This window comes from Gorilla gorilla, chromosome 5, assembly GCF_029281585.2.
Source record: "Gorilla gorilla gorilla isolate KB3781 chromosome 5, NHGRI_mGorGor1-v2.1_pri, whole genome shotgun sequence".
Lineage (NCBI taxonomy): Eukaryota > Metazoa > Chordata > Mammalia > Primates > Hominidae > Gorilla > Gorilla gorilla.
In genome coordinates, this window is record NC_073229.2 from 109,595,361 (window position 1) to 109,656,308 (window position 60,948).

The following is a 60,948-nucleotide window of genomic DNA, read 5'->3' on the forward strand; positions in this document are numbered from 1 at the left end:
GCTTCTTTCATTAGTAATATGCATTTAAGTTTCTTCCATGTCTTTTCATTTCTTGATAGCTCATTTCTTTTTAGCACTAAATAATATTTCAATATACCATTGTCTGGAAGGACCACAGTTTATTCATTTACCTAATAAAGGACATCTAGTTTGCTTCCAAGTTTTGGCAATTATGAATAAAACTGCTCTAAACAGTTCATCCACAGGTTTTTGTGTGGACATAGGTTTTTAACATATTTGGGTAAACACCAAGGTGAGCAGTTGCTGGATTGTATGGTAAGAATATGTTTATTTTTGTAGGAAATGCCAAACTGTCTTCCAGAATGGCTATATCATTTTTTATTCCCACCAGTAATGAATGAGAGTACCTGTTGCTCTACACCCTCACCAGCACTTGGTGTTGTCAGTGTTCTGGATTTTGACCATTCTAAAAGGTGTGTAGTGGTATTGTCAGAGGCGTTTGAACCAGAGCAACTCCATCGTGAATAGGGGCTGTGTAAAATAAGGGTAAGATCCGCTGGGCTGCATTCCCAGACAGTTAGGCATTCAAAGTCACAGTCTGAGATAGGAGGTTGGCATGAAATACAGGTCATAAGAACCTTTCTGATAAAACAGGTGCAGTAAAGAAGCCGGCAAATCCCACCAAAACTAAGATGGCAATGAGAGTGACTTCTGATCATCCTCACTACTACACTCCCACCAGCACCATGACAGTTTACAAATGCCATGGCAATGTCAGAAGTTACCCTATACAGTCTAAAAAGGAGAGGCATGAATAATCCACCCCTTGTTTAGCATATAATCAAGAAATACCCATAAAAATGGGCAACCAGCAGCCCTCCTGGCTGCCCTGCCTATGAAGTAGCCATTCTTTCTTCTTTTACTTTCTTAATAAACTTGCTTTCACTTTACTCTGTGGACTCGCCCTGAATTCTTTCTTGTGCGAGATCCAAGAACTCTCTCTTGGGGTCTGGATTGGGACCCCTTTCCATTAACAGTATCTCATTGCTTTAATTTCCATTTCCTTGATGACATGTGATGTGGAGTGTCTTTTCATATGCTTATTTGCAATGTGGACGTCTTCTTTAGTAAGGTATCTGTTAGATATTTTGCCCATTTTTTGTTTGTTTTTATTATTATTATACTTTAAGTTTTAGGGTACATGTGCACATTGTGCAGGTTGGTTACATATGTATACATGTGCCATGTTGGTGTGCTGCACCCATTAACTAGTCATTTAGCATTAGGTATATCTCCTAATGCTATCCCTCCCCCCTGCCCCCACCCCAAAACAGGTCCCGGTGTGTGATGTTCCCTTTCCTGTGTCCATGTGTTCTCATTGTTCAATTCCCATCTATGAGTGAGAACATGCAGTGTTTGGTTTTTTGTCCTTGCGATAGTTTGCTGAGAATGATGGTTTCCAGTTTCATCCTTGTCCCAACAAAGGACATGAGCTCATCATTTTTTATGGCTGCATAGTATTCCATCGTGTATATGTGCCACATTTTCTTAATCCAGTCTACCATTGTTGGACATTTGGGTTGGTTCCAAGTCTTTGCTATTGTGAATAGTGCCGCAATAAACATACGTGTGCATGTGTCTTTACAGCAGCATGATTTATAATCCTTTGGGTATATACCCAGTAAAGGGATGGTTGGGTCAAACGGTAGTTCTAGTTCTAGATCCCTGAGGAATCGCGACACTGACTTCCACAAGGGTTGAACTAGTTTACAGTCCCACCAACAGTGTAAAAGTATTTCTGTTTCTCCACATCCTCTCCAGCACCTGTTGTTTCCTGACTTTTTAATGATTGCCATTCTAACTGGTGTGAGATGGTATCTCATTGTGGTTTTGATTTGCATTTCTCTGATGGCCAGTGATGATGAGCATTTTTTCATGTGTTTTTTGGCTGCCTAAATGTCTTCTTTTGAGAAGTGTCTGTTCATATCCTTTGCCCACATTTTGATGGAGTTGTTTGTTTTTTCCTTGTAAATTTGTTTGAGTTCATTGTAGATTCTGGATATTAGCCCTTTGTCAGATGAGTAGGTTGCAAAAATTTTCTCCCATTCTGTAGATTGCCTGTTCACTGTGATGGTAGTTTCTTTTGCTCTGCAGAAGCTCTTTAGTTTAATTAGATCCCATTTGTCAGTTCTGGCTTTTGTTGCCATTGCTTTTGGTATTTTAGACATGAAGTCCTTGCCCATGCCTTTGCCCTGAATGGTATTGCCTAGGTTTTCTTCTAGGGTTTTTATGGTTTTAGGTCTAACATGTAAGCCTTTAATCCATCTTGAATTAATTTTTGTATAAGATGTAAGGAAGGGATCCAGTTTCAGCTTTCTACATATGGCTAGCCAGTTTTCCCAGCATCATTTATTAAATAGGGAATCCTTTCCCCATTGCTTGTTTTTGTCAGGTTTGTCAAAGATCAGATAGTTGTAGATATGCGGCATTATTTCTGAGGGCTCTGTTCTGTTGCATTGGTCTATATCTCTGTTTTGGTACCAGTACCATGCTGTTTTGGTTACTGTAGCCTTGTAGTATAGTTTAAAGTCAGGTAGCGTGATTCCTCCAGCTTTGTTCTTTTGGCTTAGGATTGACTTGGCAATGCAGGCTCTTTTTTGGTTCCATATGAACTTTAAAGTAGTTTTTTCCAATTCTGTGAAGAAAGTCATTGGTAGTTTGATGGGGATGGCATTGAATCTATAAATTACCTTGGATCTTTTGCCCATTTTTTAATCAGGTTGTTTTCTTTCTGTTGAGTTTCAAGAGCTCTTTGTATATTTGGGGTAATAGTCCTTTATCAGATATGTCATTCAGAAATATTTTCTCCCAGTCTGTTTCTTGTCTACTCACTGTCTTGACAATGTACTTGGAAGAGCAGTAGTTTTAACTTTAATGAAGCCCAGTTTTCCAATCCTTTATTTAATGCTTCATGCCTTTGGCATTGTATCTAAAATGTTATCGTTATACTCAAGATCGTATTCTCCTATATTAATTTCTAGGAGCTGTATAGTGTTATTTTTATAGTTAGGTCAACGATCAATTTTGAGTTAATTGTTGGGAAAGGTATAAAATCTGTAAGATCTGTGTCTAGATTGTTTTTATTTTTTTATTTTTTATTTTGCATGTGGATGTTCTAGCACCATTTGCTGAAAAGACGACCTTTTCTCCATTGTACTGCCTTTGCTCATTTGTCAAGAATCAGTTGACTATATATTTATGTTGGTTTATTTCTGGACTCCCTGTTTAATTGCGTTGATCTATTTGTCTTTTCTCCTTTGAGTACCACATTGTCTTGACTACTGCAGTTTATAGTAACTGTTGAAGTCAAGTAGTATCAGTTCTCTAACTTTGTTCTCATTCAATATTGCATTGGCTATTCTGGATCTTTTTGCCCCTCCATATAACCTTTAGAATCAGTTTGTCAACCTCCACAAAATAACTTGCTGAGAATTTGGGGGGATTGTGTTGAATTTTGGGAAGAGTGGAGAAGAACTGACATCCGGAAAATACTGTCTTCATATCCACGAATATGACATATCTATTTACTTAGTTCTTCTTTGATTTTTTTATCAGGGTTTTCTAGCTTTCTCATATAGATCTGGTATACATTTTTTTAGATTTATACCTAAGTATTTTATTTTTAGGGCGGGCCAATGTAAATGGCACTGCTTTTCATTTCAAATTCCACTTGTTCATTGCTGGTATATAAAAAAGTGATTGATATTTTGTGTGTTAGTTTTATATCCCATCCTACAACCCTGCTATAATTGCTTGCTAATACTAGGAGTGTTTGTGTCAATTCTTTTGGATGTTATACATAGACAATCACTCCATCTGTGAATAAAGACAGTTTTATTTCTCCCTTCACAATCATTATACATTTTATTTCCTGTTCTTGTCTTACTGCATGAGCTAGGACTTCCAGTGCCTACATTCTTGTTTGTGACAATGTTGAAAAGCAATGGTGAAAGGAAATATCTTTGCCTTCTTTCTGATCTTAGTGGGAAAGCTTCAAGTTTCTCACAAGCAAGTATGATGTTAGCTGTAGGTTATTTTATAGATTTTTTTTTTTTCTGGAGATGGAGTTTCGCTGTTGTTGCCTAGGCTGGAGTGCAATTGCATGATCTCAACTCACTGCAACCTCCGCCTCCCAGGTTCAAGCAGTTCTCCTGCCTCAGCCTCCTGAGTATCTGGGATTATAGGTATGCGCCACCATGCCCAGCTAATTTTTGTATTTTTTCGTAGAGATGGGGTTTCACCACGTTGGTCAAGCTGGTCTCGAAATCTTGACCTCAAGAGATCACCCCGCCTCTGCCTCCCAAAGTGCTGGGATTACATATAGATGGTTTTAACAAGTTGAGGAAGTTCTCTATTCCTCGTTGGCTGAGATTATTTATTATGAGTGGGTTTTGGGTTTTGGCAAATACTTTTTCTGTATCTACTGTTATGATCATAGAATTTTTATTCTTTGTGTACACAGTCTCTGAAAATAAGGATAAAGCAAAAATTAATATAAACAAAATTAAAATTTGTATTCTTTAGCTTGTTGATATGATGGACTACATTAATTGATTTTTGAATAAATGTTGAACCAGCCTTGAATACCTATGCTAAATCTCATTTAGTCATAGAGTATGATTCTTTTTATACATTTATTTAATTTTCTAATATTTTATTGATCCTTTTATCTAATCGATGCCAGAGGATACAGTTTATATCAGAAAGGAAATGATTATAAATCCATAGTTCAATTTTAATGTCATCTAGACAGATAGAACTTTTGATAGACTTCTGAAGTTTTCTGGGTATTTTACAGATTTCTCTTTTCTAGGAAATAAACATTATCAAAACCTCTCAGCAAGCTGGAAATAGAAGAGAACTTCCTTAATTTGGCAAAGGTGTTATAGGACCACTGCATTCGACTGCTTATTGCACAGTGACAGACTAATATACCAAAACAGCAGGAGTTGCAGCAAAGAGTTTAATTATCATAAAACAGCTAAATAAGGAGACAGGAGGAAACATCAAATCCACATCTCCAGAAGATAGGGAGATGGGACTTTTAAGGGACCTGGACAGGTGACAGGCTAAAATGTACTGATTGCTAATTGGCCAAGAAGTGAGAGGTGAAGTCATAGGGCAGGTAGATTAAGAGACTACATTCCTGTCCTGAGTCAGTTACACTCTGGGTCTTCAGACCAGCTGGCATCAGCCGTTCTGCTGGAATTCAGGATATCAAAAAACACCTTAAGCAATTATTGGGTTAAAATGTCCAGTATTGGCCAGGCGCGGTGGCTCAGGCCTGTAATCCCAAAGCCAAGGCAGGCAGATCACCTGAGGTCAGGAGTTCGAGACCAGCCTGGCTGACATGGTGAAACTCTGTCTCTACTAAAAATACAAAAAGTAGCCGGGCGTGGTGGCGGGTGCCTGTAATCCCAGCTACTTGGGAGGCTGAGGCAGGAGAATCACTTGAACTAGGGAGGCAGAGATTGCAGTGAGTGGAGATTACGCCACTGCACTCCAGCCTGGGTGACAGAGTGAGATTCCATCTCAAAAAAAAAAAAAAAAAAAAAAATCCAGTTCCAGAGATTTCTGTCTATAGGAATAATGTGGGAGCAGGTGGTCAGTTTGCTACATGACTCTCAAGTTAGTTAGCAGCTACAGGGAAGTGGATCAAGTTGCACCAGTGCACCATGGTCAATACCTAACTATAATTCTGCCTAAAGCCTGGCTTCACTGGCTCACAGTCCTGCAGGCTATACAGGAAGCATGACATCAGCATCTGCTTAGCTTTTGGTGAGGCCTCAAGGAGTTTTTACTCAAGGCAGAAGGCAAAGTGGGAACTAACGCATCACATGGTGAGAGCAGCAGCAGGTTAGGATTCCATACACTTTTAAACAACCAAATCCATGTGAACTCATAGAGTGAAAATCCACTCATTATTGCAAGGACAGCACCAAGCCATTTATGAGGGATCTGCCCCCATGAGCCAATCACCTCCCACCAGGCCTCACCTCCAACAACACTGGGGATTACGTTTCAACATGAGATTTGTAGGGAACACATACCCAAACCATATTAATGTGAAAATAGTGAATGGTTTTCACCTAAGTCTGAGAATAACATAAATATATCTACTATTCTAATTTCTTTTTTATCTTTTTTTTGAGACAGAGTCTTGCTCTGTCACCCAGGCTGGAGTGCAATGGCGCAATCTTAGCTCACTGCAACCTCCACCTCCCAGGTCCAAGTGATTATCCTGCCTCAGCTCCTGAGTAGCTGGGAATACGGGGGCATGCCACCACTCCTGACCTTGTGATCCGTCTGCCTCGGCCTCCCAAAGTGCTGGAATTACAGGCGTGAACCACTGCACCCAGCCCTATCTTTTTTTTTTTTTTTCAAGATGGAGTTTCGTTTTTGTTGCCCAGGCTGGAGTGCAATGGTGCAGTCTCAGCTCACTGCAACCTCTGCCTCCCCAGTTCAAGCGATTCTTCTGCTTCAGTCTCCCAAGTAGCTGGGATTACAGGTGCCCGCCACCACATCCAGCTAATTTTTTTGTATTTTTAGTAGAGACGGGGTTTCACCATGTTGGCCAGGCTGATCTAGAACTCCTGACCTCAGATGATCTGCCTACTTCAGCCTCCCAAAGTGCTGGGATTACAGGCGTGAGCCACTGTACCCAGCCCTATTATAATTTCTAGCCAACAGTATATTGGAGATCTTCTGTTGATGAGATATTTGCATATCCCAGGTCACCAAGACACTAAACTAAAAAGCACTAAACATTGAAAGAAAATATTGGTTAACTATGTTGAAAATACTGACCTAGCCAAAGATGAAGTCATTGATATTTGGATAAAAATTTGACTACAACTGAAATTTAACTAAAAAATTGTGATATTCTTTGAAAGAAATCTGCCTGTCTTGGCCTTGTAAAGTGAGCTGTCGAAACTTTAATTCCAGTCACAACAATATAGTTTGTGACTTGGGATTGTCAGCATTTGTGGCCATCCAAAAAAAAAAAGATCAAAATTCATCAGATAGCCAACATGACACATACTGCTTTGTCAAAGACCACCTCATAGTTTAATTCTCTTATTCAAGCTAAGCAACTACTGCTTTCATAATAATGTCTTTCAAAAATAAAATTTTGCTTACTTAGGCAAAATTTTAAATGTTTTTGTTTTTTAATTTACTAATAAAGAATGTATATATTACTATATCAGACATTTTAAAAATATTTTGATAACTTTATTTCACTATACCTAGCTTTCCTTGTAATTCAACTTATTTCATTTTATGCATTTGAGAATACTATTCTAAAAAGGGCCCATAGGCTTCACTGGATTGTAAAAAGAGCCATTGCACAGAAAACCTAAGTACCTCTGAGCTCAAAAGGATGTGCTATGGTAGAAAACAGTATGGCCTGGCCACTCACAGTTTTTCTGAAAAGGAAGTTGGAATAGCAGTGAATCTTTGAAAGTGACAGCAATGTGCCCTTCAAGTGTTGGAATTATCATGGGCAATCTCATGAGATTGCTTACAATCTGAGTTTCTCATCATAGCAACTGGAAAATCACTTGCTGCTTGTTTTATAACAGATGACTTCATCATCTTATTAGCAGTGATTTAGGTTGGGAAGCTGCCTACATTCTTGTTTGTGACCCTGATGGGAGGTAACCTCAAATATCAAATTAGTCATTTCTCTAAGGATCCTGGTTCCCGTTAGTGGAAAATAATATTACTATAGTAGTGAGCATTAAGGTGTGTCATGGGGTCACATTGCTCTTGAGCTTTTTCTTTCTTTTTTTTTTTTCTTTTTGAGATGGAGTCTCACTCTGTTGCCCAGGCTGGAGTGCAGTGGCACGATCTCAGCTCACTGCAACCTCTGCCTCCGGGGTTTAACCAATACCCTTACCTCAGCCTCCCAAATAGCTGGGATTACAGGCACCCACCACCATGCCCAGCTAGTTTTTGTATTTTTACTAGAGATGGGATTTCACCATATTGGTCAGGCTGGTCTCAAACTCCTGACCTCAGGTGATCCACCCGCCTCAGCCTCTCAAAGTGCTGGGATTACAGGCGTAAGCCACCGTGCCCAGCCACTCTTGGGCTACTTCAATGGAAGAGCTAAACCGTTTTTCTTATAAAGGAAATAGTTTATATTGATATTTACAATCTAGTTGGAGCAGGTCCATGCTCCTACTAAAATTCTTAACTTCCTTTGAACTGAGTATCTTTTACTAATCCTCTTCCTGAAGAAAGTAATATAGTTGTTTATGCTTTTCCCATAATTTAAGTTAAAAAAATACAATATCCATGGAAATATCAATTCTTAATATAGTTGAAAATTTTTCCTTTAATTCTTCTTGGTTTTAGAAGGTAGCTAATTTGGTGGGATCTAACAGAGTGATGTAATTTAATCCTTTGGACTCAGGATCCAGCAATATGGAACTACACAACAGAGTAGCAGAAGGGGATTGGAAAGCAATAATGATATTTTAAAAGTCATCTACCCAGGGAGGATCTGCCCCAGGAAACTCCCAGGTCCTGCTGCCTATGGGAAAGAAGCATCCCACATGGAGGAGAGAGACTCAGACTCCATGTTGCTTCTGGGAATCTGGTGGGAGGGAGGAAGTCCACTGCGTGAAGGGACCAAGGTCTAATGGGGAAGGGGAGAAAGATTCTGCTTGTACTTCTGCTGTGAGCAGCTGAGTAGTAGATTGTGACACAGAAGCTGCACATTGAACCTCTGTCGTCCCAGAGTGCTAGAGAAAGAGGCATGTCTGAGCTTAGATGTCAGAGTCAGTGACTGTGCAAGAGGCCAGTTTCCTCATCCCCTGTGCATTCTATGTGCAGCCTCTGAAAACATACATTCTGTGTCCTGGATTGACTCGAATCTAAACCACTCTATTATTTGTGGCATATTAAAGAGGCCAATATACACTGATGGTCCTCCTATGGCCACAAAGAGATCACGGCAAAGTTGCAAGAAAGGATTCTGAGCTTTTGTAGCCTTCTCAGAAGTCCCCAGACCAAGAACTACTCCTTGGGCATAACAGGTGGTAGACAGCAAGAGGTAAACCTTTTGAGTGGACAGAGAGCCTTTATGTGAAATAGAGTTACAAATATAAAAAGACAAAAAAAAATCCTGCCCACTTGTGGAACTTTGAGCAATTAATTTAACATGTTGAAGCTCCATTTTATTACCCATAAAAGGAGAATGATATTGCAGCATTATCACAATAGTCAAGCTTTGGAATCCACCTAACTGTCCATCAATGGATGAATGGATAAAGAAAAAATGTGGAGAGTAGAATGGTGGTTACCAGGGGCTGCCTGAAGGGTTACTGGAGAGGCTGATCAAAGAATATAAAATTTCAGCTAGATAGGAAGAATAGATTCAAGAGATCTACTGTATAATTTGGTGACTATAGTTAATAACAATGTATTGCATACTTGAAAATCACTATGTGAGTAGATTTTAAGCGTTCTCACCACAGAAAAAGTGGGGGTGGGGAGCAGATAATAATATTTACCCTTCATGCTTTTGTGAAGACTTAACAATGTAACCTGAGTATTGGAATTCAATTGTGCTCAAAACCTGACTGCCACTTACTTGGACATGAATGATCTTAAGCAAATTATTCAGCCAGGTTAAATATCACATTAAGTTTTCTTACCAATAAGATGAAATATTAATAGTCATTTAACAGCATAATCCAAATGTGCCAGGATGCCTATGACAAGGTCCCTCTGTTTTCTTTCTTTTTTTCTTTTTTGAGACGGAGTTTTGCTGTTGTTGCCCAGGCTGGAGTGCAATGGCGTGATCTCAGCTCACTGCAACCTCTGCCTCCAAGGGTTCAAGAGATTCTCCTGCCTCACCCTCCCAAGTAGCTAGGACTCCAGGCGCCCGCCACCACACCCAGCTAATTTTGTGTATTTTTAGTAGACATGGGGTTTCACCATATTGGCCAGGCTGGTTTCAAACTCCTGACTTCAGGTCATCCACCCGCCTCGGCCTCCCAAAGTGCTGGGATTACAGGTGTGAGCCACCGCGCCTGGCCGCTCCCTGTTTTCACTCCGCATTCACCTAAAAGCAGGTCTCAGATTTTTAATTCAGCCCACCTAAATAAATCTATCTCAGCAAATTTAAAGAAAAATTGATATTTTATTAAAGACTTTGTGATAAGATATAAAATAGGTTCTCATCACAAAAGAAACTTAAGCATATATTATCCATTAGATAGCTCCAGCAGTGTGCTGGTAAATGTTCAACAACTGACTCTTAAAGAAAAACGCATGCATTTATATACACACATATTTATTATAAATTTTTCTGATATAAAAGATTGTTACACACAATTTACTATTTGTAAATTTTACTATTGGTTCCTACAGACTGCTTTCATTGATTTTTGCAGAACTTTTGCAATCCATAGCCAACCTATGGTTCCAACTGAACTGTGATTTGACAAATGGAGTTATATACCCATTTATTTTCCAATAAATCAATAATGTATTGTTATTGGATGTAATATGTAATCTATTATTAAAGTATTTGTCACCCTATTATATAATGAGTGTAGTACAGGCTATAGTCATTAAATTAAAACCTAGTTTTAGCACTAGATATGTTGTTCACCAATGATGTGAGTGAGATTTTTCCTGAGTCAGAAAATAGTTTTCTAATATGTACTGAAATAATATTTTCTCAATTTGAGGGGCTATTCCCAATGTAATGGATATTAGCACCACACACTTTTAAGTTTATTCTGCATTATTTTGACATTTTCTTCATTACTTTCTTAAGTCTAATCAACTGATGAAACAATAAATAAAGCCCTGATTTGTATGTAAATTTTTGCCTGTATATTTTTCTTTCCTCATGGACTTGGGAAATTTTCTATGATCCTCATGGTTTTGCAGCTACTTACTGTATGCACCCTCACCTTGTTTGCAGCATTATCAGCTCCAGGACAGCCGAAATCCTTCTTGGTTCTTTCATACTATCGCCCACTGTGTCTAAAGTAGATTTTACGTTAGTGTTACTTGAATTGCAAGTGCTACTACCACTGAAGCAGCAACTCTGTTTCCATCGCTTGGAGAGAAGACCAAAAACACACATTAAACACCTGGAGAAAAAAAGTAAAACCACATTAAAGTGAGATTGTAGGAACTGACCAGAAATTTAGAAAAGAGAAAAACTCACTGCTGTGTGAAGAAGTCAAAGGAACTTCATGTTGACTTGAACAAGAAATTAAAGGAACCCTGGGCCTTGGCCTGAGGACAGACTGGAAATGGTGGTTTGGAGAGAAGAAATGAGGACAAAGGGAATGTGTGAGGAACAGTGGAAGGTAAAGTTGGCTGGATAAAATGAGACTTCAAAATGCCAGTTTGCGAAGCTTGAACTTGGCGCAATAAACAGTCAAAGGCCATTTTAGATGTATATGAAAACAAATGGCACGGAAATGATATTGAAGCAGAAATCCGGTAGCATCCCCAGAACAGGAATTTCAGAAACTATTGCAGTGGCTTAGGTTTAAAAGACAAGAAACAACAAATGATCAGTTCCCCAGTGATCAGTGATAGGTCATGTTGATACCGTGTACCCACAGATACCAGGCAATGAGAAAGGCGCATAATCTCTGTAGCATTCTTCCTAAACATCCACAGCTTCAGTCCAATCATGAGAAAACATCAGACAAACCCAAACTGAGGGATAGTATACAGAAACCAGTACTGTTCAAAAGCGTCAAGGTTTTTGAAGACAACTGACTGAGAAACTGTCACAGATTAGAGGAGGCTAAGAACACAGGAAAACTAACTGCAATATGGTATCCTGAATTGGATCCTGGAATAGAAAACGGACATTAGTGGAACAGTTGGTGAAATTAAAATAAAATCAGTAACACAGTTAATAGTTTTGTATCACTGTTAAGTTTTTAGTTTCATTGGTTATATAAGCTGTTAACATAAGGCAATATGGGTGATGGGTATGTGGGAACTCCCTTTATTACCTTTGCAATTTTCTGCAAGTCTAAAATCATTCTTTTTTAAGTTAAAACAGTAAAACTGCCAGTTCTTTTACCTGCTAGCAGGTGCTCAAAGAGGGACAGAGCAAAACCTTACAAAGCATGACATTAGAGGGTGTCCCAGAAGCAAGGGTCTTCTGTAGCCCCAGGCACTGCTGCTCCCAAACTGCATGGCCTTTCTTGGCAAATGATTTACAATCTCCGAACCTCAGGTCAATGTCTTAAAAACGGGCACAGAATGTCTTTTCAACAAATGGTACTAAGAAAACTGGATATCCACATGAAAAAGAATAAATTTGGACTCATACCGTATATGAAAATTAACTCAAAATGGATTAAAGGTCTAAGAGTTTAAATTATAAAACTCTTAGGAGAAAACATAGAGGAAAATCTTCCTAACATTGTATTTGGCTATGACTTCACTGCGACACCGAAAGCACACGCGACAAAATAAAAATAAAATAAAATAAAATAAGACCAGAAAAGCAACGAAGGGCAGCATCCTTTCCCGTCCTGATAGCTGCCGGATTTTACCCCAATCGTGTTTCTGCTTCCAGGAGCGGTCCACGCGTCGCCTCTGTTTTATCACTAAGGTTTTAATTGTGAATAAACGAGGAACTGGATTCGAATGATTTCTTAGTTTCTGAGATTTTTTTGTCTAAGCATCGTAGACTTCGTGCGTTCTCAACCCAATAGGAAGCGTCACATCTCAGTGAGCTTCGGCTCTCACAGCCCGAAACTGCAAGGAGCTCCTCTGCCCAGCCTCTCTTTACTCCTCCTCTCTGCCCCTCAGCTCGCTCATCTTTCTTCCCGCCCCCTCTCTTTTCCTTCTTTGGTTCTTTGAAGTGATGAGCTAGCGCAACCACAAACCATACATTCCTCTTGTAGAAAAACCCGTGCCTCGAATGAGGCGAGACTCAGAGAGGACCCACGCGCGGGGCGGACCCCTCCAATTCCTTCCTCGCGCCCCCGAAAGAGCAGCGCACCAGCAGCCGAACTGCCGGCGCCCAGGCTCCCTGGTCCGGCCGGGATGCGGCCGGTACCCGCTCCCCGCCGGGAACAACCTCTCCACTCTTCCTGCAGGGAGCTGGTGCCAGCCGACAGCCGCGCCAGGGCCGCTCCGGGTACCAGGGTCGGATCGGGTGACGTCGCGAACTTGCGCCTGGCCGCCAAGCCGGCCTCCAGGCTGAAGAAGGACCCGCCCCGGCCTTGACCCGGGCCCCGCCCCTCCAGCCAGGGCACCGAGCCCCGGCCCTAGCTGCTCGCCCCTACACGCCGGCACTCGCCCGGCTCGCCCGCTTTCGCACCCAGTTCACGCGCCACAGCTATGTGTCTCCGAGCCGCGCGGGCGCCCGCGACGCTACTCCTCGCCCTGGGCGCGGTGCTGTGGCCTGCGGCTGGCGCCTGGGAGCTTACGATTTTGCACACCAACGACGTGCACAGCCGGCTGGAGCAGACCAGCGAGGACTCCAGCAAGTGCGTCAACGCCAGCAGCTGCATGGGTGGCGTGGCTCGGCTCTTCACCAAGGTGCAGCAGATCCGCCGGGCCGAACCCAACGTGCTGCTGCTGGACGCCGGCGACCAGTACCAGGGCACTATCTGGTTCACCGTGTACAAGGGCGCCGAGGTGGCGCACTTCATGAACGCCCTGCGCTACGATGCCATGGTAAGACCCGAGCCCGCGCCCGGGATAGTAGTCCCGGACTGAGAGAGGAGCCGGGCTGGAAAAGCAGCGGATGGCAGAGTGTGGTAAGCCTAGGTCCAGGGCGCGGAGAGATGTGGGGATAAAGTGAGACTCCGGCCAGTGTGCCAGCTGGATGCATAGAAGTCCCTTGGACGATTCGTCTTAAACGGACGTTATTGCGCCCCCACTATGAGATGGGAGTATTTAGAGGAGCAGGACCCAGTCCTGCCTGCGAGGGGCTTCAGGTGGGGTGCGTAGAAGCACTGACAGTTATCCAGAGCTAGGGACTGAATCGGATCCCTCACGCAGCTCTCATTTACTGCTAGATCTTTCAAAGAATGCTTTATCTCAATCTAGATCTTTCGAAAAATGCTTTATCTCAATCTTATTGAAAGGGAAACAGCGTCAAAGAAGCTGAATAAATTAACAGGCACCATCCCCGCAAAAAGGGAGACGTGATAAGAATGGACACCAGATCTCTTTGACCCCGGAGCTTGAGAGTAATTAAGCTCACAGCTTTGGGGTAGATTCTCTGTTCAATTACCTTCTATGTGACCTTGAGCAAGTTATTTACTCTTTCTTGCCTCAGTTCTATCCTCTATAAAAATAAGGATCATAATTGTACATAGTGCACATAGTGTGGTCTCTATATTATTACCAGACACATAGTGTGGTGTCTATAAATGTTGTTATTACCAGACACTATAATATAGGGTTAAGAAAAGGAAAGAAAGAAAGAAAGAAAAAGAAAGAGAAAGAAAGAAACTTCAGAGAGAGCCAAAATGTGGAAACACTTGGGTTTCAAAGGATTTCAATAAAGTAGGTTTGGCAGCAGAGATTTAGGAAGAGTCCAGCTTAAGAGATAATGGGCTCTTAAAACATGTGGAAAAGTTTAGTTCAAAGTCCCAAATGTTCTGTTAAAGGTAACGCCTTTTCTATTGCACTAAATTCTAGAAAGGGAGCAGAGGTGGTTGCACAGTAATAAATAAGTACAACCAAGATGTATATATGGTGGTTAAAAAATAAAATAAAACCTCCACCCAAATTTAACCCTGTGTAAAAGCCTTGAGTAAAGGGATTCAGCAAGACTGTGGAGAAACTTGGGAGAAGAAAACTTAAGAGCTTTGGAAGAGGAAGAACAGAGAAATCTCCAGAGAAAGGTCCAGAGAAATCTGTGAAGTCCACAAGTGTGGAAGGGAAAGGGAAGTGTGATCAGGCTGGGATACAGAAGGCTAACAGTACACTTTATATGAGAAGACCTTAGAGGTCAGGAGAGCACAATGCTGAGGGGTTTGTTTGGTTTTATTTTCCCCTCTGGAAACTTGGAGAAAGGAGGACAGGAAAAGATGATAAGAGGGCACCATTGTTTGGTTTTAAAGGTCCCTCCCCAACCCCCCACAACAAGAAAGCTCATTTTAATGAGATGAGAGAAGGGGAGAAAGCTCCCTCCGTTCTGATGCTTTTGAGCTTATCAGGGACACTCTGCAGCAGAAATTCCAGCTGATACGTCAGCCTTCAGAGTTCATGAGGTGGGGCTCACACACATCTGGATTTGAAGAAGAATCGTGGGTTTCAAGAACTCTGTGGTCTCTTAAGCATTGGTATTCCACAGCTGCACTTCCCTGATACTTTGCACTCAGTAATGACAAAATAAATATTTGTAGAATTGAGTTGTTGCTACCCTGTGTCTCCACTTCCTCCCAGAAGGGTAGAATAAACTTACATGTGTTTGTTTTATTTTGCATATAAACCACGACTTTGTAAACTTTACTTTTTGTGACACTCTTTTCTCCACAATTGTGTGAACCCTTTTTAGTGGGAAAATAAGAATGAAGAATTCCTAGTTTTCCCTAATAATATTCCCCTCTTGTAAGTCTAGTTGAGCTCCTGGTGTTAATCATGGTATCAAATGTTTATGATAGGACATCTAGGTGAGGCCTGAGTAAACTGCTGTAAGTTACAGCGTATCCCTTCTATGTTTGTTCAGAATCCTTTTTGTTGGATGAAATTACTTTCTTTCAAATTTTGCTCAAGAAAATTGAATTGGGTTCTGAGGAAAAATAAATGTTGGCAGGGGGTAAAGATTGGGAGAGGATCATATGGCAAGGTTAGATGGCTGTGTCCTTAGGACTTACTCTGTGCAGTTTGGGGGTGTGTCAAGCATGATTTGACCTGCATAAAATCCCAGTTCTGTAGTGCTAAAGCATGTGCCAAAGCTCTGCTGTACTCCAGTATTGCACAGATGTTTCACTGTCAATTGTTTATATTATACTAACCCTCAGAGAATTTATTGCTGTTGTGGTATAAACATTCCTCCGCCGTAACCACTCACCGCATATTGATTCCTAGGACACTGGGGATTCAAATCAGGGTGGAAAACAGTTGTGGAGGGGTATCTCCAGTTTCCTGGAGACTGGACCTAGTTCAAAGGAGCCACATAAAAGGACTGAAGCATATGGAGGACAAAGAGGAATTTCCTAGAATCCAGCTAAAACACAGGAGTCCCCTCGAGCAGGAACTTCCAAGGAGGTGTACACTTTCTAGACCTACTGGAGTAATCCTGATTGCTGCAGAGGACCCAGGGCAATCCTGGAGACCCCCTGGAACCACTACTAGGCAGAAAACTGGGAAGAGGATGGCAAAACTCTCCAGTTAGTGTAGCTGTCTCAGTGGAAGGACTGTTGTCCCCTGAGGCACGAGGAAGACAGCATGGAAGCACTGACAGTATGCGCTTGGCCTGGTTACTTTCTCTGAGCTTCATGTTCCTTAGCTGTAAAACAGGAGTGATAACCCCCATCTTGCAGAGGTTTTGTGAGGAATACATGAGATAATCCCTGCTGGTGCTCACTGAAAGTTAGTTTCATGTGCCCTGGGTGGGGAGGAGGGGAATTGTGAGGAAGGGAAGGTTTGGGTTGTGCATCAGATTATCTGATTCTCACAGCCTGGCACAGTCTACCACCTGCCTGCCCTCTACCATCTTACCTAAGTACCATTGCCTAAACTATTTTTGTTATAGTTACTCATTGAGCAGACTTATGAAATCTCCCCACAGCACAAAACTGAAGGTATCCACCTCCAGAGGTGAGATTCTCACCAAGACAGGCTGTGGGGAAGGTAGCTTTGAGCAGGTCTCTAGGGTCCCCTAGAAAGGTGCCTTTTCTCTGCTTGGCTGCTTCTTCTGAGGCCCTGGCTGCTGAGCCCACTTCCTGCCCATAAGGCTGCAGCCTTAGCCCTAGCCAATTGCTCCTAAATGGGGGAAGCAGCAGCCAGGGTGGGAACCGTGGCCCCCGCCTTTAACTCACCCAGGGGACAGGTTAGTCAGATAGATGGTCCTTTGTTCGCCACCCTCCATCTCCCACATAGACAACATTCTAATGTGTTTGATGGACTTCATATAGTTTTGTTTCTACATGCACTTTCAAAACCTTTGTGTGCTTATATTTTATAATGGCATACCTAGTCCTGTTATTTAGCCCTTTCTGTTTCTTACTTTTGTCCTGAACTTATTGTTTTTATGATTTGTCCATGTTGCCCTAGATGGACTTATACCTATACATCACTGTGAATTGTGCTCTGTGTATTTTACCCATCTCCACGTATTTTACCCATCTGCTCCCTGGCTGATGGGTTTGGAGATGGCGTCTAACACCCTGCCTCCACAAATAATGCTGCTCCAGATATCTTCCTGGATGGTCTCACCAGAGGATTTCTACCCAGGAGCAGAATTGCTGGCCACAGGGCATACTTTGAGTACTACAAGATTGGTTTCCTCAATGACTGACACCCTCCATTCTCTTCCACCTACTCCCATCCCCAAACAGGACATGTAAATTTCTATATTTTACCTATATATCATGGCAGTATCCAGCTTTATTGTAGGTGTAAAATACACATTGCTGCTTTATCATGTACTTTTCTAATAACTAGTGAGTTTGGACATTTTTTGATATGTTTGTTAACTTTTTAAGCTTCCTCTTCTCTAATTGCTTATTCATATTCTTTGGTATTTTTAAAATTGGGTTAGCTTTATATTTTTTGACTTTCAGGAGTTATAGGTTTTGATCTGTGATCAATTTTAGACATTGCAAATATATTATGATGATATTAGGTCTATTAATTTTGTCCATGGTATCTTTCATTGAACAGAAATTCTTCATTTCTTGTAATTGAATTAATCTTTTTTTCCTTGTGGCTTGTGCTTTTGAAAGTTTGCCTAATAGTTTGCTAATTTAAAGCTTATCACCTTTAACACTCCTCACTGGAAATTCAGAGATCACCATGGTTCTCTCTGCCTTTTAAGAGATAAATCTACAATCTGTGGCTATGCAATTCACTTCTCAGCATTACCAGTTCCTCATCTATAAAATAGAAGTTTGAACCAGCTTACCTCTGAGGTCCCATACATATTTGAACAACTGGAGCCCTACAGTGAAATGTTTTGATTCAGTGAAGGGACAGGAGGATGGGGCAAAGGTGTAGAGGCAGGAATCTACACAATGGACCAGGTTGGACCAGAGTGAGGTAGCAGGAATCATGGCAGAAGAGGTTGTGTAAACTCTAAAGGCCACCTGAGAAGTTTGAGCTATGTTGCCATGGGCAGCCATGTGGTTTCTGTGTAGAAGACCACTGTGGTATAATAAAAAATAAATATTTGGTCCTTGTCCCCAGTACCTGTCACAGAGTTCCTAAAACCCTAGAAATTTCCTAAGTAATAGAAATGTCCTTTGTGATTCATAATAAACCCCATGATAATACCTGGGTTTATGCTCCTGCAGACTTAGGGTGAGGTCCCTAGATAGCTTCAAGATGGAACCAGTCACCAGCAAGTCCAAGAGATTAGGGGATCAAAGAGTTGGAACTTTCGGTACCACCCACCAAAGTCCAGGAAAGGAGGGTGGGACTGGAGATTCAGCTCTACAAAAACTCTTGAACAAGATGTGAGGAGCTTTTTAGTTGCTGAGCATTTGGAGATTCCTGGAGGGTGCACACCCAGGTAGGGCATGAAAGCTCCGCATTGCCCCCATATCTTGGCCTATCCATTCTTCACTTCGCTGTTCATCTATATCCTTTGTAATAGCCTTTATAATAAACCAGTGAGTGAGTTCTGTAAGCTGTCCTAGCAAGTTAATTGAAGCCAAGGAGGAAGTAATGGAAACCCCTGATTTATAGCCATTCAGCCAGAAGCACAACCTCAGGCTTGTGATCAGCCTGAAGTCAGGGCAGTCTTGTAGGATTGAGCCCTTAACCTATGGGATCTGACAGTGTCTTGAGATAGTATCAGAATTGAATTCAATTATAGGACACTCAGTTTGTGTTTTCTGGAGAATTGTTTGGTGTCTGGGGGAAATCCCACACACATCTGGTCACAGAAGTGTTCTGTGTTCAGTGTGACAGTAGAGAGAAAAAGCAGTTTGTGTGTGTGTGTGTGTGTGTGTGCTTTTGTATGCTAATGAGATGATCTATGGCTGGGGGCCCTTAGATAGCTTCGGGAAGGGGGCTGGTCACCAGAAAGACTAATTTATGACTAGAGGGTTAGAACTTTCAGCCCTACCTCTCCCACTTCTAGAGGGGAGATGGGCTACAGATTGAGTTCAGTCTCCAACAGCCAATGAATTAATCATGCCTTCACGATAAACCTTCATGAAGACCCCTAAACAATCAGATTCAGAGAGCTTCCAAGTTGGTGAACATATTGAGGTGCTGGGAAGGTGGTGCACATAGAGTGGGCATGGAAGCTTTGCCCATCCACTCCCATGCCTTGCCCTGTGCATCTCTTCACTTGCTTGTTCCCTAGTCGTATGCTTTATAATAAGCCAGTAAAGTGCTTTCCAAGTTCTGTGACTCGTTCTAGCCAATTATCAATCCTAAGGATAGGGTCATGGGAACCTCCAATTTATAACTAGTTGGTTGGGAATACAGGTGGCCCAGGACTCTCGACTGGTGTCTGAAGTGGGGGCAGTCTTGTGCATTTGAGCCTTCTCACTTGTGGGATCTGATGCTAAGTCCAGGTAGAGAATGTCAGAATTCATCTGAATTGTTGGACAAAAGTTGGTGTCCACACAGAATTGGGGAATTGGTTGATGTGAGGAAAAACCCTCCCAGCTACATAGGGAAATCACGGTTTTGGAAGATGAGCAGAAAAGGGTGAGAGGGAGAAGACAAGAGAGAAGAGGGTGAGGAAAGAGGCCAGGCAGCAGTCCAAGTGTGAGATGATAACACCTGAACTCTGGTAATTGAGGAGACCAAATCCACGGGAACCAGCTGCAAAAGGCATTCTGTCTGGTAGGTATAGGGCTAAGGGAGTAAACGTGGGGGTGAGACTGGGATCAAGTCCCCTTCCTACCACTTAGAATCTATGGACTGGGAGCAGGTTATTTAATCTCATGAAACCTCCATTTCCACATGTGTGAGGTATGTGATTGTTGTCTCCACCCCTAGGGTGCTGTGGGGTTTACAAGAGATAGTAGTGCACATAATGTGCTTAGCACAGGGCCAGCCCCCAGTAAGTGCCGGCTGTACTCGCCTTCTCTTTGCAGGGGTGGCTCAGGAGAGGGTGTAATCAAAAGATGATTATGAGGGTTCAAGCACCAGGCAATGGGAGAGTCAGCAGGTTTTAATGCTTCCACACAGGGGCTGGATTCTTCTACTTCCGCTTACCGCTGACAGCTGAGGCCTGCTACCTCAAGCCCTGAAATGCAGTCTGAAGACTTTTCCTGGACTTACTGGGCACCATTGGACTGTACAGGGCTGTGGCAGACAGGAGCAGTGGAAAGAGATTTGGATGGGACGTCAGAACACCCAGATTTTACTTCTTGGCTCTTCCACTTATTAGCTGTGTGAATTTGGCAGTCATTTCCTTATCTATAAAATGGGGGAATTGGAGAGGGTGGTCTATTGCATGTTACTTCTCAGCACCTCAGCTCCTCCCCACCCCTCTCTCTTGCATCTAATCTGCCTACATCACTTGGTTTGTCTCTGGACAAGTCTAAGTTTGCATGACAACTCTCTAATTTCTCCTTCACAGTTATTTATTTATTTTTTGGCAGCTATTTCCTTGTGGAGAGATAGCGTAGGTCTTTCAGGTGCTTCCATTTGGCCACTGTTTGCAGGTGAAGAGGTTTCCAGGATGCTCGCGGGATGTTACTCTGGTAGTAACAGAAATGATGGCCTGGGGAATGGGAAGAGTATGAGCCCAGTTTTGAGCCTGAGTCTTTGGGGCTCATTTATTCATTCAATCTGCAAATCTTCATTCAGCATTACTACATGCCAGGCTCTCTGCTAAGTGCTGAGGATAGCGATCAGGACCTGCTAGGGTGAAAATTACTCTTCAGAAGATAGCAGAGTGGATAATGGCCATTCGAGTTCCTCTTAACTACACAGAGGGGCTGGGTAAGATCTATAAAGGAGAGAGGTTAAACAGCAAAGCAAAAGTGACTGAAACTCTAACACCCATGCATGGGGATTCTTGAGCTAAAGATCTGGTCTGTAGAAGAAGACACATCAGACCCTCATATTTAGCATCTATGCCCAAATCAGCAGTAAGCATGTTTCTTCTCCCATAAAAACTTGTCCCTAAGAAGAGAGACAAGTGCTTACAAGGACTCTTATGTTAAAGGAAACTGTCACAATTACTTTATCTTCAATCATGAAGCCTTTCTTGGGGAAAGAAAAATTAGCAATACTAGTTTGGGAAGCTTGAAAGAGAGATTCTGTTTGCAATGACACTTTTAAAAAGGCAACAACAACCAAAAAATAATTATTCCTAAAGCTCAGGTGTCAGAAGTTGTGAATGTCTAGGGCGTTGTGGATCCCCAACCTCAGAGACAGGAACAGCACCACTCCCATCCTGGGGCTGTGGCCTCAGGCCTCTGCTTCCTCTTTTTCAGTCTAAATTCCAGAGCAGAGAGGTGCTGGATGACCAGCTTCAGGCAGGGGAGGGAGGAAGTAAAGGTAGTTTCTCAGCTCATCTTGTCCTCATACTATTAATAGCATCTGTTGTTTTCTTAACTGAAAATTGGAGAGAACCAAACAAATCAACATCATATTGGCAGCTTTCTGCACATCACTCACAAATACATCTGAATGCTCTGTACTCTCCAGTGTTTATTTTCCTCAGCCACATAATCGGAATTTGAACATTCTTTTGACACTTCTTTTCCCTCACTTGAATAATTAGTTCTATATATAATCCAAATATTAGCTGGAGCCCTCTAGCCCCTCAGAGATATAGTTGAACCTTCCTGGACCTCAATTAGTTGGGCAGTTAATTCTGAATGTTGATGTGCCTATTTTGCATGTATGGAGAGTTTGTACGTCCCCCCTCCCCATACAAGTAGAATGCTGTCTATTTGGTACTTGCTCATTCATACATTCTTTCAACAACCAAACCCAGGTGCAGCTGGGTTGAACCCCAGGATGTTTCCTGCCATTCAGTGTGATGCCACATTCACCTGCTGTGGCCAACATTCCCTGGCCCAGGACTGCAGGGATGGAAGCCAACCCAACATCAGAAGTGGGCAACAATGCCAGAAACCTGTCAACCAAAACAAATGTAATTTGTAATCCTCCCTGGATGATGTTGAGTGATTGGCAACTGAGCCCCGTCGTATAGTAAATCAGGCTGTCTCTCTTTAAAAAAGAGAGACAGACAGAGAGAGAGAGTCTCCCAATGTTGCCTAGGCTGGTCTCAAATTCCTGGGCTCAAGCAATCATCCCTTCTTGCCTCCCAAAATGCTGGGATTACAGGCATGAGCCACCATGCCCAGCCTAGGCTGTCTCTTTAGCTCTTCAATTATAGGGCTTCCTGCAACCTCAGCCCTTAACGAATGAGCTAGTGTGTAAGCGACTAGCTAAATAAATGTGCTGCAAACCTCTGACAAATGGCTTTTTGACATTATTAAACTTTATTTATGTGGAATAAAAAAATTCTTTTCTTCTGCATCGTGCATCCTACACTGCTTTTAAAGAAACTCTGCTTTCCTTTGTTTTGCCGTCTAACATTTCTTTGTTTCCCTTCTGACATGTTTCAGCCTCTTGTCATCACTTGGAACATTTTTACTGCCTCATCCCTCTAGTTTCCATTCCCTAGCCTAGCCCAGCCCAGTATTTTTGACACCCAAATACCTGGAATTTTGCCTGATGTTTAAAGCCGAAGCCAAATGAAAATGTGAAGAACCAAAGGAGATTTTATTCTTCTGTGACTCAAAATCCTGTTGTTATTGTTAAATGAACCCTGTGGGATACAGTCTGGTATTTTTAACACCTTCTGGGGGTATTTGTCAATATTTACATTTGATGTGGATAGCTTATAAAAGTCCAGTGGCTTTGGGTAAACCCTGTTCACTAAGAATAAGACCCAGAAGGTCATATGAATCAACGATCAAAGAATGAAGATATTCTGAATCCAAGTTTCTTGTTTTGATTATTAAAAATACCTTGCAATTAGTTAGGCATGAGAGAAAGCTTGTGTATAAAGTTTGGCTTGTAATTCACATGAATTCTCTATACAGGCCAAAAACTACCTTCCCTTTGGGAATATACAATGACCTTATTTGGAAATTACTTCAGGTAATTATGAAGTAATAATATCTCTATTCATATGCTAAAAAGAATTCAAAATAACATTCAATTATCATCTCTTAGAAACTAAATTAAACGGGTACTCACCCAAGTTGAAATGCAAACAAATGCATGATATCATTATGTGACCCTCCCCTAGCCCTTACCCTGTCCATGGCAGATGCTAAGAAAAACTTGTCCCTAAGAAGAGAGAAGTCAATTGATTTAGTCAGCCTTTCCCACTGTGTTTGGACTGAGCCTCAGAACCCTCCTTATCCCCATACTGCAAGGAGTTACTGTCAATCAACTAGAGATGGCGCTCAAGATAAAATTATTTTCCATCCTGTACTAATATAATAATAAGCATGGAATCTATTTATTGGTTTTTTCACAACAGTAAAATATATCTTTAGCAAGTAACAAATGGTAGAGGTAATACTTTTAGATAAAGAGGGAAGAATCCTTCTGACTTTTCTCTGTATCACATTTTACCCACACACAATGTGGATGGAATCTGCAACTGAATTTAGCAGTCACACTGAAACTCTGCTGCGTGACCACACTGTCCTGAGGCCATGTGCCAACTTCTATGTTTTTTTTCCCAAAGCTCTTCCAAGGAAGAGCTGCCACTTCTCCATTTACTCTTTTCACCTGTAAATGAATGCTGCCGTTGGTATTGAGAAAATGGGTGAATGAAAGAAATCATGAGAACACTCCTGGGGTGAGAGCAAGAGGAATGAAAACACGTGGTGTGAGAGCAGGTCAGAGATGGTGGCTAACACAGGAACCAGGATGGAGGCCTCAGACTTGACCCTGGCCTGCAGGACGTTGGTCTGCATTGTCTGCAGGAGGAAACACAGAGGTCAGTGGATATCCTGTGGTCTTCCATTAAGGCCTCTTACTATTCTGGAACATTTTATTTTTATAGAGAAATCTCCCACTTCCTGATCTCCCCAGTTAGAATTGATTGATCAAAGCAGTCCCTCTCCCTGTTATTAAATAATTAAATAATATGCATTAATTGATCCCTATAACCACTTAAAATGTATCTAACACAGGAGAAATCTTTGGTAAATATTTACTGAATGAATGAACAAATAAATAATTGGAGGGAGGGAGAAAGAGACAGAGTTAAATCCTGAGGCTGGAGTTTTTGGTCCTTCAGCCCCTTATCCAGTTGCCCCTGGCAGCCCCATCCATGTGACCTTGAATTCTGTCCAAGTCTCATCACTTTCTATGTGTGTTGTAATGGAAAAAAGGTTACAAAACACAGTCTTTCTGGCCTGGGGTACCAAAATAGTAAAGACTTCTGTTTTGAAAGCCTCTGACAAATGAACACAACAGCCACAGTGATAACTTTAGTAGGAAATTGAACCACAAAGAGCAAGCAAGCCACAAAGCCCTGAAGGCTAAAAAAGCCTCACAGGCCAAGAGGCAGTTAGGTTGTACCTGAGACAGAGGCTGCTTTCTTAACTGGGAAATGGGTGTCTCCAGATATATAAAGCTGTGAGATCACCATGGCCCAGCTCTGACGAGCCGCTGGTACAGCATTGTTGGTTAGTTTGCCTCAACCTGCAGCAGAATTTTTATTCCAAGAGTTAACAGTTAGTTAGGCTTTTTCCAAAGGTTGAGATGACACCCCAACTCCCACACCCATTTCCGTCCTGCCCAGCTTGAAACCAGGCAAAGTGAGTTAAGACATTGGGAGATGGGAGGGGACAGGAGGGGTAGAGGCCTGGCACCCCTCTCTCTTCTGTTTCAAGAGACACTTTGTGGAGTTGTCTAGAGAGATTGGGGGTAACTGCTCCTTCTGCCCCCAATCTCCCCTTAGCTCCCCACTCCTCCCTATCCTGCCAGGCCAACCACCAGCAGAGAAGGGCGCTTAGCTCCAGTGACGCTGTGAGTGAGGTACTTTTGAGGATGCATATGGTTCCTGTTGGAAATGCACGGAGGAGCAGTGAAACACCAGAAGCCCCATCCTCTCTTCCTGCCCGTGCCCTCATGCCCAGCCAGCTGAATATTCCTGTGGCTTCCACTCCTGCACTGTCCCCTCAGTGTCACCTCCCCACCACATTCCTACGGCCCCACTTGCTGTGTCACCTCTCCCCTGAGGGAGAGGTGTCTTCCTGCCAGTCTCTTCACCACCAGGCTCACACAACTCCCGTCCATTCACTGCAGGCTGCCAGACTGAGCTTTCCAAGCACCCCCGGACTGCCTCCAGCCCTACTTTCTCTTCAAGGCTTCCCACTTCCCTCAAAATGAAAGCCCTGACTCCTTGGACACCATACAGACCCTCCCTGATCTCCCAGCGATGCTCTTAGCAGCATCATTTTTTTTTCTGCCAGATTTTCAGGTGCCCTCAGTTCCAGGAGCACCAAATCACCTGGATGCCATGAGCTGCTTATGACACAGTTCAAGGTGTGACATCTTTGAGGTCTCTCCATAACACCTCTACTGCAGACGTCTGTCTCTGGTGTGTCGGCTGTACCTTGCACACACGTCTCTAACCATCTGTCCACTGTGTCTGTCTGTTCACACATCAGATTGACCCTATGTTCTCTGTGACACCAGGTGAGCTCTGGCACCAGTGCCCAGCAGATGATTACTGAATGATTAATAAAACTACTCACTCCACCTGCTGCTTTTAAATGGGCTCCATTTTGGTATGATTTGGTGTGTGAACCATTAAAACTTTTCAGAAGTCAGGATTTGAAACAAACTTGGTAAAAAGTAGTTAAGCAATGTCTTCGTTGTAAAGTGAGAAACCAAGTTGCTTGGAAACAGGTGAAAAGCTTAGCCAACAGCTTCACAATTCACAGCCTGGTACTCCAGTAGCCCTCTCTGGACAATTGCCCAGGTTTTCTTGTTTTCATTTCTGTGTTTTAATTTACAAGTTACCTTTATATTTCTACTAATACCTTACTGGCACTTGTTTGTGAATGAAACAATTTTTTTGAGAGTTTATTAATTGTTCTGTGTGAGTGTGGAAAGTTTCTTTCATATAAGATCATCAATTCTTTTTTTAAAAATAGTGTTTTAGGTTTTCTCCTACATAAAGAAAGTGGTGGGGGCGAGGAGCTGGGGGTGGGCCAGATGCTCACATTGTATTTCTATGATTTTGCTGTTGGAGATACTGAAGATCATTTTGCTGGGCTTTGCTCTCTTAAATTACAGAAAAGTGCATTTGGTGAAGTTTAGTGTTTTTAGTAAACATATACAAGATGTCATAGGGCTAGAATTAGTGAAGGAATAGGGTTCGTGAATGAATGAGCTCAATCTTAGTAATGAAATGTTTGGAAAGCAACAGAACAAGAGAGAAAAAGCATCAGAACATGATTTAGGTACCCCATACATTTATACAAATAAAAAAAAGATCTGATTTAGGGTCATGGAAATCACATACTTAAACTGATGGTTAAACAATAAGTGGCAAGTAACAGTTTAGCTACAAAAAATGTACAGGAACACATAAGGAAAGTTACATGGGAACTTTCAGAGAGGACCAAAAAAGGTGGAATAAGATTATCTGCTCTGTTATGATCCCCTGTATTTCTCTGCTCTATGTTCTTCTCTTGGGCAGTCTTTTCCTGAGATGTTTTCATGTTATTAATCAAAAATAATAGAAATGAATAAACTAGATCAATGCATTTACAAGACTTTTTGAGTGCCTGCAGTATGCCTCGGTGTGGTGGGAACTTGGTGTACTGAAGTGAGTAGCATGATCCTGAAGAGCTTAGGAATCACTGAGTTCTCGTAAGTGCAATAGAAGAAAAACTGGTAGAAGGAAGTCAAATGAAAATACAAGTTTCTAAAGAAAATAAGTATTTACAAAGGAATTTGTCTGCATTAATTTCTGTGGAAAAGTTAGCTATGTATAGAAGAAAGAAACTTGTTAGTAATTCTTTCATTCATTCATTTATTCATTCAACAGTGAATCCCTGCCGTGGTAGTACTAACTACTTGCACTGTGGTAGTGCAAGGGATACATTTGCTGTGCAAGTAGTTAGGAATTTTTTTTTTTTTTTTTTTTTTAGTGCTTTGTGTATGCTAGGCTTCATGCAAATGTACAGCCAAGCACAGAGGTTAAGAACTTTGGAATCAAACCAAAGTGGTTCTAGTCCCAGCTCCCCCTTACAAATTGTGTGATCTTCAACAGTTCATTTAACTTCTCTAGATCTCAGATTTTCTCATCAGTAAAATGAGCACAGTAAGAGTACCACCCTCACAGCATGAAATCAGATTTTCTGTACTCTTTACTAACTCACTTTCCATGACGCTGGCATGTGGCAAGTGCTGACTCAATGCTGGCTCACTTCCTTAACTGCTTTTATTTTATTCATTCACTGCCCTTCCAGAGGAAACCGCGGTTCTGAGATGTGCCCTGGGTCACTGCTGAGGAGCGGACGGGGCCTGGGAGGGAGCTACCCCTGCCTTGTTTCCTCACACTTTACGGGGTGGGTGTCAGGAATGAGGCTGGAGGGGAAGGCAAAACCAGATCCCTAAGAGCCCCCTGGACCCTGCTTAGGGTGTTTACTTCTATCATAAAGGCTGTGCTTCTGTAGAGACCTAAGGCAGAGAGTGCCAAGGTCAGGTTTGCATTTGAGAAAAATTTTTCTGGCAGCAATATAAAGAATAGTTTAGCAAAAGAAATGAAAATAGCTGGAAACCCAGTTAGCAGGCTGTGGTAGTCCAGGAGCACACTAAGGCAGCAACAATAGGTGGATGGAAACTGGAGCATTTAGGTAAGGGAGAGGGATGCCAGAGGACATGATGGTGAGGGAGAGGGGAGAGGGTGGGACTCCACCGCACCAGGGCTTCTGGCTTTATTGACTGGGTATATGGTGGCATCTTGGGCCAAGACAGTGAGTCACAGGTAAGGGGCTTTGAGCCTGGTAAGCTTGGGACACTTTTGAGACATTGGGAGGAAATGACACATGGCAGTTGACATACAGATCTAGACGTCAGGAGAAAAGTCAGGGCTGGAGATTTTCGGTTTACAGTTGAAGGTATGAGTAGGAATGAGATCATTTACTCAGTCCATCCCACCACATTGAGCACCATGAATCAGGGGCTCCTCTCCCCATGGGGCAAGAGAGCTGAAAAGACAGTCAAAGTCACTACTTTCAGGAGGATTAGGCTCAAGTTAGGATGGGGAGGTGGAGAAGGCATCAAACAAATAAATGAAAACTATAACTTCAGTTATTGCCAAGTGCTAGGAATATAATGTTGCTGTTAAACTGCAAGGTGGCTAACAAGTTGGATAGTCTTTCTTGAAGAACTGTAGAAACATTCATTAAAAACAAAATAATTTTATAGTTAAGCAAGAAAGTGATTGTACTATAAAAAGGGAGACTTATTTCACCATAGGAAAAAAATCATAACATTCTAAGAATAGAAGGAAAAAATAACAATTACCCAAGCCTGCAACAACCTGTAAGACCAGATCAGCTTTTAAGAGGAAAGTTAATTAGATAACAGGAAGAGGTAAAAATGAGATCAGAGATGGGGGAAAAGGCAAATTTAGAAATTCTGAATTTAACAGGGGAGACAAGTATGTAGGAATGTAAACACATTGTGCTTTCTCTGCACAAACACATTCACATGAGGATGTATACACAACCCTTGCAGGCACAGGTACTCAGTGAATGCCTGCGTGCCAAGGAGGGGGACAGCACTGAGCAGGAGAGGTGGCAGGGCCTGGTGGCCCAGGAGCACTCATATAGTCAGGAGACTGATATAAAAGAAAGATCCTGCTAACATGCCATTACAGAGTATGGAATGAGCAAGGAAGGAAGAGGGTGAGGCTGTAAGAGAGTGCACAGGCCCTCATTTAAATGGACGGGTCACCAGCCAGCACTTCATGCCTGTTCCTAGATGACCCACAAAGTGAAACGAAACTGGATGTGGTATTTAGCAAGTCTGAGATTTGCTGGTTTGAGTACTAAGTTAGCAAACCAGCCTTGGCAGCCAGAGCAGGTAGGGTAGGGGGCCAGAGGAGATGGGTGTATCCAGGAGGCCAATGGAGGAAGGAGAGGAAGGTTTTCTGGGAAGCCAGCTGACATGTCATGCTTTGTCAGTGGGGCCTCTGCATGGATTCCCTCCACTCCCCCCCAGCCCCCAACTCACTAGGGGGAGCTGCAAAATGACAGACAATGGGTGGTTTTGTACCCAGAAGCCACTCCTCAACCAGTGAGGAATGGGAGAGAGATAAGAAGGTGGGAAACAAGGATTGCTTGTTACCATCCCTGATCTCCTGAAGCCCTGCGCTGGGAGCAGGTACAGAACCCGCTGAAGGTCACCTAATCATTTCACCATGGAGTTCTTCCCCAGATGTGAAACTGCTGGGACTGCAGCAAAGGGTGCCCAGAGCTGACTGGAGGAGGAAGCCAGAGCCACACTGGAACATATGGAGACGCTAGCTCCTGCCTGCTATTGAGGATCTTCATTTTCCCAGAAGAATTAGAGGACCACAGGAGTGCTTGGGAAGAAGCAATTGTGGGAACCTAGGTGCATGATGACCGAGGAGGTGAAATGAGGAAGGAGGCCTTCGGTCTCTGCCAACTATACATTTCAGGTTGCCTTTTGCTAAAGTCCTGCTGATGTTAATCATTCTCTCCAGCAGATCGCGGCTTGAATCATGGGGTCTGAAATGTGGGTTTATGAGAGAAAAACAACATGGAAAAATTGGGCAGAGGCTGGTAAATGTGAACATTCGAACCTGCCCCTGATCTGAGATGGTGGGACAGGGGACCCCTGGCCAGCTCTCCAGGTGTTGCGTATGCACATTGGCAAACCACCTTTATTAGGTGGTGTGACACCTGGGTAGCAATTCTCAACCAATATGACGATCTGAATGTCCCTGGGCCTGACCCAGGGGAGGAGGACACAAAATCATGCAATATGTCTCATAGAGCTTAGTCAGTTTTGGGAAATACTGGACTAATGTTATGTTTTTAAAGCACCTAATTCTTTTTCTCTTTTCTGTTTTATCTAGGCACTGGGAAATCATGAATTTGATAATGGTGTAGAAGGACTGATCGAGCCATTCCTCAAAGAGGCCAAATTTCCAATTCTGAGTGCAAACATTAAAGCAAAGGGGCCACTAGCATCTCAAATATCAGGACTTTATTTGCCATATAAAGTTCTTCCTGTTGGTGATGAAGTTGTGGGAATCGTTGGATACACTTCCAAAGAAACCCCTTTTCTCTCAAATCCAGGTATTTTCTACTTTTATAGCACTCAATGCTTGAAAATAGATGCCCTAAATCACAGCTTGGCATTATATTTATGGACTGTAGATAAAAGTAGGAACAAATGGGTAAATAGTGCACTAGAATAACACTGATAAAAGCAATCTGGTAAATTCTATGCTGTTGTTCCAAGGTACTTCTTAAAGAGATGTCCTCTTCTGCTCAGTGAATTTCTTTGCTGACAAAAACAGTATCTTTGTCTAATTCAGTGCTTTCAAAATGGGAAGAGGAGACAATTTATAGCCAGTGCTAAACAGTACAGATTCATTTACTAGAGAATGAGAGCCTCAAAACTCACTGCCCTTCTCCTGTGGAGCCATGAGCACAGAGCCAGGGTTTTACCTCAATTTACCTTATCGCTCCTTTTCTAGGATGATTATTACATGTCCAGCTAACTCACCTTTCTCGCTTTTCATTATTCATCTCGTTTTAATGACATTCTTGTATCTGACTTTCTGGGAAATATATATAGTGGTCTTATGATATATATGGACATATATAAGTGTACGTATATACATTTATAGACATATATACACATATGTATATATAATATATATAATCTTAAGACACATACACATACATATATGACACATACACATACATACATGTAAGACACACCCACATATATAATCTTAAGACCCTTCAAGAAACTATTTTGGGGCACTTTTATAAGAACACTTTTTGAAATACTTTGGCAATGAGAACAAAAATGACATTTTCTTTAAATTATCCAAATTAAATGTGTTTCCATATTTGAAGAAAAAAGGGAAAATAGGAGCTAGGGTTATCTAGAAACATGAGTTTTCATTAAGAACTAACTGATAAAGGACATATAATTGACAATTCAAAAATATATATTTACTGTTGTTGTTATTACAAAATAAATAAGTCCAGGCCATTGGAAACAACAGAAAAGTCAGCTGTGTTTGCTGAGAGCAGCAAGCAGTTCCTGCAGCTGGCATAGAGGCAGAGCTGGAGGCAGGGTGGAGCGGCTGGGGCTGGAGTGGTCAGTGAGAAGAGTGAGAGAACTTGCTAAAGAACCCCCCAACCCCACCCTGGGGTCAGGTTTACTTGCTGAAGAACCTCCTTGGTCCCCTTGAGAGCTGTGTAAAACATCCCTGGGGCACAGGACATTCCAGAAGTGAGGTCAGAGTCACATGCTAGGATGCAGGCTCCATGGGGGCAGAAACCTCTGCTGTCTCACTATTGCCCAATAGACTGTGCACAGTGCCTGGCATATGATAAGTCCTCAGGAAGCATTGCTGGGATGAATACATGAGAGCAGGAAGGTATAGGGGCCACAGTCACAGAACAGCAGATAGTTCCATTTCCTGGAGCATGGGTTCTGACTAGGAAAAGCTAGAAAGTTGGATCAGGGCTAGATTGTAGGGCTGAGAAGTTCAGGTGTGATTTGGAGGAAAGCATTGTCTCTTCTTTAAAAGGCACCCATAAGGAGGTAGGAGGTGCAGGTCTTGGTGGAAAGGCACAGCAGCTCCAGAAATCAAACTGCCACAGCTGGGACTCTGACCAGCCCTTTACCAGGCTGTAAGAGAGAGGGGATCCAAAGTGACACTGCTGTTTCCAGCAGCTGCTGGAAGAGAGGGCTGCATTTTGCAGGGCCCAGTGTGGGGGGAAAGGGATGGGGTGGAATAGAATGTTTCCAGGAGCACTGCTTCTTCCAAGACTACAGGCCCAGCAGCCTGGTGTGGGTTCTTCCTACAGTTCTTTGACCCTAATCAAGCCCAGTTCTCCCAGTCCTAGTGGCCTGGGCACCCACAGGGGTATAACTTGTATTTCTAGCACATTTAATCTAATTTATTTTAGCTAGATCATGAAATACCTGCAATACAACTCTCCTCATGACATCTTGAAATATAAGCCATGCTTTGTATATATGGGATGCCTGGTCCTGTGAGGTTTCTGATATAATAGAGGAATGCATTGCTTTGTCCTCAGAGGCATTTCTCTGATTTTTTTTTCCTTCTTGGCACCATACCTTAAGCAAAAGATGGCAGTGTACTCTCGACATTTAGTCATTCCCCTGGGTACCTGTCTGTGTGCCAGGCACTGTTTTAGGCACCAGGGATACTGACCAAAAAAAAAAAAAGTTGCCCACTGGAGCTTACATGTTCAGTGGGGGAATCAGTAAATGAGTAAATGGTTTGGTATGTCAGAAGGTGCTAAGGCTGTGGAGAAGAATTAAGCAGGAGGGGAATGGCAAGTGCAGCAGGGGGGAAGGTATACCTTGTTGTTTCAAAGAGATGCTCAAGGAAAGGCTCACATAGAAGGCAACACAGCACTGAGGGTCAACGGGGAGCCCTGGGCTTCTTGGGTCAACCAACAGGAAGCAGATTGTCCTTGATGTTCTCATGATAGACAACGGTGGCAAAACTACAACTCTTGATTTTTCAACATTGCCTATGAGTTACAGACAGCCTTGCCTGTCCAACACATCTGTGAGCTGCTAATTATTAGGTTGTCATTCTGGGGCCTCCCTGGCTGTGATGTCAGCCATGAATTATCTTCAATGATAATTTGCACTTGTGGAGTTGGCTAATGTTAAGGATTCAGGAGTTCCCCTGTTGAAGCACACAGACATTCCTAAACCTCACAGTGGAACAAGGGATGCATTTCTAATAATCTTGTTACTCTTTGGATTAGTACTTTTCAAACTGGAGTTTGCAGATCCTGCATTTTGAAAGCTTTTAATGAAATGTCATTCTCCCACCCTCCTTCCCTTGTTTAGTGTTAGTTCTTAGAAATCAGTGTAAGAAAGTCTGGATCTACTGGAGGACTCCCTAGTCACAGAGTACCAGACATGACTTCAGGGCAGCATGTCTGTATTTGCAGTCATCTTCATGCCAGTGATAGCCATAAAACCTCAAAGCTTCCTCAAATGTGGCTAACAGAGCCAGCTGGAGGAACCAGTTGCCTTGCTGCACACAGAGAACCTGGGTTGCACAATGAGAGCCATGCTTGACTACTGATAACAAAAGGCTATCGTTTGTTACCACTATGTGCAGTAATAAGCACCCAGGGAAGAATGTACACAATCCCAGTGCCAGCAACATTTAGATGAGGCCCCCATGATTAACACAGAGCTCAATAATGCTCTAATGCTGGCATTATTTATATTTTTTGAGGCAGAGTCTCGCTCTTGTTGCCCAGGCTGGAGTGCAGTGGTATGGTCTCGGCTCATTGCAGCCTCCACCTGGCAGGTTCAAGACATTCTCCTGCCTCAGCCTCCCAAGTACCTGTCATGTGCCTCCACGCCTGAATAATTTTTGTATTTTTAGTAGAGACAGGGTTTTGCCATTTTGCCTGGGCTGGTCTCAAACTCCTGGCATCAAGTGATCTGCCTACTGCAGCCTCCCAAAGTACTGAGATTACAAGCGTGAGCCACTGTGCCTGGCCTGCTGGCATTAAAGAGAACATGACAAAGTTATCAACTGCCATATTAAAATAGGCATTCAAGGACTACTTGCTGACAGTTTTAAGTTTGAACACTGATTATCCCAAGTTTCCAACGAACGTCTTGGAGTTGCTAATACTCTTTTGTGTATCATGCTTACATGCTCAGGCATTTTCTGCATTGGTATTGTGGAAGTTGAGATGTACAAATATATAAAACAATACCTGAAGCCTCCTCACAGTTTGCAACCAAGTTCAAGCAAAACAATATCCACAACCTTAAACTAATACAACATAAAGTGAATGTAATAAGGATATTGATTTGAATTTTTATTTACTTCTTAGGGGTTTTGTATTTAATGAATAAATATGTTTTGGTTTTACTGACTCTTGAGCTTTAGTAAATTAAGGTGTTTAACCTTTGCATGTTAATATGTATAATAAGTAATATAATAAAAATTGTTAATAAATATCCATTTTATTTATTTTGTTCCTTAGGGACAAATTTAGTGTTTGAAGATGAAATCACTGCATTACAACCTGAAGTAGATAAGTTAAAAACTCTAAATGTGAACAAAATTATTGCACTGGGACATTCGGGTTTTGAAATGGATAAACTCATCGCTCAGAAAGTGAGGGGTGTGGACGTCGTGGTGGGAGGACACTCCAACACATTTCTTTACACAGGTAATTGTTTCAAAAGGATTGCACGAGCCACGATGTCCAGATAAGTACTGTGTCCCTTTTGCCTTTGTAACTGTTATTACTCTTTTTACTGCTATTTAATATGTAATGTATATTATATGATCTATAATATATATGTAATATACATTAAATGGGAACATGTGTAAATCTTACAAACATTACTAAGAATTTATTGATTTCATGATTACAAGTCAATTCCATATATTTATGTATGTAATAAATATATAAGACATAAAATATGTATAAAACATATATATACCATACATATGTAAAACAAAAAGACTATTGAGCCCCAACTAAGTCATTTATGATAGATTCTTATCAAAAAGCAACATGTCATATAGAAACTTTAAGCATAAACAAAATAATGTAAATAAGGGCCTTTATAACTCAAGGTGGATTTGATTTGTAGGTTGCACAGGTAGCAGAAGCTGGACTTTTGAGTGTGAGTCCTAACTCTGCTGCAGACTAGGAATATAAGTATCCTGGAAGCCACATGACCCTGGGTCCTCAGGAGAGCATGCACTCTTCCTACCCACTACCTGACTACCCCCACCACTCTCTTTTTTTCTCTCTCAAATTGGTGTTAAGTAGTTTTCATCAGAATAACTCTTTTACGATTTTTCCACTTTAAACCTATAATGTCACAAAACTTTTGAATCTGGTTCCACCTTTCCCACTTCCCCCACCTTGCACTGCATAGATCTTTGAAGTATTCCCAAGGAAAGGAAGAAGAGGCTGGTAAACAGTTCTTCTATCAGCATTCGCAAGGAAGGCTTTGGCGTGGGAACAGCCCTCCCCTTGAAGAGGGTCCTGCTTCTACCATCCTTATGTGGGCTGTCAAAGATCATGCTATTTTGATAAAAGCAAAACTCAAAATACCCCAAACAATAAGTAGGAAATACCCAAAAACATTAAAAGGGATTATCACTAAGAAAGTAATTTTTATTTTCTTTCTAGTACTTTGGAGTATTTTCAAATAATGAATGCATGTCACTTTTGCAATCGGAAAGCAAAATATAAATTATAAAAAGGAAAGAAACACAATATTGGGTCAAAAGTCCCCATTCCTAATTCACTTGAATGACTTTGAGCAGGTCACTTAGCACCTCTGAATCTGCTAGCTTAGCTTCAAAATAGGGGATGATCATGCTCAAAGTTCCACGTTACTGTGAAAATTATATGAGATGTAAAAATATGTGAGAGCAGTTTATAAACTATAAATAGCTATATTCTGGTATGCAGCGTCATGGAGGTTGCCTGCTTATAAAAATATGTCAGTCAAAATCATAGCTCACAAACTAAAGTTGGCCTTCACTTAAGAAAATACCAGTATGAATGTGTGCTAATTAAATTCCTTCACAGATATTTTACTTCTTGGTAAACACAGGCTAAGGAATAATTTCAAACTGAGTTAAACTGAGAGGTTGTGAAATCAATTTATAGCTTATGACCAGTAGTAGGGCTTTTTTTTTTTTTTGACAGATAAGACTAAAATAGATTAGGCACTTACATTACTCATAAGAATGATAAATATTGTTCCATGGGAAAAGATGTATACAAGATGTCAAGAACAGCCCCAGGCACATAGCAGACAATCCATAAATGTGATGAGGATGACGACTAGCACTGGACATTGTTAGCATGGATAACATTGCAATCAAACAGCTTCAACAACTCCATGAGGGTTAAATGAACTAAGAGAGCCAAGACGAGGAAAGAATTGGAGCAGGTCATTGGGAAGCACTGGGTAGGGGTGAAGACTCAACAAAGTCCTTCTGACTCTACCACTAATGGTGGGGTCCTTTCAATGCCTGATTACCCTCATCTGTGGAATGAAGGTGATAACAACAGTACCTATTATAAGGGGTCACTGTGATTTAATATGTGTAATGAATGTATAGGTAAATGGCCTTAGCACAGGGCCTAGTATGTTAGCTGTTCTTATTTTAGTTATGTGCTGGCTCACTGGATAAGACCTGTGAAAACCCAAACCTTAGCTTTTCACTGAGGCAGTGTCAGCACCCTTGGACACACAGTGGGAGCTAGATATGTCTCCTCCCCCTTCTTCCTTTAGAATAATGGTTTCAAAAAGTGTAAACTATGACCCGTAGTAAGAAGAACATTTTAGACAGGGAGCCAAAACACACAAACATATATGTGTGTGTGCATTCACATACGAACATGCAAAAGCACTTGTATGTGCAAACACATACAAGTGAAAGAAAACTTTCACAAAGCACATGGAAAGCACCCCAACTTTTCTGTTTTACTGTTTTATTCACTTAATGCCAGTTACCACTCATTAAATTGATTTTCTTGTACTGTAGCTAATCCGTGTTTCTAAAAACTCAGCTTTAAATGGGACGTGACCAAAATAATGCATGAACACTCAAAGGAGTTTCATCCCTTCATTCAGATGTGAACATTCCTGTGTTCCCCTTGACTTGTTTTTACACCATCTTAATCAATGCTGTCTTACGGCAACAATTAGTCATTCATAGCCTGTGGTTTGTGTCCATCAGTGAGTGTGCCCTGATAGACCTGAAAAGATTGGGAGACCATGCCCAGCTTCCCATTATTTCTGTAGCCTGTCCTTTGTTCCCATAACAGTACAGTCATGCCTTAGTATCTGTGGGGGACTGGTTCTAGAACTCCCTGTGGATACCAAAATCCATGGATGCTCAAGTCCCTTATATAAATGGTGTAGCATTTGCATATGACCTGTGCACATCCTCGCATATATTTTAAGTCATCTCTAGATTACTTATAATACTTGATACAATGTAAATGATATGTAAATAGTTGTTATACTGTATTGTTTAGGGAGCAAAGACAAGAAAAAATATATGTTCAGTACAGATAAAACCATCCTTTTTTAGAAAATACTTTTTGTTCATGGTTGGCTGAATCCAACAATGCAAAACCCACAGTTAGAGACAGCCAACTGTATGTGCCTTTGCTAAGTAGATAAATTTAGTTAATGATGAATGACTGGATGAAAGAAAGATCTGAGGATAAAAATTAGAGTTTGCTTATCTGTAAATCCTGAAGTGAATAATTACAGTCTCTGAGAAAACTGAGATAACTAAGACTTAGTCATTTACTTCACATTTCATGATTGCTTACCAAGATTAAACTTGTTCTGATGAAAATCTTCACTTTTCATACTCATCGTTTTGATGAGTGAACTTAACAATTAAAGGTGGCTGGGCACAGCAGCTCATGCCTATAATCCCAGAATTTTGGGAGGCTGAGGCAGAAGAATTGCTTGAGCCCAGGAGTTCGAGACCAGCCTGGGCAAGATAGGGAGACCCCATATCTACAAAAAAATTTTTAAAAATTAGCCAAGTGTAGGGGCATATGCCTGTAGTCCCACCTACTCAGGAGGCCGAGGTGGAGAATTGCTTGAATCGGGGAGGTTGAGGATGCAATGAGCTATGATCGCTCCACTGAACTCCAGTCTGAGTGACAGAGTGAAAACCCTGTCTCAACAACAGCAACAACAGCAAAAACATTAAAGGTAATTCCGGGACACAATAGGGATGAGGCATATTGCCTGTTTAAATAAACTTTCCTGGCCTTAAGAAAACAACTCTGCTGAATAATTTTATGGAATTAGAATGACATTAAAATAATGAATCTGATAAATATGATTAGTTAATAAAAATACAGTTAAAATAATACATCCCTTGGAATTTTAAATCTTACTGAGAACCATTTCTGCACACACAGTATCCAATATACAAACAAACATGGAAGAAAACCTTTCCAAAGCTCATGGATTGCACCCTCATATTTTCTGTTCTGTTATTTGAGTTTTTAAATGCTGGTTACCACCCATTATATTAATTTTATTGTATTGTAGGTTGCTCATATTTTTTTAAAACTCAGCTTCAAATAAGGCATGACTAAAACAGTGCATGAATGGATCCCTTCCAAATGTTGAAAGTTATTCCAGTTTCTTTCCTTTCCAAGTACCATGCATATGCAGCTAACCCTAGCATTGGCTGACCAGTCTAACATCAGAGTGAAGAGAAGGGAACTTCCCTCTACGAGGCTTACAAAATGATAAAGTTACAAAGATAAGAGCTAAAATGCAAACGCTTTCTCTAAAGAAGTTAAATCCTAGAGTCACGAACTGGTCCATGTTGCTTCCTTTAGAGAAAAAAGTAGTAAAATGAGCGCAGGTTGAAACCTGCAGCAGGTACAACAGGGGACTCTATTCTCTGTGCTGTCCTTGAAGGGACTCCAAAGATGCTGTTTCTCTGTTTGCCTCCCAATATTTTAAGTGAGTTTTGGATTCTGCAAATCAATCTGGCTAGCTGTGGCCTTGGGTGAATATAAGCACCAGTTTCTATAGCCACAAGTTAAAGGGATTTGAATTGTTAATTCTGTCATCCCTCCCATGCTAACATCCTGTTACCTAGAAAATCATCCATATATAGAGCCTGAAAGCTTACTTTTCAGGATTTGGGGAAATAAAAAAAATTTGGTAGAATACCTCATACTTTCATTAGGCTACTGATATGAACTTAATTATTCCTCTAACTCCTTTGAGGCTCAGACCATCTGTCCCCCGTCTTATCACTCTCATCTAATCACCTCCAAGCAATGTCCCACGTCACTGAGAATTTAATACCCAATTTCCTGTCTTCTTCTCCACTCCAGCTCCTGCCTTCACCTGGCAGAGTTTCCATGTGGGTAGTTGATCCAATACCCAAAGTTCAGAGTCCCTTGATCTCCTCAATCCAGTGACTGGCACCTCCACTCCATTTCAGCAATTTCACTTCTGGGGCCACAGGCTGAGACTTGATTATCTCCAGAATTTCTCCATGTCCAAAACTGAAATGGGATAGTTCCCTTGACCCCTTCGTGAGACTCATGAAGGGGTTGTCTTGTTTACTCATCCTGCAGCTCTCAGCTCCTCATGGGAGGGAGAGCACATAGGTGAGTGGGTGCAGAGGGTGGGACAAGTGCTTCTGGGTGTTGGCAGGAGTAGAACTCTGTGCGGCCCCGCAGCAGCATCTAGGTGAGTATCTGTGACCCCTGGAGCCCCAGAGGGCATGTGTTACAGTGTGCTCTTTTAGCTTTGCTGTCCATGGACAGCTTAAGTGTTTAACAGCTCAGTGTGACAGCCCTCTGTATCCTGAACTCTTGTTCAGCATCCAGGAAGAATCAGCTTGCACGAACAAATTGAAGATGGGGAATGTGGAGAACTTTATTGCTGATGAAAATGGCTCTCAGTGGGATGGGGAGCTGGAAAGGGGATGGAGTGGGAAGGTGTCTCCCCCTGGAGTTAGGCCATCCCTGGCTGAACTCTTCTCCGAGGTCCTACCATCAAGCCATCCCTCTGAAGTCAAGTTGCTTTTCACCAGTGTCAAGCTTCTTCTCTTCTCTCCTTCTCTGCCATTCCACTGCCAGTGGATCCTGGGGTTTTTATGGGGACAGGATGGGGGGCAGGGCGGGCCAGGGTGATTTTGGAAAAGGCAACATTCAGGCAGCAAAACGGGGATATAAAGTTCTCACTTTGGGCCACGGGCCCAGGCTTGAGGGTGGAGCCATTGCCAGGGACCCCACCCTTTTCTACCTAGTATTTCCCTGCCTCCACTCTCCAACTCTCTTATCACAGGCCTCCTATCCATAAATCTTTCTCACTCCCTTATTTTTTTTAGAGCTCACCTTCAGACTTATGAAACCTCAAGTCTTTTGAATTCCTCTTTCCCTCCCAGTCCAGCAGGCTTCACTTCTCTCCTTGCTAGCCTGGAAGTGTCCATTACACCCTTGACTGTGTCACGGCTGACACATGGAAGGCAGGTGTCTGGTATTGTTAAATGAACATTAACAAGTGCAACTTCTTTAAAAAGTAAGATTTCTTTATTTGATTGATCAGTTTTTTTTAATTATCTAATTTCCATTGCTTCTGGATTTAGGCACACATATTGAATATAAAATTCAAAACTTTTCATGTATCTAAAGAAATAATTTTAATAACCACAGAATTTTGCTCTTAAAACAAATGGAGCTTGCAATATAATTATAACTAAGACAGACTACAAGCACCTGCTGTGTTTTCTTCATGCTGCCATCAGGCTAGTGCATAGTCTGATGGGATGGATGCATCCCTGCTGTAATAGGAATAAGTAAAGAGGGTGGGAGACTGTTGTTGGTGTTTACAATCATTATTCATCTCTCCATTAATTTTCATCCTTGCAGTTGAGATAATCTTGCCTTTTAGAACAAGAAAACAGTCTTATTACTTACAACATTCACAAGACAGGGAAACACTCCTCAACAAAGAACCATTTCCTTTGGGCATTTGATAAGAACTGCTGACATCTGTGTTTATTAAGTGATGTGGGAGAATCAGCCAAGGGGCAGAGGTGTGGGTGGTAGCTTCAAAGATAATTTCCTGACTGAGTGTGGTTGGGCATGTTGGCAATCCCAGTGTTTGCAATTCCAGTGCTTTGGGAGGCTGAGGCAGGAGCATCACTTGAGCCCAGGAGTTTGAGGCTGCAGTGAGCTATGATTACGCCACTGCACTCCAGCCAGTGTGACAGAGAGAGACCTTGTCTCAAAAAAAAAAAAAAAAGGACTTTGCTTTCCTGGTCTGTTTGAATGTGGTAAGCACAAGGACTTATTTGGACTGGTGGTCACCCACTTGGGTCCTTTCAGTAAACTTCCGGCCATGGCCCAGCCTGAGCACCTGCTTCCTTTACAGAGCAAAGCCAGAGCCTTCTGGTTTGTAATTTTTGCAGCCACATAACACTGATCCATTTTAGCTGTCTCATGAAACTGCTTTCCAAGATGAAGTGAGACTATCCAAAACCAAAATCTAAAAAGAATGACTACAGAACAAATGGCAGTCCAGGGTCATTTGGCAGTGTTGAATTATAAGGAAAGGTGATGGCCAGCTACTGTGAAGTCTTAAGCCCACTCATAGGTATGAATCTCTTACCAGGACTGAAGTTTGTGTTTCCGTAACTTTGCTGCTTGATGGTCTTCTGCAAAGGATCTCATTTCTCCAGCTTTCACTGGGAAGTGGCAGGGGGTTTTCAAAAGTGCTTTGAACTCTAAGAACTGGTTTTCTCTCAGGCTTAGCCACCACTAGCTGTCTGACTTCGGAAAAGTTACTCAACCACTCTGAGCATCAGCTTTCTTCTTTTAAAATGGTGACAGTGATATGGCTACCTTAGAGAGTTGTGGAGATTAAGTGAGATAATATATGAACAGAATATATAAATATGTCTATATTAGATGTATATGATCTGTTAAATATATTTATATATATATATATATATATAGAAAGAGAGAATATTAGAGAACTGACATATTTATCTTAGACCTACTATGTTCTAGGGCCCAGTTCTGCTCATGTATTATCTCTCTATATATATAGTATTGAGAGAGAGACAGAGAGAGAGAGCTAGAGAAATAGAAACCAGTAGGATATATCCCATCTGAAGAACTCTAATACAGGTATTTCACTGAACAAAATGGCTTCTCCTTAAAATGTATTCCAACACCAATTTCCCCTCCTTGCTTCTCATACATATTAATTCACAGAAATTATATTGGTCATAAGGCGGTAGGACTATGAATAATTTTTTTCTTCTGCATTTGCCAAATATTCTGTAATGCTAGTTTTATTTTTATAACAAATTTTTAAAGTCCCTGTAAACCCTATAAAATTAACTACTAATCCTAAACTTGAACTGTAATACATATTTTTGTTAAATAAAAAAAAAGATATCCTAAATTTGAGAATCTAAGCTAAATTCACAAAATGACTAAATGTATCTTCTTACTTTTAAACGATAAGAAACCAGGAATGCAGTGGTTTAACCCAAACAGCGTAGGTATTCTTCACTCATTTCTCTTGTCCTCAGTATATGTTTCCCCCAGGCCAAGAAACATTTATGGCTAGGAATTCATGACTGCTCATCTGTAAGACACTCTCCAAGTACTCTGTCATGATTTGGAACCAGAGCTTTGGCCTTCCATTCCAGATGACCTCCAGGTTCTAAGCTTTATCTGAAGTACTCCACACTGCATTGCACACCAGCATGATGGGAAGGAATGACTCAAGGGAACTGGGCATTCAGACCACTCGCCAACTACACACAGCCTTTCACACAGCAGTAGACGACCATTGTAGGAAGACCTCTGGCCAAATGCTTATATATCAGGAGTATATCAATGTATGGTCACAGTTACCTCCTTTTTAATCTCAAGAAATAAAGTCGTTACTTCTGAAAAGAACACCAGTAATGGAACTACACGGGCATGCCAAGATGAAAATTAGTCTCTCTCTCTCTCCACCCCATTCTTTTGGCCACTGCATTTTAAACAGGCCATAGTGATAGAACCAGAAGGTAGCTGTGTTTCGATTATTTTTGTTTTCTTATCTTTAAACATTGCTTTATAGAAGCCTGTTCTATAATGTAAGAAGTGAATAGGAATCCTAGTATCTGGAATGATGCTGAGCCATGGAGATGGCCAGATTCCATGTGAAGAGAAGAGGCTGGCAGAAAGCTAAGTATTTGCTCGCTTTCCCTACCCTGTATTCGTGGAGCAGCCATTCCAAAAGATGACGCACCAGACCATGGGCTTCGTCTTGCTAGGCGGTAGAGATCCAAAATGCTGGGCACTCACTGGAGCTCTGTGAAGATCTGTTGAATGAGTGACTAAATGTGTGGTGAACTGTCCCTACCTACAGGGTTCCCTGCTTTGCCCAGCCTATCAGGCTTGGGTACAAGCAGATAGCCTGGATTGGATTTCATGAGGGCTTTGTGCCTACTCTGTATACTACCGGAAGATGCATAATCTCTTTAGACTTCCTGGGTCATCACTGAAAGGCCAGAGGCAAGAATTTGAGCAGTAAATTGAAGCATGTGCAGAGTGACATAGTCTGGGCATAGATAACAGTACCTGACCCCTCAAATTCCCTAAAGTTGACATGACAGCTTGTGCATCATGGTCTGGTACAGAGATGACTGAAGAGACAGTGGTTGCTCCTCTGGTTGCTGGACACCTTTTGAATGGGCTGTGATGACTGGAGAGCGTGCTCTGTCCTGGTCACCTGAAGGTGCTCCTAGACTAGCAGAAGCAGAGACAGCAGCCAGGCCTGACTGGAGAGCTGGAGGGACTGGGTGCAGGGGACTTCTAGGCCAGCAGTTTCTGTGCTGTGCTCGGAGGGGCTCTGGTGGCAGGAACCTAGTCCTGGGTTCCAGCTCTACCAGGGTGCAGCCTGAGGAACTCAGCTTTCCTGCTTTATTGGCTTGCCTTGCCACAAAGGATTTCTTGTGTGTTAAAGATACTAATAGCTTAAAAAAAAAAAAAACTATTGATTTAAACCACTAATCAAATCTTTGGTTTTACAAATTTAGAAAATAAAATTAGGCCCCAGGGACTAAATGTCTCTCCCATAGTCCAGAAACCAGACTGAAACTGACCTAGTAGCAAAACCCATTCTCCTGTATCCCAACTCCCAGTTCAGGTTCCTCTTCGTTAGCTCCCACCCAGCTGCATAGTTGAGGACATTGAATTGAGGGGACCTGGGGTAGAGGGCTGGCACTCAGGCATCGCTGGCTTCTACATGATTCCACCACATGGAAAGCATCATAATCATGTATGATCCATAGAAAAGTGTTTGCTAAACTCCTTAAGTTGTCATTCAACAAACATTTATCTAGCACCTACCACATGCTAGGCAAATCCTAGAGACACAGCTGCCCCTGCCCTCATGGAACTAAATGTCTTGAAAGAGATACTGGCCCTGATCAGATTTTTTAAAAATACATAATTATGCAAATAAATCATATTATATATAATTACAAAGCATGGTATGAAAGGAAAAGTACAAGATGCTGTGAGAGCATATAAAAGGAGGACTTGGCCAAGTCTAGAGGATCATCAGTGAGTGTTCCCTGATGGACTAACATTAGGGCCAAGATCAGAAAGATGTCCAGGAGTTAACATGGTCAATAATCACTGTTAATCTTTTTTAAGCATTTCCCTTGAGTCGAGTCAGGCTTCACTTGCTGCATTAACTTCTTTAATCTCCACAATAACTCTGTAAGGTGGGTGCTTTTACTTTTTTTCCACTTTACAGATGAATAAACAAGAAGTAAAAAGATGTAACTAATTCACATGTAGCCCTCTGGCTTCAGAAGCTCTTTACTCCGTAAGGTTCCTGGGCACATGGGTGTGGTCTAGGAATGGGAAGAGGCTAAGAATGCTGAAGGGCAGACTGAATGTTCTAGATGAAGCTGGCATGACAAGAAAGGGCCATATCATGTGGGTCTTATAGGTTATGATATTCATGTTAAAACTGTTAATGTTTTTGAAATATCTAAAACCAGGAAGTGCATGATCGTATTTATGTTTTAGAAAGATCACTCAGGCTGCTGTGTGGAGACTGGAGTAGAAAGAAGCATAGAAGAGATCTACAGAGACTAGGAAGCTGTCACAGTAACCTAAGCACAAGATAGTAGTGGTCAAGACTAGCTTGCTTGAGGAAGTGTAGAGAAGTAGACAGATAAAAGGAGCATCCAAGGAGAGTACACTTCTAAGTAATTTAAAAGAAAGAGTCGAGTCCCTTAGAAGCAATCATTTGAAATAACCTAATTACCAATCCTTTTAATCCAGTCCTCTTATGTTGTCCCAATTCAGGAATTCTTAAACCAGTTCTTGTGTTAAAATCATAGCATGGACTGCCTTACAACATTCTATACTTCAGTCCATTGAAAACCACATCAGGCCAGGTGTGTGGCTCATGCCTATAAACCCAGCACTTTTGGAGGCCAAGGCGAGAGGACTGCTTGAGCCCAGGAATTGGAGACCACTGAACTCTAGCCTGGGCAACAGAATGAGACCCTGTTGAAAGAAAGAAAAGGAAGAAAGAAAGAAAAAAGAGGAAGGAAGGAGGGAAAAAAAGAAAAAAGGGAGGGAGGGAAGGTGGAAGAAAGAAAAAAAAAAAAGAAAGAGAAAGAAAAGGCTGCTCCCTGGCACTTCTATTACCATGTGACACGAGAAGGGCAATTGTCCAGACCCACACTTAGGTTCACCACATTCCTTGGTTCCCAGGACAGAGTCCTTTGAGGTTCCTTCAAGTACCCACACCATGCTGGAAAATGCAGGCTTTATAAACTCCAGATGTCAGTCCACAACTCCACAGCCCCATTGGGTTTGGTTCCTGGATGAATTCTCGGCTAGATGACTGGAACAGAGTTCTGGTGAACATCTTCCTTCCTGCCAAGATGACAAGTCAGGTTTCTAAAAACAGTTGTGTAGCTCTTTGTGGAAAAAATATTCTGGGCACGAACATCTTCGGCTGAACAGCATGGAATGGTGTGGAAAATGTGAAGCCCTGGACTGGTTTCTGTGTCAGTGGTTTCCTGGGACTGCCGAGTTGAAGGGGAGCAGAAAGGGCTCAGCTGTGGAGGAGGCAGAGATTAGCCAAACTAGACCAGCTATCGCCCCAGCTGCATGGTTAGCATCTTCCTTCTTGTTCCTGATTAAGCTCATTTAATATGCCAATGACAAAAGGATCATGAAGGTCTTTCCAAATGAATGAATGTTTTCTGGAGCTGAGATTGCTGGTTCCTATTTGCATAGTAGTGCATACTGAGGCATCTGACCGGATTACTGGATTCCTAACTTTTACATTCTTTTTAAGCTCAGATATTTCTACGGAAGGCAGAAAGATAAAGGCCAAAAAAAAGATCAGGCTTGCCTAGCTCTTGGGTTTCCAGGAAACTGACAGACTCCTGATATCTGCAACTAGTGCTTTCTCTCCCTGGGCGGGGCGTTCTCCGCCACCTTGTGGACATTTGGGGAACTGCACCGCCCCAGCATCTATGATCAGAGGAACTGACAGAGGCTGCCATAACCACCTGGTCCCCTGAAATAAAAACCAGGCACCAGGTTTGCCCAAAGGAGGACCAGCACATAGCAGAATGAGGCTGAGTAGGATGTTAACCTTCCATGCTGGTCTTCCATTATCACGTTATCTGCCACTGTCACAGACAACATCTGCATCCGCTACAGATGGAGATGGAACAAAGGCTTTCACTGGATCTCAAGTTGGGTGCTTCTGTAAAAGTAAAGTTCCAAGACCCTTTTCTTTTTTTTCCCCAGTGAGAGCAAGAAAATTGGATGTTAATATTGGCAACAACTATTTCCTGCTTGTGAAGCGTTGGTATTTGCAGTGCTTCTGCCCTGTGGTTATTGAGCTGAAAGGGGGGCTGCTCTTGACATAGAAGCATGGCAGGATTGGGTTCTTCATAACGTTACCCAGCTTGTCTTATGTGAAAAGAGAAGCCCAGAAAGAGCTTGGGACACAAAGATGCAAATCCTGGGTTTGCATTTGATTTGTTAAGTGGCCTTTCACAACCAGCTTGCAGACTTTAGGAAAAAAAAAAATACATGATAGGCTTGTGGGTAGTGGAGAAAACATAAGCTCCAGTACCTCACAGCCTGGGTTTTCAGTCTGCCTCCTCCCAACCCTCATCACATACCAGCTGTGTGACCGTGGGTACTCTGTCTATGACAATCAATTTTCTTGTCTGCAGAGTACAGATAATAGAGGACCTGCCCCATGGGAAGCTTGGAGGACTAAATGAGATTAAGCCCAGGGCCTGGCTCATGGCTGATTCTCATAACACGTCCATGTGTGTAATCAACATGTGCTGAAGTTCTCTGGACCCTCTGTAAATATCTAATAGGAACAACTAGCCATGGGTATGATGAGGGAGATGATAGAAACAGTAATGGGGTCAAATGAATCTGTCCCATAGTCTCTAATTTGAAACAGCTGAACTGTGCCATTGTCTCCTTGGAGGTAAGATATAAGCCACAGAGTGCCTGAAGCAGGTCTACAGTTAAGGAACTTAAATGTGCTAAGTGATTAAAGGCTGGGCTGCCTACTCCCTGTATGGCGACACTCTCCACCCTCCTGCATACTCTCCACTACTCCAGGCAGTGGTGGGCCTCCTAGCCTCTGGGTGATGAGCAGCTCCCACATCTCCCCTTTGAGACAGAGGCCTGCAGAACCTGACCAGTGTGAGGGCTGGCTGGGGTCAGGAGTGTGCATGCTGGTTGGCCCTCAAGGTGAATGTGGCTCTTCTAAAAGACACCTGAAGGGATGCAGAATTTAGCAGCAAACCCCAAGAATAGCTCTTTGTCATCTCTGCATCTTCTACTAAAGATTTTAAGCTCCGAAGTGTATGTCTGGGGTTTCTAGAGATTGCTTATCCCTTATAAGGGAAAAAATACACTCTTATTGTATATTTATTGAGCACCTACAATGTGCCAGGCACCCCAGCTAGGGAGTTTAGATATTTAATCCTCTCAGCTGCCCTGTAAAATAGGGATTGTTTAAAATGGATTTCATTTAAAATGGATTTCGCCCACCTTATAGGCAAGGAAACTGAACTACAGTATGGTAAAGTGGCTTGGCTAATCCACCTGGCTAGTGAGAATGGAGCCACAGTGAGCCTGGAGGATACTCTGCAGCATTCCATCTTTGTGTGCCCCACAGCACAAGCACAATGCCCGGGTCTTAGGAAGAGCTTCGTAAATGACTGCTGAGTTGAGAATGGTAGGATTCATGTACTAAAAGGGCATCCGGAAATGGGCAAATGCCCAGACAGCACTCTGAAAGACTAGCTATGTAGAGCAACAGATGGCAAATCATCAATTTAAAACTCTGTCATCCAGCCAGTGGCCTGCTGGCCTACAGCCAGCCATGTATGTACAAGGGCTGACTTGATCAGCTGTGGCTCTTTTATTTCAGGCAATCCACCTTCCAAAGAGGTGCCTGCTGGGAAGTACCCATTCATAGTCACTTCTGATGATGGGCGGAAGGTTCCTGTAGTCCAGGCCTATGCTTTTGGCAAATACCTAGGCTATCTGAAGATCGAGTTTGATGAAAGAGGAAACGTCATCTCTTCCCATGGAAATCCCATTCTTCTAAACAGCAGCATTCCTGAAGGTAAGTGAAGTTCAGGGGAATGTTCCACCAATCTAAAATTTAGATGGCTGGATATTTTCCTCCTTCCCATTTTTTTCCTTTAATGTTTCAGGAAAAGACTATAATACTGTTGAAGAATTTAGTTTCTTCCTTGAGTTTGCCCTCTTCATGGATAGATTTAAAACACACCCAAATGCCAAAAGCCCCACTTGCTTCTTCAAGTCTTTTCAGCATCAGATTCCATACATCACTGCTTCCTCTGCCTTTTAAAATCTTGATCCTGACATGCAAAAGCCACTCTCAGCTTGTGTTTACAGGAGAGATAACTGAACTAAAGGGGTTCTAATTGGGTAGAGCGGGGCTCAAGTCCTGGCCCCCCAACTAGAGGCAGTGTGCCTTGGGCAAGTTGCCCAATCTCATGGGCCTCAGTTTCTTTATCAAATGAGGGAGTACCTTATTTTTATGTCTGAGTCTATTGCGGGATCTGGCCAGCAGCCCGCAATGCAATGGGGCTCTCTCTTTGTTCCTAGGCAGATCGGCAGGTTGAGAAATAATAGACACACACAAGATAGTGAAAGCTGGGTCCAGGGGGGTCACTGCCTTCTGGTCCTGCGGTGCCAACAATGCACTGGATATACCAGCATTTATTATTAAGTTTAGTGAGGGCGGGGGTACGTTAGTGAGGGATTTAGGGTCATTTGATTATGAGGTGAGATGGTCACATGGGGATGAAGTAATTCTTTAACATAACATTTGTATGTAGAAGTAGAGTACATTTGTATGTAGAAGTACAGTATGAGATAAGAATTTACAATATAGTGTGTGCGTCAGTAATTTCTAACAGAGCCTTAGAACAGAAACACAGTCTTTCCATAACCTATGATTAGCAAGATATTAATCAGCAGTAACAATTGCAACAAAAACTGGTTACAAATAATCCATGGAAACAGGACATGAAGCTAGATAACCAGTTAGACCAGAAATTCTCAGAGGGGAGTATGCCTTAACCCTAAAGAGGCCTAGAAGAGCGGCGGCAAGATGAGCGTGTTTATAGCCCTATCTTATCCATATGGACAGGCGCCCCCCATGCGTCTGTTTATAGGCTCCCCACAAGGGTCACATTCCATTCCCAGAGCTATGAACATCTGCTTTTCTGGGATAGGAATCTTGGTGATGTGAAACCTCCCTGATGCACGTCCATTTGTAGGCTCTCTGCCGGGGGAAGCACATCACGTGCTGTTGGCTCGTTCTGGCAGTCCAACCTGGCATTGTCTTTACACAATCCTGCATGCAATTTTGTATTTACAATAATCAGGAGCATTTCATCTTTTATTCCGTAGCAATAGTTTCAGGGCGTCTCCCTACATGAGTCTCAGATTAAAAATACATTTTTATATCATTGATTTTCATATGTATACAGAACACACTCCTGTGCTTGTCTCTCACATTCCCTTTTCTGTTGACTATGATCACGTCAGGAAGATGAGGTGCACAGCACCCAGGAGAGCCTGTAGTCACAACACAGGCCTCTCAGTAGCCAGATGGGAAAGGGGCCCAGGACCACACTGCCAGCGATAGCCCAGCTGTACCTCAGCAGGCCTTTTATAACTGCCCCTGGGCTTTTCAGAGCTCCTACCACCACCACTAATGCTGTCCCAGGTGGGCCAATGGGTAGCTCATACAGATGTGATGAGCTGATAGATGTTCAGAGTATTCTTAAATTAAGATGCATTCCAGGTCTTATTACCAGGAAACAAAATAGAAGTTCCTAAGGAAATTTCATGGTCAAAACCAAAATGCACACAAATATGGTAAAGAAATATGTTCTCACAGCAAGTAAGATAGATGATGTTTCATTCCTTTTCCAGAATTTAGCCCAGTGTGAGATTTAATTGTAGGCTACCTTCTTTTCTTTCTTCTAGATCCAAGCATAAAAGCAGACATTAACAAATGGAGGATAAAATTGGATAATTATTCTACCCAGGAATTAGGGAAAACAATTGTCTATCTGGATGGCTCCTCTCAATCGTGCCGCTTTAGAGAATGCAACATGGGCAACCTGATTTGTGATGCAATGGTAAGTCATCAGCAGGAGTGGACATATGCTAGGGAGGAAGGAAGGGTGCGAGAAGGGATAGACCGATAGCTACAGAATGAGGGATTTCAAAACATTTTTAGCCAGGGTGGTGGCATGTGCCTATAGTCCCAGCTACTCGGGAGGCTTAGGTGGGAGGATGGCTTGAGCCCAGGAGGCTGCAGTGAGCTATAATTGCACCACTGCACTCCAGCCTGGACAACAGAGCGAGACTCTGTCTCTAAAATTAAATAAACATGAAAAATAAATAAAACATTAGTGCCTAAACAAAAGCCTGATGTAGCTTCATACTCAGTACCTTCTTAAGGTGCTGGAAGGAGATCAGGTAACCACCAACATATTGCTTTACAAGAACTAAAACCTTTATTTTAAGGTGTTCTTAGATGTCTGAATTTTGGATGTTGCTTTCCTTTTGTAAGATGATGCAAATGCACAAACTCTGCTACCCTGGAGATATCAACATAATAGATAAAAGCATATCTGTTTGGCCAGACTGTTTTTCCCTCATCTGTTCACTTGACTCCAGAGAACCCTGGCCTTGTGTGACAGGAACCTCTTTCACAGGCACAGAAAGACAACACACAGTTTTAATGGTAATAACAAGTCCTATGGCTGAGCAAGACCAGCTATGAAGAACAAGCCCGTCTACTTGTCACCAGGCGGAATGGCCATGGTAGCTCTCTGGGGGCCTTACTGAGCCAAGGTCTCCTATGTCGGACTACCACTTCCATGGGCTCACAGCCTGCACCCAGGGAAGTCATTTCTGTCAGTGCTTGGCATGCATTGCCCAGTGCCCAGGATACAACTGCACTCAATAAATGTTTGCCATGTAAATGACAACAATCATGCTCATGCCAAGACCAGACTCATGATGTCTCCTCAGCATCATGCAGTCAATGCCAGAGAAGTAGTTAAGGAGAAGCTGGTATATAAATGTTAAGAGAAGTCTGGAGGGAAACAACCCAGGCTGTTGGCAGTGCTTATCCACTCTGTTAAAGAGGCTAGGACAAAGGAGAGCTTTTGCTTTTTTTTAATTTATTTATTTATTTATTTATTTATTTATTGAGACTGAGTCTTGCTCTGTCACCCAGGCTGGAGTGCAGTGGCATGATCTCAGCTCACTGCAACCTCCGTCCCTTGGGTTCAAGCGATTCTCCTGCTTCAGCCTCCCAAGTAGCTGGGATTAGAGGTGTCCACTACCACACCCAGCTAATTTTTGTATTTTTAGTAGAGACGGGGTTTCACCATGTTGGCTAGGCTGGTCTCAAACTCCTGACCTTAGGTGATCCACCTGCCACAGCCTCCCAAAGTGCTGGGATTTACAGGTGTGAGCCACTATGCCTGGCCTTTTTTTTTTTTTTTTTTTGGCTTTTTGTCTCCTAAATGAGAATATATTCATTTTATTTCTTATAACTAAACATATATTTTGTAAAATAAAAGAAAGAATGGATGTGATTCTCCCCAGTTTCAAAAGGCTGTCTCTGTCTTTCCAAAATTGCCAACTTGGGAATCAGCTGCAGACATAGACGTGGAGGCCAGGTTCTCTTTGGCACGAGGTCTGGTGTTGAGCAGGCTCTAGGGCCAAGCCCTCAGAATCAGGCAGAGGGCATGGCCTGCCCTGGAGAAGCCTGTGCAGGAGTGACTCTGCAGGCCACCTTGCATGGGAGGCCCAGTCCTGACACTAGGGCTACAACCAAGAGACCATTTTGCTAAGGCCACTTGGCCTGACAGTATGGGAGTTTTAGGAGGGGGAAATAAGAGTTTGACATGGACTGGTAACAGTATATTTTTACTTCTGGGAGCATAAAATTAGTTCTAATTATAGTTGAGAGATCCCTGGGAACCCAGCAGCAGGTGAAAAGCAGCTTTATTTCCTCACTAGAGCTAACCAGATTCCTGGAGCTGATCCTAAGGAAGAAGAACCAGAGTAACTAGTGTAAATCTGTGCTACTGTTGCAGATTAACAACAACCTCAGACACGCGGATGAAATGTTCTGGAACCACGTATCCATGTGCATTTTAAATGGAGGTGGTATCCGGTCGCCTATTGATGAACGCAACAATGGTATGCTCCCAGGCCCAGCTCCTCAGTGTGTCCTGTTCTCTCTCTGATCTCCTTTTCTGCTGTGGTTCTTGCCCTGAACACACCCATGTGCAGCCTCAGTTCATCTCTGCTGCCAGCCATGTACCAGAATGTCAGTCCTTTAAATTAGGGTTAGCCATTATTAAAGTCTAAAACCTAGCCTGAAGGACACACACAAGCTTGTGTGTTCTTATATGTATTCACACACAGAAGCTGCAGGTAAGGTTAGTGGAACTCAAACTTGGTCTGAATTTCTGACTTACAAAGCTATACTAGTTGTTTCTGATTTATGCAAAATAACAACAGTCACCACCTTGGCATCTGAAAAGAGACAAAATCACCAATCTTCTGTCCTGAAAAAGACATACCACTGGATTAAAATGTTACCTTAGTATATTTACAGATATCCAAGATTATATCATATGGCAAAACAAATCAACTACACAAATACTCAAGACACTCTTGTAGCCCTCCCTGATTTACTGTGAAAAACAATCAGTATCAGTATAAGGCCCCAAATGCATTCCATTGTCAGACAACAGGGACAGGTTGCAGGGACACATTGTTTGTCTGGAGGAACGGAACAATGCAAAACAAACTACTGGAGATCCAGCCCCAAGCTAGCAGATCTAAGACTGAGCATGGTGAACTTCTGAGGCACAGCCATTTGTGAGCTCCTGCCATCTTGCCCAGTGGTGGAGTGCAGGGCCAGAGGCCTCCTAAACTCATTCCCTTCCTCAGTGTCAGGAACCACTTAGACATAGCTGATGATGCTCTATAAGCCTCCCATGTCCCCCTCATTTCTTCCCCCAGCGCTGAGGGAAACTGGTCATGGTGTAAGCATTTTCTCAAGCTATTTTCCTTCTTGCCTCATCTGTGACTACCCTCAGGCACAATTACCTGGGAGAACCTGGCTGCTGTATTGCCCTTTGGAGGCACATTTGACCTAGTCCAGTTAAAAGGTTCCACCCTGAAGAAGGCCTTTGAGCACAGCGTGCACCGCTACGGCCAGTCCACTGGAGAGTTCCTGCAGGTGGGCGGTAAGTCACCCATCCTGTAGGGCTGGCCCATCCAAAGTGACATGGCATTTCCTGCTGGTTGGCTCAGCTTCCCCTTCACCAAAATTCCTGTGGTCAAGTTGGTTTGGATTTTTCCCCACCCAACACCAATCAATACCTTATCCTTTAATGGCTGTGGACTCTCAGAGCCACTAAGATTATGTTGGGGTCAAAGCCCCAAAGCCCCAAAGCCCTGGCAATAAGCAGTATTTGCCAAGTCTGATTTGGACATCAGATGGGCTCTCTAAGCAGGTCAGCTGCTTTGAGGTCTAGTTTCTAATAAAATCTTATTTAAGCATTCAATTATTTTTTTTAAATCCTCTCCTCCGTTCTACTCATCGTTGCCTGGAACCATGCCAAGATTTAAAGCAATGCTGTCCAATCTGTATTAACCAGGATGATTCCTGGAAGGAGCAGCCTACTGCACAGACACACCTGAACACCTGGTTCTAGTCCCACTGTGACCTGGGGCAAGTTCTCAACCCCTCTGGGCACAGGGAGAAAACCTTTCCTGTTTCTCTCATGGGCTGCAGTGAAAGCTGAAGGGAAATAAATGCTTCCTAAATTGCCAAGGGCTTCTGAAACACTTTTGTTAATAGTTCCACAGTCCAGTGAATTAATCCTTTAAAAGCAATCTTATTTTACCTGGAAATCATAATCTGGCCTCAGTTTTTTAACCTTAGGTTGTGGTCCCGCTTGACAGATAGAATTGCTTTGCTGAGTTTTCCTCTGCAGAACACATTGCTGTTGAGACTGAAGGGCTACAGAAGGCAGTGGGGCCCTATCCTACTGCCTATGGGGCAACCCAAACATCCTCCATTTTCCCAGAAGGGAGTTGAGGGAAAAGCAGTTTTTTGATGCTCTAGCAAAGCACTGCATAGCTCTATGCCTTGTGGAAGTCACCCAATCCCAAATGATTACCATTTAATGGTCTTCAAAATTGTAAAATGCTCTGTGCCTCTGATCTGTTTCTCACTTTCTAAGGCCATTGAATCAATTTAGTAGGCCAATTCAGCATTTTAAGGGAAAAACAGAAAAGAAACCTCTACATGGTTTCTCCATGTAGAGTCACCCTTTGCCTATTCTGGTCCAGAGCTGGTTTTCCTTCCAGTGGTTCTCATATGTCCTGTAAGGACTCAAGGATAAAGGGTGGCTGCATTGTCACAATTCTCTTGACAAAATTTCACTCAGGTTTAAACCAAAGGAAAAACCACAGCCCCATGCCCCAGTTGTAGAGTTTGGCCAAAATTTCTTAGGAAACAGAAATCTCCCTTTGGATCTGGTGAAAACAGACTCATTTCTTTTCTAGGAATCCATGTGGTGTATGATCTTTCCCGAAAACCTGGAGACAGAGTAGTCAAATTAGATGTTCTTTGCACCAAGTGTCGAGTGCCCAGTTATGACCCTCTCAAAATGGACGAGGTATATAAGGTGATCCTCCCAAACTTCCTGGCCAATGGTGGAGATGGGTTCCAGATGATAAAAGATGAATTATTAAGACATGACTCTGGTAAGCATGACTGTCTCTTCCTTTCTCTAAAGAACAACAAAATTGGGCCAAGAAGGGGAGCTACTAGTGGTGCCAGGAGGGCAAAGTGACTCTCTGTATTGCTGACTCCCTCCTGCTTTGCTTGTTGGAAAGCAGCAGCACAGCACAGCAGAGAGGAATATGTACCCTGTCAATCCCCGAGCACACACATGCCTTCATCCAACCCCAGAGACAAAACACTTGTAAATCAAAAATGTTTTAAAATTCTTTTAACTACATCTAAGCAGCTATTTAAATTGTGAAATATAAGTGAGTTTTGCATTAACAGAAAAATCACACCTCTGGAATTTTAGGATATGGAAAACCATCACATTAAATCATTTAAATTTTCTTTCTTGAAGAAGTTTCTGTGTGAATCAGTCACGTAGAAGTGGATGGGGTAAGTGCCGCCCTTTCAGCACAGTGGGTTGGTGGTACAAATCATAGGAATAACCATACTTGTGATGTCAGTTGGTACTTCTGGCAGCATTGAGGGACATTATATGCCAGCCTCACTTTCAGAAATTCTGTTGAGAGTCACATTATGTGCATACAGACCACTGACATAGGACACACTTCCCCTTCCTCTTCCTAGGGCAGAGACCAGCATGCTTACAAGACACACAAGCAGCTTCTTGGCATCTCTGGGAAGTTCCACCAGGATCTTCCTCAGTCTTATCATGCTGGACCTGTCATTTTAGCTACTTATTCCAAGGAGCGTGGAGGGCAGGACCAGACCAAAGGAGGCAGCCCTTCCTGGGAGGAAAGGTGCTGGCTTCTTCTGTCCCTTCCGTGACAGAAGATGGAAGGGCAGGCGTAAAAGCCCCATGAGACAAAGAGGCTGATAGCCATCAGCTGTCCACCACTCAAGCCTAGACTGAAGGATGTTAGAGAGAGGAGCTCATGCAGAAGGCTAAGGAAGCCCTGGACCTAAGCGTTCTCAACACTGGTTATACATCAGAATCACTTCAGGAACATTTTAAATTAAATACCAATGGCTCGGCCGCAGCTCTTAAGAGATTCTAAGTTAACTGGATTGGGGCTAAACTCTTTTTCAGTGATTCTAGTGTACACCCAGAGGTGAAAACCACTGAAGAGAGAAGGGTTCTTAAGTACTGGAGTGATATTTTTAAAATAAAATTCTGTTGGGTTCCCAACAGAACATGGGTTCCCAACAAACATGGGTTTGTTGTAGCTATAGGCAATTAGCATTTATCCTCTCCTCTCTTTGGTAAAGGAAATCCCCCAAGTCCCATCATCAATTACGTGAAAATAATTATTGGGCAGGCAAACAAAAGCAAGCCAGTTTTATCTCTCAACTAATTGCTCTTGACCCAGTTCCCTAATGCCCTTGTTCTGGAGTGGTTCAAAGGCTATGATGTCAATGACCTCTTTCTAGAGTCATCACAGAGCTGAGGCAACTCTACTTCCCCCAATTACCCAATATTGAACAACAGACACATTTTACATCTGGAGCATGAAAAAGCAATCAAATTCTTTGTACTTATGATCACTAGCGTTCTTGTCTTCTGTGACACTTTACCCCTGCTTATGAAATAGCTTCCCTTTTATAATTACAAAGGACTACCTTACTGTTGATCGATAATTAATTACCTTTTCTATAGTTAAAATAATGTATATGTTTTCCTAGGTGACCAAGATATCAACGTGGTTTCTACATATATCTCCAAAATGAAAGTAATTTATCCAGCAGTTGAAGGTCGGATCAAGTTTTCCACAGGAAGTCACTGCCATGGAAGCTTTTCTTTAATATTTCTTTCACTTTGGGCAGTGATCTTTGTTTTATACCAATAGCCAAAAATTCTCTTTGCCTTTAATGTGTGAAACTGCATTTTTTCAAGTGAGATTCAAATCTGCCTTTTAGGACCTGGCTTTGTGACAGCAAAAACCATCTTTACAGGCTCCTAGAAGCTGAAGGTTAGAGCATTATAAAATGAAGAGACAGACATGATTACTCAGGGTCAGCAACCTAGTGAGTTAGAAAAAAAATTAACATAGGGCCCTATAAGGAGAAAGCCAACTATGTTGAGTTTACGTGTCCAAATTTTAATAAAATTTTACTAACAATTTTAAACCATATTTTTCTTCTTCATATCCATTTCTAATCCATCAAACAGCTTATGTTTACATAAAATTTTATCATTCACAAGGAAGTTTTAAGCACACTGTCTCATTTGATATCCACAACTTATTTTTGGTAGGAAAGAGAGATGTTTTTCCCACCTGTCAGATGAAAAAACTGAAGCTCAAAAAGGGTTGACTTGACCATACAGCTAATGCTGACAGATCCAAGACCTAGACCTAGGTCTTTTGAACTCAAGTCCAGCATTCTCAACTATATCAAGTTACTGTTCAGAATGATACTTAATATCTCCTCTCTTCATAATTATCAATAGCCCCAAGCTCATGGATGACAAATCTCTGCTTTATTTCTTGTCTCTATTTTTTCACTTTATAGCTCCTGTTATAATAGCAAGTTTAATGGTATAAACACAGGATACCATCCTCTCTTGCAACACCCATGTGTCTTTGATGAGTCAGGTAGCAAGCTGTAGTAGATAATGAGAAAGGCCAGAGGCTGCAAAAGACAGTCAAAGGACACGAGAGAAAGGGAAGAACAGGACACCAGGACTGTTTTATATTATAGAAAAGCAAGAGCTAAAGAGCATTTACACATGTTAAACAGATATTTGTTAAGCATAGTGCCTGACACATGGCATTAGCTATTATTTTATGAGGTTCCATCAGCTCTGCCTCTGTCCTCTTTCTTCTAACATGAAGGTATCATGAGAAGAGAATCTTCTAAGATAAGCTGTAATTCTAAACCTGCACTTGTCTCTCTCCAGCAAGAGGCTAGCACTGAATTCATTCTACTCATACCACACACCTAGTTATGGAATGTCCAGAGTTCTCGAAGAAAATAAATGACTTTAGGAAGAGGTATACATTTTTTAAGTCGCTCCGCCTCCAAATCTGAACAGTCACTGTAAATCATTCTTAAGCCCAGATATGAGAACTTCTGCTGGAAAGTGGGACCCTCTGAGTGGGTGGTCAGAAAATACCCATGCTGATGAAATGACTTACGCCCAAAGAACAAATACTTAACGTGGGAGTGGAACCACATGAGCCTGCTCAGCTCTGCGTAAGTAATTCAAGAAATGGGAGGCTTCACCTTAAAAACAGTGTGCAAATGGCAGCTAGAGGCTTTGATAGGAAGTATGTTTGTTTCTTAGTGTTTACAAATATTAAGTACTCTTGATACAAAATATACTTTTAAACTTCATAACCTTTTTATAAAAGTTGTTGCAGCAAAATAATAGCCTTGGTTCTATGCATATATGGATTAGCTATAAAAAATGTCAGTAAGATTGTACAAGGAAAATTAGAGAAAGGTACATTTAGGGTTTATTTTTTACACTTGGCCAGTAAAATAGGGTAAATCCTATTAGAATTTTTTAAAGAACTTTTTTTAAGTTTCCTAAATCTGTGTGTGTATTGTGAAGTGGTCAAAGAAATGACTTTGAACCACTTTGCAATTGTAGATTCCCAACAATAAAATTGAAGATAAGCTCTTTGGTCTTTGACAGTTATTTCTTCTCTCATTCAAACACCTGCCAACTAAAGACAATATGAGTGAAGGAAAACTCTGACAGATTTTCACTGGTATCATTTCTCTTGATCATAAGCCACTTACCATCTGATAACCCTCCATACCCCCTCACACCCCTAAAATGAGAAGAAAAATGCATCCAATTTTTAAGTAGGAGAGAAAAGTGAGTGGTATTTTAAGGAAGACTACTAAATTTGGTGGCTTTAATATACAGAATCTGATATAAAAATGGTTTTGAGGCCAGTACTGATTCCTACAAATAAAAACTTCCAAGTTAATGTTGAGGATTTTAATTTGCCTGTACTGGCTGTGTGCCTAAGATATTCCTCAAGTACACTAATAAAACAATGAGTTGGTTTCGTTATACCTCAATCAGTCAGACACGTTAAACCATGTTAGCTGTCTTTGTTTGGGCTATGTATTAGTCTGTTCTTATGCTGCTAATAAAGACATACCCGAGACTGGGTGATTTATAAAGAAAAAGAGGTTTAATGGACTTACAGTTCCACATGGCTGGGGAGGCCTCACAATCATGGCAGAAGGCGGAGAAGGAGCAAAGGCACATCTTACATGGAGGCAGGCAACAGAATGCATGGAGGGTAACTGTCCTTTATGAAACCATCTCATGAGACTTATTCACTATCAAAAGAACAGCATGGGGAAGACCTGCCCCCATGATTCAATTACCTCACACCAGGTCCCTCCCATGACACGTGGGGATTATGGGAGCTACAATTCAACATGAGATTTGGGTGGGGACACAGCCAAACCATATCATTCTGCCCCTGGCCCCTCCCACATGTCATGTCCTCACATTTCAAAACCAATCATGCCTTCCCAACAGTACCCCAAAGTCTTAACTCATTCCAGCATTAACTCAAAAGCCCACATTCCAAAGTCTCATCTGAGACAAGGCAAATCCCTTCCACCTATGAGCTTGTAAAATCAAAAGCAAGCTAGTTACTTCCTAGATACAATGGGAGTACAGGCATTGGGTAAACACAGCCATTCCAAATGGGAGAAATTGGCCAAAACAAAGGGGCTACAGGCCCCATGCAAGTCCAAAATCCAGCAGGGCAGTCAAATCTTAAAGCTACAAAATGATCTTCTTTGACTCCACGTCTCACATCCAGGTCATGCTGATACAAGAGGTGGGTTCCCACAGTCTTGAGCAGCTACGTCCCTGTGGCTTTTCAGGGTATAGACACCCCCACCCCGCCCCCGGCCTCCTGGTTGCTTTCATGAGCTGGCGTTGACTGCCTGTGGCTTTTCCAGGCACATGGTACAAGCTGTTGGTGAATCTACCATTCTCACAGCCCCCTTCTCACAGCTCCTCTTCTCATGGCTCCATTAGGCAGTGCCCCAGTGGGCCCTCTTCTCATAGCTCCATTAGGCAGTGCCCCAGTGGGAACTGTGTGTGTGGGATCCAACCCCACATTTCCATTCAACACTGCCCTAGCAGAGGCTCTCCATGAGGGCCCTGCCACCACAGTAAACTTCTGCCTGGACATCCAGGCATTTCCATACATCCTCTGAAATCTAGGAGGTGGTTCCCAAATCTTGATTCTTGATTTCTGTGCACCTGCAGGCTCAACACCACATGGAAGCTGCCAAGGCTTGGGGTTTGCACCCTCTGAAGGCATGGCCCGAGCTGCAACTTGGCCCCCTTTAGCCACGGTTGGAGCTAAAGCAGCTGGGATGCAGGGCACCAAGTCCCTAGGCTAGACACAGCAGGGGGTGCCTGGATCTGGCCCAGGGAGCTATTTTTCCCTTCTAGGCCTCTGGGCCTATGATGGGAGGGGCTGCCATGAAGGTCTCTGACATGCCCTGGAGACATTTTCCCCATTGTCTTGATGATCAGCATTTGGCTCCTCCTTACCTATGCGCATTTCAGCAGCAGGCCTGAACTTCTCCCCGCAAAAATGGGTTTTT

At 42.4% G+C, this 60,948-nt stretch overlaps 1 protein-coding gene across 1 annotated transcript; it reads left to right on the forward strand.

Annotated features, from left to right (window-relative positions):
• The first annotated feature begins 12,739 nt into the window (after nucleotides 1-12,739).
• Nucleotides 12,740-58,978, forward strand: NT5E (5'-nucleotidase ecto). The gene is made up of 9 exons (XM_004044361.5): nucleotides 12,740-13,704; nucleotides 30,275-30,497; nucleotides 34,440-34,628; nucleotides 48,445-48,642; nucleotides 50,544-50,698; nucleotides 52,676-52,781; nucleotides 53,690-53,839; nucleotides 55,167-55,367; nucleotides 57,037-58,978. Exons 1-9 carry the CDS (start codon nucleotides 13,366-13,368, stop codon nucleotides 57,198-57,200), a joined length of 1,725 nt encoding a protein of 574 aa, XP_004044409.1. The 5' UTR covers nucleotides 12,740-13,365; the 3' UTR covers nucleotides 57,201-58,978.
• The last annotated feature ends 1,970 nt before the right edge of the window (nucleotides 58,979-60,948 follow it).

Bases quoted from the DNA above. Each gene is read 5' to 3' on its own strand.
- NT5E (XM_004044361.5), top strand. From the start codon at position 13,366: ATGTGTCTCCGAGCCGCGCGGGCGCCCGCGACGCTACTCCTCGCCCTG. The intron at 48,643-50,543 runs GTAAGTGAAGTT...TCTTTCTTCTAG, and splicing joins AAACAGCAGCATTCCTGAAG to ATCCAAGCATAAAAGCAGAC. The intron at 53,840-55,166 runs GTAAGTCACCCA...TTTCTTTTCTAG, and splicing joins AGAGTTCCTGCAGGTGGGCG to GAATCCATGTGGTGTATGAT.